General features: G+C 45.2%; 2 protein-coding genes and 1 non-coding gene across 3 annotated transcripts; 2 read left to right on the top strand and 1 right to left on the bottom strand.

Moving 5' to 3' along the window:
• The first annotated feature begins 24,244 nt into the window (after positions 1-24,244).
• Positions 24,245-45,503, top strand: nxn (nucleoredoxin). Its single transcript, XM_007900683.2, has 7 exons — positions 24,245-24,362; positions 24,459-24,592; positions 25,171-25,271; positions 27,985-28,091; positions 38,370-38,549; positions 39,293-39,414; positions 44,759-45,503. The coding sequence occupies exons 2-7, from the start codon at positions 24,500-24,502 to the stop codon at positions 44,939-44,941; spliced, it is 786 nt and encodes a 261-aa protein (XP_007898874.2). The 5' UTR covers positions 24,245-24,362; positions 24,459-24,499; the 3' UTR covers positions 44,942-45,503.
• A 3,462-nt stretch (positions 45,504-48,965) lies between these two features.
• trnaa-cgc lies at positions 48,966-49,038 on the bottom strand. The gene has a single exon. It is a non-coding gene; the product is annotated as a tRNA-Ala (tRNA).
• Positions 49,039-54,649: 5,611 nt separating this feature from the next.
• Positions 54,650-60,506, top strand: glod4 (glyoxalase domain containing 4). Its single transcript, XM_042338820.1, has 8 exons — positions 54,650-54,717; positions 54,979-55,099; positions 55,284-55,428; positions 56,547-56,683; positions 57,081-57,167; positions 58,168-58,281; positions 59,015-59,101; positions 59,429-60,506. Exons 2-8 carry the CDS (start codon positions 55,007-55,009, stop codon positions 59,492-59,494), a joined length of 729 nt encoding a protein of 242 aa, XP_042194754.1. The 5' UTR covers positions 54,650-54,717; positions 54,979-55,006; the 3' UTR covers positions 59,495-60,506.
• Positions 60,507-61,045: the final 539 nt, after the last annotated feature.

A 61,045-nucleotide genomic window follows, 5' to 3' on the forward strand; every position in this document is an offset into this window, starting at 1 on the left:
CGAAATGTGCTGGGTTAGAAACTATGGCTAAATGCTATCGGAGTCCTGTAGCTCAGTGGTTAGAGCACTCGCTTTGGAAGCGAGAGACCCGAGTTCAATTCCAGGCAGGTCAGGGCGAAACCTTGGGCAAGTTTCCTTACTCAACACAGAGCCTAATAATAATCCCTCCAAAACAAAACCATAATAAATTGGTCATTTTCAATCTACGACTGTTTGTAGGACACTGCTGTGCGCAATTGGCTGCCGCGTTCGCCCACAAATATACAGTCAATTCACTTTACAGTGTATTCTGTGAAGTGCTTTGAGACGTCTAGAAGACGTGAAAAGCGCTATATCAAATGCAAGGATTATTATTATTCTTATCCCCCATCCCCTCCAAGGGAAACGTGACTGGACATGTTAGGATCAGTTTTAACATGGAGATGCTCTTTCTCGAGACAGTGAGTGCTTATAGGTGGTCTACACACCCTGCACTCTACAACCATTACTTTCATCTTCTCCTCAATGATGGTCGATCGATTTCAGTTATTGAACCAGGACTTTATTGCCCAAGAAATGAGAGATTCATTGGGCCCTAAACAAGACTGCAATGAGCATTAGCTCGTAAATTGGCATAACTGTGTCTGTAATTATCTTGTATGATCATTTCCCAGCAATTGAGATATTTTGTCGAATTTCTAGACTGACGTGTCTAGTTTGCCTCATGACTCAGTGTCCAGAGGCACTCACTGTCTGCTGTGAAATTGCTCTGAGGCATATTAAGTTGGACGATCCCAGTTTCAGTGGGTGCTCTGTGGTGAGTGAGCTGACCACACTGGGCCAGTGTGGATAACACTACAGTTAACTTCAGTATTGCTGGGCTAGGGGAGTGCGCAAATCAGCCACGGCTTCTGCTCTTTATTGCAGTCCAGCAAACAGCTATAATAGGTTAATGTATTTTCTGTATGTCATCTGTCCCCCTATGTATATCTATTCTATTATATTGTATTTCTTATAATTTTCTATATATTAGATATATTCTATGTGTAGAATGTATGTATGAATATGTGTAAAAAGTCATCAACCTTCCTGCAATGATTTTGCTACCTATTAATTTCCAATCTCGAATACTAAACCTGCTTGGATCAGTACAGTCCTTTTCCTACCCTCCTGCCACCCCCTCCCTGCATGTACTCTCCCTGTTTAACCACGAGTCACTGAAAGGCCACAATTTTTCACACTGCCTGATGCTGCCTGTGATTAAATGACTCCATTCCTTGTATTGATAATCGCAGTGCATTTATTCTTGTGCGGGCTTGCATTTTTGCCCTCCCACCATCGCCCAATAACTTGACAAAGGAGCCTTGGCTTGTGTTTGCCGAGGTTTGCAGCCCTAGAGATTTCTGAAGAGGGATTTCGTTTTGTCTGGCTGTCGTGCCACAAGTTTACATAAACCTGCGTCTTAACTCATAAACCGAATGGCCTGGGACCCCGATAATTCTAGGCAAACCGTGGCAATGAAGGTTTCAATGTTTGCAAGCCTTCCTTCACGTTTAAGTTTAAGACGTCTCTACAAAGTGATAAGATGCTATGTCAAATGCAAGGATTATTATTATATTATTACACCGTGTAGCTTGGCTAAAAGTCCTGGCACTGGCCACATTTATTACGAGGAAAGAGTGACTCATCTGCCCAGCGTAGTGTTTCCCAAGTGCAAATTGGAGACTTTTAGAAGGTTGTCAACGATCAATGTTGGGTTTTCTTCGTTTAACCTTACTTTAGCAGGGGCTTTTAATGCCACAATCGAAGTGACTGCTCCTTGATCTCCCCACCTGATTATACATTTTTATCCAGGCACGAGCCAGTGTCTTCACAAAGTTTTTTTTTACTAAAACTTTACTGAAGTAACTAAACTCAGAAGGATCTTATAGTAACAAACCACCCATCAATCCCTGCTGTAAAGTGCTTGTGGAGTTTGGGTGAGATTAGACTTGGCTTTCACTAAGCTCCCCACCTCCCTTCCCTGGGCAAAAAAACACTCTGTGTCTGGGTTCAGAGTGGCTGCTCAAGGACAGTATTGGTGATGTTTCGTGAAGAACTGTACCCAAAAAACCTGCGCCTAAACCTGCCCGGGTTTAGGTGAGAGGGTTCACTTCACCCTGGGCACACAGGAATTTCCGTGCAAATTTCAATGGATGTTAGTGGATCTGTTAGGATTATCATGGCCCTGGGGTGGGTTTCTCTGCATTTCCATTGAACAAAACTCTTGGCAAGGAGAGGGAAGCCTGATGTCTGCATAGGGCACTCTGTACCCTTGTAGCCTTGTGTACAGTTGTGCTTATGGCATTAATAATACTCTTGGCATTTGATATTGTGCCTTTTGTGTTGGGAGGACATCTCAAAGCGACAGAATTTCGTTTTAAAGTAGTGTATTTAGCATTAGTAGTTGAAACTTTCCTGTGGATTGGTATGCACAGAACTGTTGGCTTTGCTGAGGTAGTCTGGTTAACGTCTTGTAACAAATGCAGTTGTGCTTGTATCTTTCCCTAGACGATCTCTATTCCGACTAAGAGTTCCATTTTTTTTAGAAAAGAAAACTAATTTATTTTGCCCTGCAATGAGCTGCGGCTCGCTGTAATTTATGAGAGCAAATACCACAAAGAGTCACATTTGGTGCTTTATGATTCAGACCTTTTCAGGCAGAAAAAAATAGAAGCATCTTTCAGCTTTCAGAGCTTGATGGGGATTTATTGAGGGAATTGATTTAGACTCTGGGCAAGATTGTCATGTAGGACAGAAATGTTCTTGCACAGAAAAGCTCATTGAGTGTATGTCTGTGCCACTGCTATCTATTTTCCTAAATTGCTTTTTCTTTTTAAAACTTTCTGTCCCACTTTCTGTCGCTTTACCTTTCCTCTAACTTCCATCTTTTAATATTTTTACAGCTCAGTTTTTTGTTTCAAAGATCTTTTTTGTTTAAAGCATGGCCACTGATTCTCTTCGGAGGTCCCAGCCTAAATGAGCCAGTGGAAACTCAGTGTGTGGGGTGGGGGCGCGGGGTGGTCAGTAGGGAGCTGTTAACCTACAATTGTTATCCATTGCACAACATGTATGTTTTCATATCCCTCACACTGTTCGTTTCAGTAAGTTTCCTAATGATAAGTTTGCCCCCAAAATACATAGGCAATCCGCTTCACCTGTAAAGCGCTTTGAGACGCCTGAATGAGGTGATGAGGTGCTACTCAAATACAAGGATTATTATTATTAAGTAAGTTCCTGCATTTAATAAAGTACTTTAGTATAATCTTGTTCAAAAGTTGGCAACATTGCAGCGCTCGCTCAGTACTAGGCTGCTGTCTAAAACCAGATTAGGATCTGAAGAATGCAATCAACCTTTTTGCACCTCATATCATTGGTTCCTCTGGCTACTAAAACAGCAGCCTTTGCGTGTGTACAGATATTTTGGAATGTTCTCTGGAATCTATATTAATTCAAACTAATTCTGAAAGCTCCGTTCACAGAGCAAGTTCTGGACTGAAATGTCTCCCACACACCACAGTGGAGCCAACGCTTGATCCAACCGATCAACAAAAGCAAGCCCTGTGTGTGCGGCATTCACTCCGCCCAACTGTGGCTATTTAGTGATAAACAGCTGATGTGATAAGGTCCTTTGCTCTGTTTTATTGATGTGTCACTTAGATTACAAGAGGCTTCTTCTGAAACCCTCCACTGGAGAGAGCTGCTTTTGGTTGAAGGTGGGGTGTGGGGGAGGGTGGAGATACTGTATTTCCTCCAGAAGCCAATACATTCCTGATGCATAAGAGCTTGTTTTTTAAAAAAACTTTCAAAATGCTTTGAACTTTATCTCTGTGTGATGTGTATGTATGTATGTGCGTATGTTTGTGCATGCACACCCGAATGTGCCTGTCTTTTCTCTTTATTAGGCAAACCAATCTTAGGACTTGTGCCAACCTTCTTTCTTGCTCCCTGCACCTCGTCCCCCATCACCCCACCAACCCATATACTGAACAAACACTTCAGAATGCATTATTCCTTTGAGAGCATTGAGTTGATGATGCACAGTGTTTCTTAATGCCTCTTTCTCCTCTCTCTTCTCCCCCCCCCCCCCCCCCCCCCACCACCACATGCACACACACACTTCTCTTAGCAATGTAAAGAATGTAGCTGCAGAGTCAGAATAATTACCAAGTTTGCAGACAGTGATGTAAGAGCCTTGCTTCAGAGAATGTCTTACTTTTCAGGCATGGCTTCGAAAACACTGTGTCAGAAGGCAAGCTCCCTCCTGCTGCTGTTTATCTCTCTGGTTATGTATGACAGGTAGAGGGAGGTAGCTGGAACTTGCAATGGTCCATTTAAGTGAGTTGATGTTGGGAACTAATTGAGTTTCAAGTGTTGCGTTGGGGGAATGGCCATAATTGAGACTGATAGGAAATATTCAATGGTAAGCTGCGTGGTGTGCTTTGGCCACTATTGTAAGGCTGGCTATTACGGTGCCAAATCCTTTCTTCCCAAAGAAACGTTAAACTACTTACAACTAAACTACCTATTTAATGTCTCTGCCTAATGATTTTAATAACTTTAATATTGGGTTAGTCAGGTTTCCTCCATGCTGATGATATCCTAGAGGATTTCACTAATGCTAATACTTCCATTTGCTACAGTGGAAATGGAAGGATGTCTCGAAGCCTTGGAGAATGTCTGTAAGGCGTAGTGACTGAGTATTTAGACAAATTTTATAGAGTAAAACATAGTCAACAAGGTGTTAGCCTGGCTAAGTTAGTAGCACTCCCGCCTCTGAATCAGAAGGCGGTGGGTTCAAGCCCCATGTCGGGACTTTGAATTCATTTTGTCTAGGCTGGCACTTCAGTGCAGAGTTTGGGGGTTGCTATTAATAATAACCGAGAGCTCAAATCCAGCTTTAAATACTTCTTGTTCCTATGTCCAGTAGTTCCGAAGATGTAGCTTAGCCATCCACACGTGTGCCTTGTTTTGCCTGTGGCTACGGTTAGGGTATAGAGGGTAAAAAATAAAAGTGGAACTCCCCTCCCATACCAAAAAAAAAGGAAATTCCATTGGATTTGTCTTGTGCATTGTCTTTAGATCCAAACTAGCTAATGCCAGACCATGTTTTATTCGCGCCCCCCCCCCGAGCAGATGGCTGGGGAGAGAGTTCTCTTAGCCGCATCGTGTCTAAGTCTCGGGGCTGCTAATTTCTGGGCTCCAATAAAAGTGAGGTGCACTTGAGGGTCCTGTCAACGGTCCCTTACTTGCTTACTGAGGGCATCGTAATTGGACATTCGACAGTTTTCCTCCTGTGAGTGTGTGAGAGTGTTTGTGTTCCCCTTGTGTGACTGGAAGCTTTTAAGACGGCAGCGATTTTTTTCATATGTTTGAGGTTTTCCAGTCCAGCACTGTCGGGTTTCAGACGGAATTCACCTGCATTGAAACCTCTGGACCAGCTGTGCTATGGTTTCATGTTTCCTTTCATCTTCCCTCCCCACTGCAACTTAATCCTGTATCCTTTTTACCCCGGCATCTGCCTAGACTGGTCTACCACTTCCCTTTAGCTGGAGGCTACAAAACAGGACATTACAGTCCAACTTTCCTCCCATGGACTGATAATACAGCTCCCTCCTTTCTTCTGATTGTCTCTGATCCCTCACAAGTGCTCACCCCACCTTCAGCTCCGCTAACTTGGGCTTACTGCTCACACCCTGCCCTTTCCTTGCCACTGTCGATGGCCAAACCTACTATGCCCTTGACCTCTGGAACTCCCTCCCTCTCTCCCTCTTTGTCTGCAAGCTCCACCATAAAACCCAACCACGGTCTTGCCTCTTGCCCCACCCTCCACTCACTACCCCTCTATTCCCTTCTCCCTCATGTGTGCATCGTTTCCTCTTAATTAGATTGATGAACCAAGACAGGGTCGTGCTAGGGCTGTCTGTAACCCATCACATGCAGAAAGAACTTAATGAATGACTGTGCATCTGTCCAGGTCAATGAATAGCCATCAGGAAAAGGAAGCCTCTCACCCCCTCCCTATCCCAGGGACACTGGGATCAATTGTAGTTCAATGCAGATCAACTAACTCAGTGCTAACTGTGCTGAATTAGCTGATTTCTCGCATTTCTTTTCCTGTTGGGAAAGGGATAATTCGCCCCAATATACCTGAGGAGAATGTTGTAAATGGTAGCTCTTCCCTTAAGCATGCACGAAGGTGGAGTGTTGGCATTTGTCATCCTGACCTCATTTCCCTCTCACCCCCACCCTCCCGTCACAGACACAAAGCGCTGCATTCCTGTGTGGCTGGACATTCAGTGTCTTTAGTGCTGTACTGACAGCACAAAGATGCTGGTTCTCGTATCTTAGCAACGTCCCCTTTCTCGGCTGACCTGGAGATACTTTTATACACAGTCAGTGACTGAGACGAAACCTCTTGCGTCCATCAGATAGCAATGCTACTTGTCACAATGGCACATTTCCAGGCGCAGATCAGTCTGCTCTGTAGATCTGCATCTACTGCGTTATACAACTTCACCATTTGCTTTTTCTTTTATTAAGAGCGTAGTGTATCTAGCACATGAGGATTTCTTTTTAAGAAACCGAGAAGGACGTCCTGCTGGGCTGCTGTTTCCTCTTTGGGATCATTGATGGGGGGCGGGTGGGGGGACGGTTCATGGGGATTTCAGCGCCTTGGGACATCCTCCCGACGTGAAAGGCGCTCTATAAATGGAATCTTGTTGTTGTGTGTGTGTTTCCCCAATTAACATTGAGATGTATATAATACAACTTTCATGTTGGGAGGATGGCTTGAAGCACAGCAGTCTGGATGCCCAAGTGCTTGTAATTTTGCAGTCGCCGTTAAGAATATTGGTATGCTCCATACGATATTGAGCAATAAGTACACATCTGAACTAGCTAGTGATTAAAGTGTAAAGAAATACTTCCTGGTGTCTGTCCCAAAATCGGCCTTCACATGTAAACTTATCCTGTGTCCTCCCCAATGATATTTTACCTTGTTGTGCCTATTGCAAGATAATTAACCTTGCCCGTGCCTTTTCTAGCTCTGCAGTGAGGACAGTGGAAAGGGTTGTGTTCAAGTGAAGGCACATTCCATTGGTCTCTGCCAGTGTAGCTCCATTGGCTGGTGGCTGCAGGGGAAGGGGTGGTGAAGTGCAACCTGAGGACGAAACCCCTTGACGATTCCCCCACCTCTTTCCTTTACACAGGACAACTCCTCCCCAACGGGTCTGAGAATGTAGCTTGGAATTGGAGGCTTGAAGCCGAATCATCTGTGGGATGAGTTTGCTGGCTCGTTATTCAACATCGCTCAGCACATTTTTTTCTTTGTTCCATTTCACTGAGCACTCTTTGCTTTGTCGCATTACTGCAGTTAACCTGTTGTTGGGAAAATGGGACGTTGCTGATTAGCTGGAGATCAGGCAGAAGTTTACAATCGAGCACAGCCTAAAATCAAATTGAGATTAAAAGACTTAGAGGGGATTAGGAAAGGCAGAGGCTTGTGTGGAGCATAAACATTGACACGGACCAGTTGGACCGAATGGCCTGTTTCCATGCTTGTAATGTTCTGTGTAATTCTATCATTTGCCCAGTTTCAATGCTGGCCTGGAATGATCACTTGTGTTGTAATTCATATAAAATGTCTGCAGGGATTAGGCAATAAACGGATTCCTAGAATGTCATTCGCTCAAGAATTTAATGTTCTCCACTGGCCCAGATTTATTTTGGGATGTGTGTCTTTGTGCGTGAAAGTTGGGTGTTTACTGGTCCCAAGAAATTACTATATCCTTGACTTGAGATCTGATTTAATGTCATCTTATTGGGCCGTAAAGTGAATCGCAACCTATTGTGCCCAGGATGATAATAATAATAACGGCTACATTATTATTTGATATAAAGCCTCTTACGTTGGAAGTAAGTCTCCATAGGATTTACTATAAAGTGCAACGACTGTATTTTAAAGGCGAACACAGCAGCCAATTTGTCTACAACAGGCCCACAAACAGTCATGGGATGCCAGGCCAATTTTAGTGGGCGGGGGAGGGGGGATTGTTGACCAGAATCCAGAACCCCAAGAGAAACTGCCTTGCTACGAGTCTTTCAGCATCGAAAGAGCAGCAATTATATTAGCCTAGTGTTGTGTTCTAGACATGACACAGTCATTATTTGAGCTGTGTTTTCACAGCTTGCCATTCAACGAGCGAATACATCTTTACTGCAGTAAATGTATCTATGGAAACCGTTGAGAGGTGACAATGGCCAGCAACTCTCTGAATGGTATAATTGCATTTGAAATTACACGTAAGGTTTGAAATGTCTCGAGGCATTTTACGCAGTTATGATGAAGTGTGGTGACAGGGATGAGGACCACACGTGGTGCAATCAATGTGATACGACTCAGCAATGTGATGCATTAACCAATTTAATCAGTTTCTTATGAACATTGGACAAGGGAGGAATCCGGACACCAGGAAAACGTCTTTTTCCTCTGGTCGTCAGTGCTTTGCTAATATCCACCAGAATCACGGCTCAAAATTTCAAGATTTACCGTAAAGTGTAATGACCGTATCTTGCAGACTAACGTGACGGCCAAATTGTAACCAGCAATGTCCCGCAAACAGCCATTGAGTGAATTTTTACCCACAAAATAAACAGTCAATTCACTTGACAGTATGTTCTGTGAAGCGCTTTGAGACGTCTCGAAGATGTGATAAAGTGCTATATCAAATGCAACGATTATTATTATTTGAACGTTTGTCAACCAGGACACCAGAAGAAACACCCCACTTTACCTCTTCAAACAGTGCCACGGGATCTTTAACATCAGACTGAACAGGTAGACAGGACCATAGTTTAAAGTCTCAAATGAAGGATGGCACCTCCAATAATGCAGCAACTCCCCTCCCCCCTTACTCCCCCCGCACACCGAACACACACACACTGCACTGGAGACTGTGAGCTCAGTGTTTTGAGCCCCCAGTCTTCTGACTCTGAGGAAACTGAGCAAAGCCGACACACAGTCTGGCTCAATTAACCGTTTCCACAGTGTGGCAGTGCATCAGTACTGCATTGAACAGTCATAGTCACGGAGAACCATAGAAATGTACAGCACAGAAGAAGGCCATTCAGCCCATTGTGTCTTTGATGGCTCTTTTAAAAACAATCCTTTCAGTCCTATTTACCTGCCTTTTTCTAGTCGCCCTTCAATTTACTCCTTCAGGAGTGGGATAGGAGGGAAGATCACAGAGATGGAGACATGCTAGGACGTGAAGGCATTTGTTGGTGATGGTTAAAGTTGTACTCTGGCTTCCACAGCAGCTCTTAACAGTAAACAGACGCCAGAAAGACCCAGAGTACGACTGTGCATGGAAACCAGTCGAATATGAACCGAGACATTTTGTGCCAGGCTGGGGGAATTTTTCGTTCCGCTTCCATCGTTTTCCACGTGTGCAAACCTGGGGAACTGAACCAAGTGATTGGGTTTTTCCTTTCATCTTTCCTGCCAAGAATTTCAGGAATTTCCATTGGGCTTCAACATGAGTTGCCTGTTGCAGAGGGAGGCAGGGAGGGGGGGGGGAAGAGGGGAGGCTTCACTAATCCTGTCTCCCCAACTTGCCAGAGAGCATTTCTCGTCAAGAGAAGCCCTGGTCAGCCATGCCTTCTTCTCTGTTTTGCATTGTGACAGGAAAATGAAAGTGTGGTCCACACGCTGTGCGCACAGATCCTGCTGAGTAGGGGCAGGCCTGCTGGACTCAGCCCTTGAAATGAAGGCTTCCCTCCCTTTTCTGCCAACCAGCAGGAAAGGTCACAGACTAAGCTCTGAACCGTGGACTAATCCGTCTTGGCACTGAAATGCAAATCGTATGATGTGGTGATGTGATGTTTCTCCCCATGCAACGAGCGGTCTCTGCTAGACTGGCGCCTCCTGAGCCCTCCATACAGCGTCCTGCATTGAACAAAGCAGCGATGGATAATATAATCCATACAATCCCTATATTTGATACAGCGCTTTTCGTGTCATGAGCACCTCTTCACAGGATTCACTGTGAAGTGTAGCGACTGTATATTGTGGGAGCGAACACAGCAGCCAATTTGCGCACAGCAATATCTCACAAAAAGCCACGATGTGAATGACCAGTTTTATCTGGGAAATTGTTGGCCAGGACACTCCCGGGATAAACTCCCATCTCTTTTTCAAATAGTGCTAGAGGATATTTAACGTCCACCTGAACAGGTAGAGAACAACTTGGGTTAACATCTTATCCGCAGGACAGCACCTCCGTTAATGCAGTGCCTCCCCCTAGCGTTGCGTTGGAGTGTCGGTCTGGACTGTAGGCTTGAAGCCCCACCGGGGGGGGGGAGAGGGCGGTGGAGGGCTTGAGCCCGAAACATTTTGACTTGAGAGCCAAGCGAACTGCCGACTGTGACAGGCTGACAGCGAGCTAATGGTAGCAGCATCTAAAGAGTTTCGATGGGTTAAAAGGTGTGATTTGTGTTTGCTCTGATCAGTGTAGCCGCCACTAACACGCGATTGAGATTTCCCTTCTTTGCCTCTGGCTCTCGACGCCTCCGCTGGGTTGTAAAGCTAAACACCACCTTTTATATTACTAACGGCAGTATCAGAGCTAATTAGTACAACACTTGTTTTTTTTTCCTTTTTAAAAAAAATCGTTACTTGCTGGTGAGCAGAGAAAGTTCCAGACCTGTTTTATTGTATATAATTTAACCCTTCGGTTGACTTGTGATTCACTATCTCAGTCAGTCATGTGGGCGAATGCGGCAGCCAATTTGAGTACAGCAATGTCCCGCAGTATACTCTTGAAGGGAGAAGTCGATGACCAATTTTTATCTGAGGGGTTGTTGGTCAGACACACACACCGCACTCGCACTCGCACTCACTCACTCGTGCACGCTCGCGCGCACACACACACAGCTTTGATGGCAATTTAATATCTCCAGCCCAGTTATTCTAACCAGTCCACTAACTAGAGATTGATCGGAGGGAAACAACTTGCTTTTTACAGCAGCCATCATACAGGGCGACGTCTGAGAATGCTTCGCAGTGATTGTGATCGGACACCAAGCAAGGGAGGAGGGAGGAAAGGAGAAGGTGACCGAAGGCGGGGGCGCAGAACTTGGTAATGTAGCTGCCAAACAGACATCTAAAGTAGACGACTTTACACTCGCACAAACTTGGAAGACAAAAAACAAAGTTTTAATAGCGAAACGACGTAACGTGCACTGCGGATTTTGCGGGCTGTCCACAGGGGGAGCGAGAAACAGAGAGCTCCTCTGTGAAATGTGTCAGTAATCAGTGCTAACCGTGTCAAATCAGTCGAGGAAATCTACAACACGGTTCCCCTGTCAAAAGCATTTAAAGTGTTTTTTCTTAAAAAAAATCTCACCCACCCACCCACACTCCCTTAAGACGTGGGTGTTTTTTTTAAAAAAAAACAAAATCTGAGTGCTGACTGCAGCGTTCTTGAAAAATGGCAGGTAATTTGTGCTGTGTCCTGTACATTTCCTGTGGCAATAAACCTAATAAAAAGGCAGCCTGTGGAAGTCGTAAAATGTCAAGCGATACAGCTGTGGAAAGGGTAACTACCCTTGGGAGAGTAATGCAAGCAGAAAATATTTTTGTCAAAACACTGACCGATATCAGAAGAGCCAAGCGGAGCTGTGTGAAAAGCCTGGGCACTGAAGGGATCAGAGAAAGGGGATCCTCATCCACCCCGATTATGGTACAACTCGCATTTACACGGACGCTTCTCGTAGAATAACATCTGAGCGCTTTACAGCAGTGGGGGATGGATGATGAACACATTTTGGGGGGAGGCCACCAACGGCGTGGGGGAAGAGGTAAGTTTTAAGGCAGGACTTGAAGATGGAGAGAAAGGCGGTGAGAGAGAGGTCCATAGTACATGTGTGTTGGGGCGGAAGAGAGGATTGAAGGGTGGGTGGGGGGAGAGTGAAATGTATTAAATAATCTTTGTACTAGCCGGTCTCTCTCTCTCTCTCACTCACACACACACTCTTTCTGCCTCATCGCCCTGAACTAAAGTTTCTGCCCCAAACTAACTTGCCGTTTATACTTTCGTGTAAATGTCACAAGTGAGTGTGATTCTCTGTAAAAGATGATAGTTCAAAAGCACTGCTGTCCTGAAAGCACCTCTGAGCGCTCCTGGCCCCCTGGAGCGGTGTGGCGGCTGACACTGCAAGGCAGCACGATGGTGATGAGTGTAACGGGGTCAGGCGCACACACGCCGTGCTGGGTTTGTTGTGTTAGCCGGTGCTCTTATTTATCCTGTCGTGGGGTTAACTGGTTTATGGACTCTCCTCTTTCGCCACGGCTCCGGTTTTGATCTCGACCTCTGCCATCTGTGGCTGAGCCCGGGCTGGGTTTGGTGTAAAGGCCTGTGACGGAGCATTGGGAGAATGCTGTTGCATGCCACCCTCGCCAGCCACGTCATCCCGTTGACCCTGTGAAATTACTGCATGTGTTGGGGCTTTGTAATGTGTCCGTCTCAGGGTGGGTGTTTCTGTTTTACGCCATGTTGTCCGCACAGCATACACCGGCAGTAAAAGCCTGTGTCTTCTCAATAACTTTAGTCACTGAACAAGAACAGAAGCCTGCCCATCGGGGGAAGGTTTCCTTCCTGCTCATTTATGGGTTCACCGGATAGTTACAAGGCTCCAGCCTGTGTGATTCAGGCTTAAGTGCGGCCCGAGGTTCGCCTGTTAAAATCTGGATGTGCGTATCCTTGCTGCAGTTCTTTGTGATGGATTCACTGTCTGAATCAGTACAGAGCACATCTCAAATAGGGCCTCTACTCACTGTGAGGTCAGTTCCAGTGGTCCAGTCACTGTCAGCGACTCGAGTGCAAGGATTTAGTTACAAAGCATTGGCGTGACGGCCTTCACCCTCTTTCACTTTACGGTTGTCCAGAACTTTGGGGGAGGGGAAGAGAGCAATTCAGGAGATCACTTTGCAGAGCTTGTTGATTCTCAGCCCTGTGAGGTGCTACTCTGCGTGAAGGGCGCTAGTTGTTGTTGCGCATATGGGGTAGGATATAATTAGCCGTGCATTTGCTACAGTGCCTTTCATATTGGCAGGACAGCTCAAACCACTTCACAGGGTTTACTGTACAACATGTTATGACCGTATTTTGTGCTATTGTTTGCGCACAGCATTATTGTCCCACAAACAGCTGTGAAATAATGAACTTTTTTTTATTTGGGATATTGTTTCATTAGCCAAGAGTACAACTTGTGCTTTTTTTTAAAAAAAAAGCAGCGATTTAAGACCTTTTTTCAAAAGAAAACTTTATTTTAACTTGTTTGAAATGTTGCAGAAATCGAATGTGGACTTTTTCTTCATACGGTATTTCCCTCACAGCTTTGTCTCATTTGTTCTGTCCGCCGGTTGAACGGTCTATGGGCATTTGAGGCTGCGCTGGTGAGTGTGGTGCACTGCTGGCAGATTGCGCTGCCCTTTGCCTCTGCTCTCGCTCTCTCAGGATATGATATACAGTAAATAACTCTGGATACCTTGGGCAAGTCTCCTTACTCCACACAGAGCTTAATAATAATCCCTCCAAAACCGAAAACAATAATAAATTGGTCATTTTCAATCTACGGCTGTTTGTGGGACATTGCTGTGCGCAATTGGCTGCCGCGTTCGCCCACAAATATACAGTCAATTCACTTTACAGTGTGTTCTGTGAAGCGCTTTGGGACGTCCTCAATGCAAAGATTATTATTAATATAGTTTGGGACACGACATGTCAAGCAACTGCCAGGATGGTGGAAGGCAAACTAGATGGACCTAGGACTTCTTTTGCCGAGCAAATTCATTGTTCTTATATTCTCTTCTGCAAGTGAAATAAATTTGGGGCAGATTCAGCCTCGTCAGTTAATCCTTGCATTTGATACAGTGCCTTATCACGTTGCTTTGAGATGCTTTCCCGACGTGAGAAAGGTGCTGTACAAATCGTTGGCTGTCATCATAACATCTCGAAACACCTCAGGATTTTTCCTGTGTAGTGGAGCGATTGTTCGTTTGCCTACAAATACATCGTCGCAACATTTTACAGTAAAATCCTGTGAAGCGCTTTGAGGTGATGAGTCACTGTATCAAATGCAAGAATTATTTTTATTAATTGTCTCCACCACACAACTTTTCACTGAAGCAGCACTAATCTGGTGCTTGGTGTGGGAAATGGCAGTGTCCCTGGCACGTGGCTTTCTGGAGCTGGCGTTAATGTGCATTGTTGTAGCCGTGCAGATGAAGCCATCCATCAACTGCTTTCTAACCTGACCTGAGATTGGCCTGAATGTGGGAAAATTCCCTGAGCTGCCCTCTCTCATCTGGATTGCACAATAAAGCCAAACCACATATACGCACACACAAAAAGAAATCAATGTTTGTTTCAATTGGCTCTGACCTTGTTTATCTCTCAAGACGCTGGCTTTTTGTAACAGAATTTCAATGCATTTCCTGTTCAGTCACATGAAATATTGAAAAGCGTGAAGCAGCAATCCTGCGAATGTTGCAGAAGGAATGTGCTCCTGTGTGGCTCTACTGTAGCGATGGTGTGAGCAAGAATTAGACGAGCTAGGGCTCTTCAGTCTTGAGGGGAGACATCTTAGAGATGTATAAAATTTTAAATGGGATTGAAAGGTAATCCCAGGACAGTACTTAAAAGATGCACCAATACGATGGAACAAGAGAGGTTTCAAGTTGAAAATGGCAATTTCAGGACAGGTACCTATTTGCATTACCCAGTGGGTAATTAACGACTGGAACAAGTTGCCACAAAGGGCAGCCCTGATGATTACATTTCACACAGTGCCTTTCACCTTGGGAAGACCTCTGAGAGCGATTTACAAGATTCAGTGTCCAGTGCAGCGACTGTGCATCTTGTAGGCAAATGAAATCGCGGCGGTCTCTGTTGGAGAGGTTCACGTAACAGTGTTCCTCTGTGGTTTGATGCTGTGCTTGTGTGAGTGGAGGGATCAGTATCTTTTACCCAGTGATATGGCATGAAAATGGACCATAATTCGCATCAGCATTCATGCACAATGGCCCGAATGGCCTCTTTCTGTACTATAATATTATAATAATAATAATCCTTGCATTTGATATAGCGCTTTTCACGTCAGGAGGACGTCCCAAAGCGCTTCACAAAACACACTGTAAAGTGAATTGACTGTATATTTGTGGGCGAACGCGGCAGCCAATTGCGCACAGCAATGTCCCACAAACAGTCGTAGATTGAAAATGACCAATTTATTATTGCTTTGTTTTGGAGGGATTATTATTAGGTGTGTGGAGTAAGGAAACTTGCCCAAGGTTTCGCCCTCTGCCTGGAATTGAACTCAGGTCTCTCGCTTGCAAAGCGAGTGCTCTAACCACTGAGCTACAGGACTCCACATATTCTATGCTTCTGCCCTTCATGCACTTCTATTCCCTTCTCCCCCCATCGCGTACGCATCAAGACTTTTAAACTTAACGAGATGCCTGTTTATCTAAAAAAAATTTAAAAAAGAGCTGCTCCAGGATTCCTCCTTTGATCTATCCCCATTCCTCAAACCAGACACATGGCCTAAAAAAGAAGCTTTAAAAATTCAGCTTGATTTATATTGCATGGTGAATGGCGAGAGCTGCTTTTGATTACCTGAAGGCAACAGCAGACTGTCCCTTGCAGTGTGCTCGTTGCCCTCTCACAACGCAGTAGCCCAGCAATTGGTTTGAAGGTAAAGCATTGGGTTCCCATTCTGAACTCTGTCATCATTGACCCATTTGTACCGAGGCCAACCAAGTAACTCTTATGTTTAATGTTGCAACGGGGAACAAAATTGCTTGGATCCATCATTGAGGCCCGAGCATTCAGCTCTTCTGCCTCTGATCTCATTCGGTTATTGAATAGTTCATGATTAAACGATTATAAATTATTGTACTGTAAAACATGATTTACGTTACCGTAAATCTTGTGAAGTGTTTCAAGACATTTCAACTATGGGATAAGGTGCTGTGTCCAACACAGTGTTCATTATTAATAATAATTTTATCAGATCGTACCTCTCACACGGCCTGGACTTCATCTCCACAAACGGCTTCTCCTCCAGCTCCCACACCGTCTCATTCGGCGTTCCTCAGGGCTCTGTCCTTGGTCCCCTCCTCTTCAATATCTATATGCTCCCTCTTGGTGACATCATCCACAGACATGGGGTTAACTCCCACATGTATGCGGATGACAACCAACTGTACCTCTCTGCTTCCACCCTTGACTCCAGAATTTCTGTCAGACATCAAGTCCTGGATGGGAACTAACTTTCTTCAGCTGAACGTCAATAAGACCGAGGCTCTCCTGATTGGCTCCCGTCAGCGCCTCCACACCTCAGGCGCTGACAGCATCACCGTCCATGGTTGCACACTCCACCTTACTAAGCCAGTCCGGAGCCTTGGGGTCTTGTTTGACCCTCAACTATCCTTTCTACCTCACATCTGCGCAATGACCCACTCTGCCTTCCCCCACCTTCGTAACATTGCCTGGCTCCGCCATTGTCTCACACCACAAGCCACTGAAATCCTCATACATGCTTTCATTACATCCAGGCTCGACTATGCAAACTCATGGCTTGTCGGCCCCCCCAACTCCTCCCTCCACAGGCTGCAGATCATCCAGAACTCTACAGCCCGTGTCCTCTCCCGCACTAGGCATCCTCGCCCAACTCCACTGGCTTCCCATCACACAGAGGATACAGTTCAAGATCCTGGTACTCACCTTCAAAGCCCTCCTCGGTCTTGCTCCTCTCTACCTCTGCGACCTCCTAACCCCCTACCAACCTGCTCGCTCCCTCCCTCCGCTCAGCGGGCTCCTGCCTGCTTCACGTCCTCTGCCTTGCTCGCCCCACTATTGGCGGACGGACCTTCCGCCACTCTGCCCCCACCCTCTGGAACTCCATCCCATAGTCCTTCTGCCTCGCCCCCTGCCTCGCCACCTTCAAGACCCACCTCAAGAGCGTGCTTTCGATCTCCCTGTTGCCTCCACCCTTCCCCAACCCGACCCCTAACTCTGTTTGTCCAGCGTACTCCCCATGTGAAAAGCGCTTTACAAATGTAATTTTGTTGTGTTATTCTAATAAATAAATCCATTATTCATTGATTATTAATAATAAAAAAAACTATTCAGGGGGAATCTGAGAATATCTTGTGCAGATATTTCCCTGCAGTGTTTGCAGGATGTCGCGGAAGAGCTCCCTGTTCATGTTTTCATTGCAAGGGAGTTTCTCAATGCTTATTTCCATCTGTCGTGACACTGATCCCGGGATCCGAAATTGTAAAGCGCTCTGAGACTCAGTCCGGCGTGGAGGGCGCTATATAAATCCAAGTTGTTGTTGTTGATCAGCTGCTTTGTGGCATATCGCACAACAAGGAGAAGACTTGAGATGTATCAGCGACTCTTATTGCAATTATTATTGCTCAAGTTATTGCAATTATACAGACAGGAATTTTAAGGCGTATGGAAAGCATCATTCACTTGAAGCAATGGTTGTGAGATTTCCTATTGGTGCAAGGAGTCCTGTAGCTCAGTGCTAGAGCCCTCGCCTCACAAGCGAGAGACCTGGGTTTGATTCCCATCAGGGCGAAATGTTGGGCAAGTTTTCTTACTCCACACACCTCTGTTTATATAGCAGTAAGTAGGTACCCGGTTGTTAGTTGATTGGCGAATCACTTTTCCTGGGGTGGTAATTCCTTCAAAAAAAATAATTTGATCACTCAATCCAGACTGTTTGTCGGACGCTGCTGTGCGCAATTAGCTGCCGTGTTTTGCCCACAAAATATACGGTCAATTCACTTTACAGTATATTCTGTGAAGCGCTTTGAGACGTCTCAAAGCCGTTCTATCAAATGCAAAGATTATAAGGAGATTCAGGACAGTTAAAGGTGGATCTTAGTTAATGCAGGAAATGATTCTGTTTGAATTTTGTGCAATGGGTAAACGTGAGTTTCAGCGTTCTGAGACATTACGCCCATGTGAAGGGTGCAATGTAAATGCAAGTTGTTGTTTGTAAAGTGTTTGAAAATGCATACCGATTTATCCTATACCGAGATCAAGTGCTGCGGGTGCTACCCTGTGTGAAGGGCACTCACTACATAAATGCAACTTGTTGTTGTTGTATCCGTTGATTTTTTCTTCTGCAAAGACCATCATTTTTTTTTAAAAAAAAGGCCAGGACAGTTGACCCTTTACGTCTGCTAATAATTAGTTCCGAGCATTAAAATAAATCATTTTGATGATGAAATCAGCCTCGGTCGTTCATTTATGTTCTTATTTACACGCTGGAGTTTGGAGGATCATTCCTCATACTGGGGCATGAGAGGCAGAGCTGCACTCGGCTAGTGTTGCTGAGAGAATGTGTCCTTTGGAATAAATTTACTCCAGGATATTGTTTGCATCTGCCATTAAATCCATATTTCCAGTACATTCTCCTTCTTTGTCGAGGGTTTCTCCCCTGAAGGCATTGACCCCGTCAGACACTGATGTGCTTTAAAAATAGGAATTTTTTACTCACTTATAATGGGTTTTCCCCCCGTTGCCAACATTGGATGAAAAGATCACTGTTTGAAGTGATTAGTGATAGATTCCAGGCATGACGATAATCTTTGCATTTGGTACAACGCCTTTCACGCCCGGAGGACGTATCAAAGTGGTTCATAGGATTCACCAGAATATTCCGTGGAATAAAATTCCTCTGAGTAAAGCCCTTACTCGCTTGTACAACAGTGGAGCCTAACCAGCACTAGAGCAAAAATCACAAAGAACAACTGAGGCACAATTAAGTTAAGCGCACAGTGAAATCTTTCTTTACAACAGTTATAGTTATGCAATACTTTCAAAAAGGAGGTCATACAAGCGAGGATGCAAACAAACCTGGAATAACCATGACATTGAATGTAAGAAAAAATCCGGGGTAATTGTATCTAATATTCTGAGAATGTGCTGCTCTGGAGCACAGGAATCAATGCACAGTGATGGAGCGATCTCAATGTAATATGTAAATTATATCTCAGCTGTGGGATTTAATAACCTGCCAGCTGCAGTCTGAGGGCTAAAATTAATAAACTGGCTGCCAGGGACTTGGCATCTCCTATTGAAGGACAAAAGGCTCTGATTTTGATCAGTGCAGCGCTAGTTACTAGAAAAATGTAATCGGAGATGGGGCAAAGGTAAAGGTTAGACAGGAAAGGACAGATATCCGACAGTTTTATAATGCGCATTCATTTCAGGGTTCTCTGCCTCAGTCTCTCATTAGCAGCTTCTTTACCAATCGGGGCTCAGAACTTGAGGCTTAATTTACATTAATTAGCTGATGGGTCATTAGTCCGCACTTAAAACACAATTAACCCCAAAACTCCAGGATATTAAAACCAGGTCCTGTCTGCTTGTTCGGATGGATGTTGAAGATCCCGTGGCACAATTTGAAAAGAGAAGGGAATTTCTCCCTAATTCCTGGCTGATAATTTCCCCCTTCCCCCCCAAGAAAATAGGTCATTTACTTTATGGAAGTTGGTGGGACAATGCTGTATGCAAATTGGCTGCCACGTTTGCCTACAAATGTACTGTCACTAGACTTGAGAGAAAACAGTGAAGCATTTTGAAATGATTCGATTTATAAATTCTACATCAAATGCAGGGATTGTTCTCATTTATTAAAGAATGTTTCCAGTGAATTGATACTCGAGTCCTATTTAGCTCCGAGTACTGAGGGCATGAGCGATATTATATATTTGTTGGTCTGTTGAATTATAGATTTTGATCATAGGTTCGGACCTCTCCTCTGTGAGATTGACACAAGCTCCTATTTCAGTGGACTAATCAATAGGCAATTATCCATCCCACAATCTCGCTGGAGCCAGAAAGCAATGTCATGCAGTAACGCTTCACTCCACAAGCCAGCTCCAGCAGACCTTGGGTAATATTTAATTGAAATCCAGTGGGATGCTGAGAATGAAGAAAGGCCTTGAAGTGTTTCCGCACAGCGCTGACGGGAGCAGACCTTCCCACTCACCTAAAGTGGCCCCCAAGCTGCAGACCGTTTGACTGCTTTGAATCTTCGCTCTGATCAAATGTTCAGATTGGGGAGGTCACTGGTAGCAGCTCCATTTACCTTGTTCACCTTGTGTAATCGGCCTGCAGAGCACCACAAAAATAGTACCAGATCCGAACCTTATTTAAAAAAAATTGAAGGAGTTACCGACAGTGGATAAATCGTCCTTACGGTACAGCGGTTAAGAGCAAAGGGGCATTGTCTTAACCTCAGAGCTACATTGGCTGGAAGTAGGCGGTGGAACGCCACCCACATCGCTCAAACTCCCACTCAGTCTTTGACACATTCTCTCAATGTGAAAGGTGCTATAGATGTGTAAATTGTGGTTGTTTTGTTCTCCCTTGCTGGAATACCAGCGTGTGTGAAGGTTGGGACTGGATGTAATTGGGCTCAGCTCTGGTCGAACCAGCAGTTGCACAGCCAACACAGTCTAAGTTCACATGTGAATGGTGGTTTCCTTGGGAAACCCTCATCTCGACTCTTATACCCTGAGGAAAGGGGTTTGTAAACTTGTAGTCGGGTCAGTCACCCTGCTCAGGGTCTTGAGCTGCCCTGTAGCCCGAGCGTTGCTCTTGGCCCGAAGGCCATTAGTGGTGTAACGGTCACTCCTTTTCTAAGTCGGTCTTGCAGTGTGTTATACCGAGCAGGAACCTGAGCGTTGCTATAATTGCAACAAAAGTACAGCTAAAGTTCAGCCACCTACTCGCTTCCTGTACAGGATTCACGCTGTGCCAGAGCTCCCGCCTAACAATCTGCCCCGAGGCTTTCCACCAGCAGCTCTCTCTGTTGCAATCCGTGCAATTAAACGTTTCCTGTTGAAAGTGTAACTTGTTTCATTTGCAGCGAAATTTGTTGGGACCTGGTGAGGTCAGCGGCAGCAGTAACTGCAGCACAACAAGAGCTCGAGCGTGTGTGCATTTTGCAGTCGAGCACAGCAGCCAATTTGAGCGTCCCACAAACAGCCACGTGTTTGACCACTTTTATCCAGGGGTTTGTTGGCCAGGACACCGGGAGAAACTCCCTCCTTTTATTGAACGTTGCCGTGGAGATCTGGAGTGAACTCAGAAAGTCCCTCCGTGGGGTTTGAATCCACAGCCTTTTGACCAGAAAGCATGGTTGTAACCAACTGAGCCAAGGCTGACTCCTAACTCAGCCGGGCTGACAACTAGCTTTCGGTTTTCCTTATAATCCTTTCGCCCACAAATATATGGTCAATTCGCTTTACAGCATAGTCTGTGAAGCGCTTTGAGACGTCCAGAAGACGTCAAAAGCGCTGTATCAGAGGCAAGGATTATTATTATCATTATTATTATAATCACCACCACTTTTTTGTCTTTGCCCTTTGCAACCATGGTGGTTCTTTGACATTACGAGCCTTGGTTTCTCATCCATTTAAACCAACGTCCAAATGTTGCTGATCTCTCACTACCCTCTGGTTTCAGTTCCCCTGTATTGCATTGTGCTGTGCGGTGCTCCCTTGCTTTGCTCATGAATGGCTTAGGCAAAAGCTGACAGAACCTGATCGCTTTCATTATTCACATCATCTTTCGCTGGTTGTTAAATCCCGTCACTGCTGGTTGCAGGCCTGGTTTTTCTTTGGATTGAACCATAATAATAATTAAAAATGATGATAATAATACTTGCATTTAATATACCACCTTACCAGGTCATTGAGACGTCTCAAAGCATTTATACTGCAAAGTGGATTGACTGTGAATTTTGTGGGTGAAATGCGGTAGCTTGGTGAGCGCAGGAATGTCCCACAAACAGTCGTGAAGTGAGTGACCAATTTTATTGGGGGGAATGTTGGCCTGGTTACCGGGGGAGAGAGAGACAGAGAGAGAGAACGCACTAAGAACTGCAAAATGGTCCGTTTGAGACTCATAGCGAGTCTCTTCTGGAGTGTGGAAAAGGAAATCTTTCAGATTCAGAACAATCATACTTCCCATTGCAACTCGAGGTGCATCCTGCCTCCGAAGTAATGCGTATCCTGTGGTCCTGTGGCTGGGGACTGACTATATGGTGCTCTTTCGCTTCCGGGACCTTGTGCTCGATCGAACACAGGTCATGGCCTGCGACTGGGGGGGAATCAAGACTTCACCCTCGGAAGATTCAGTGCTTGTAAAGGAGTTGATGCATCTCCCAGTTAGGTTCTGTTTGTGGAGCACATCTGCTTTCCATCCTTCCTCTGCGTGTTCTCTGAGGTTTAATGTCAGCGAGCTGAAATAGTTTCCAATTATCTGCACATTTCTAAAGTGCCAACAGCTTTCGCCAGCCGTTGGGTTTCTTCAAGCGCTTGTTTACCAGGCACTCAATACTTGTGGCAGGACTGTGTCAAACCTCCGGATAATACACCTAGAAACTACAAAAATGCATGCTGAGTCTAGACAGGCTGCTTGTGATTTAATAGAGACTATGGGAAACTTTGCAAGGGCTTAAGTCTTCCAGTGTAGTTTCCTGAGGTATAGTGTTTCTGGGCAGGATTGATTATTTTGTCACTTTTTTTTCTTCTCGCAGCTCCAGCTTCAGAGACATTAAAAGCTTCCTTCATTGGAGAAAGTGAATCGTGATACAATGTGTGTGTATGTGGGGTGGGGGGGGGAGAGCGGGGGGCACAAGCGCTCTCGCACGTTACCCAGTGTGAGGGGCGCTATATAAGTGCAACTTGTTGTACTGCACTGGCACAGTTTGAAGCCCAGGCTTAATTGACATTTATAATAATAATAATTTGGTCACTCAATCCACCACTGTTTATGGGACACTGCTGTGTGCAATTGGCTGCCACGTTTCACCCATAACATCTACAGTCACTACACTTTACAGTATATTCTCTGAAGTGCTTTGAGACGTCTCGAAGACACGAGAAGGCTCTACATCAAATGCAACGATTATGATTTATTTTTATTATTTAACTTTGTAAACCGTATTTGACTGTTTGACAGAAGTATATGTGGCAACAAAGTTCCCCGTCTCGGGGTGGGTGGGGAGGTGTTGATGGGCACAGCCTGCTCTGGAGTCTCTCAGATCCTATGGGACTTGGTTAGGTCTGTCTGGAGCTTGGTTAGAGCACTATGTTCTGTCGATTGTAGAGCTGAGCTGAGTGTAGCTGGAGTTGGATGCACAGGACCTAAGCCTCAAGTGGTGTAGAGTGTAAATGTCAACCCCACAGAGCAGAGTTCTAAAGCCAGCTCCAATCAATCATCAGCCATTAGGGATCTCAGTGCGGTTATTGCTGCACTAAATGTAATTGGAATCTCCATGGAAGAAAAATGCCTCTTCCTGGACCCTCCTGCATCGAAGGCCTCACTATCCCCGAGATCTGAGAGCTCTCATTAGCTGACAAGCCCTGAGAATTAGGAACCATCACTCGAATAAAAAGATACAAAGTCCAGCTGGGCCTTGCGCTAAATCAGGAACAGAGATTATTGGCAGATGTGGGAATTCATAGGACCCCAGGGTCCGCTTGCGGTCCTTAAATGGGAAAGACCCCTAAACTCTCTCATACGCAACATGTGTGGAGGCCATGGGGGGCGGTTGGGTGTTTTTAGGAGAGCTTTAAACTCGTCTTTGAAACCCTGCCAACCTTGACTGATAGAGAGGCAATGTGTTAGATTGGGAAGGTTATAACAGGCTGTGCCCACATGCGGGTTTCCGCGATCGCTGCTCTATAGATGATCTGACGAGGCATGTGTTTGGGATGAATGGCTTGCCCAATTTGCTGCCCACCTGACTTTGGGTGGTGTGGGAGCCGGGTGGATCAGCCATGTGCCCGAGCCCAGCATAAATTAACTAAGGGATATTTGGCTTCAAACTGATAGACAGGGGCAGCCCAGTTGGTGTATTGGATAGAACTACAGCTTGAAGACTACAATAGCTGGTTCGAAAGCCCAATCAGCGCATGAGTTTGCTGGTCTCGGCCGGGGCTGAATGGGAAGGTTATCTTCTTACCCACAAAGCAGCCCTGTCTGGCCCAGCACCAGGAGATTACACTGGGCAAGTCCTGGACACAGGTCCTCCCTCAGGCATGGACAGAGACGTTAAGGATTAGCTAATACTGTATAATCCTAACAACCTGAGTGATCTAATGTTATTTCTCTCTCTATTTCAGGTGAAGCTCTGGAGCAAGTACAAAGTGACCAATATCCCCTCATTGATATTCATAGAAGGCAGCACAGGGAAGATCATCAGCCGAAATGGGCAGCTAATCATCAGGGATGATCCTGATGGTAAGACCTCCTTTCGCTTCAAGCCGCTGTGTATTCACAACAAATTGTAGTGACGAGAGAGAGCGGTTTCTCACATAACGCGTTTTATTTGAACAGGGTCTGAGTTTCCGTGGGGGCCCAAGTCCTTCGGGGAGGTCATGGCAGGTTCCCTGAGCAAGAACAACGGTCAGACGGTGGACAGCAGTGCTCTGGAGGGGTCTTATGTAGGAGTCTACTTCTCTGCACATTGGGTAAGGAACAGGTCTCGGCTGACCGCTCTCTCTTTAGTGTTATGGAATTGGTGAGCAAGTCGACCATGAGATTGTTGGGCCAGCTGCAAGGACAGTATCGCAAGGGAAGAGTGTTATGTGAATGCAAGTTGGTGCGTGCGTGTTTGTGTGTACGTGTGAGCAAACAATCCAGACTGACAATCCATAGCTATAGTACGCTTCCTGCCTCTGTTGGTGCCAGCCTGGGTGACCTTTGCCGTCTGTGGGGGGGAAAATGGTAATTTAGCCGATCAAGCTTCAGTCTGAACAAAACTGACTTTGAACATTTTGTTACTACATTAACCCGCGGCAAATTTCAGCGGTTTTCCTTTTCCTATTGGGGTAATTCTCTTAACTCAAAGATTGCAGGGGGCGCAGACATGACATCTTTATTTCCACATGCAGAGGCTTGTATTCGGATATCAAACAAGTGGTATCTGTCAGTCCTTTGGGAGTTTTTTTTTCAAAGATAATCATATTGCACAAAACCATTTCTGACACTTGCAAGTACAGGGGTGACAGAGAACAGCTGTTGGCTGCATTAATTTTTTCTGTTCCAGTGCCCTCCTTGCCGAAGCCTCACCCGCGTTTTAGTGGAGACGTATCGAAAAATCAAAGAGTCTGGGCAGAAGTTTGAGATTGTTTTCGTCAGCGCTGACAGGTATCTCAAAAAGATCCTTCCTATTGAGGCATTGTTTTAAAGGAATGTACTTTATCCCTCCCTTTTAAGTGTTGACTGATGTGGAGAGGCAGGGATCTATGGTGCAACTGTATGCCAGTTGATATTCACATCCAGGCTCTTGCTTCTAGGTTGCAAAGAGAAGAAAAAAAGCCTTTTTTTAAAAAAAAATCAGCTTCAAAGATTTTCCAACTAAGGACCCGAGACAGCGCATCAGAGGCCTTGTGGCTGGTGTCTGCTCTTGAAATGATGTCCTACATCTGTCGACCTTGCATGCCTCCCACGTTGGGTTTAACCCATAATTCCGTCAGGTTTACTGTTTGCTGCTTGCACGCACTGGTCAGTGATGGCAGAAATTAGCTCCAGCTCGTCACTGGGGGGGAGGTAAGCAGAGTCTCCTTGGAGCTGAACTGACTCCAAGGTGACATTCCTGGCAACAGAATGTCGGAATCCAGCCAGCCCTCCGTGGCGGTCTCTCGTCCGGTTCCTGAGCCAGGTACGTCCGCAATATTCCGGGGCACTGCTGATGACAGCACAGCCAGCCTGGCTTATCAGCAGGACCCTGAAAGGCTGACGAGTCACTCGGGGCAAGGAGTCATCCCACTCAGCTCCTGTTAACCCTGCAAAGCCCTAAAGTGTAAGGTAATCCTAGCTGGAGAAGCAGCGGGAAAGCTTGTCAGATAACAATATCAATGGCAAGCTATGCAGTTTTAGCTGGTTGGACTCCAGCAGTACCCCAAAACACATTCTTGCCAACCTGCGCCTAATACTTTCCGAAATTAGGTAAGCAGGATATGCCCCTCCAGGGAGAGAGGGCATTCCATTCCAACAATCTATCTCTGGGATTTCCATGTGTAGGTGGGATGTATGGAAATTTCAGCTTGGTTTGGATACTCTTTAGCACGGTGATGGGTCTCCGCACGCATTGGACACCCGGCTGACCAAAAAATTATCACTGGAATACTTGGGAGAGAGCTCTGTGTACCAGGATTGTGTGCGAGACTTTGTTGCTGATTTGTTGGCATAAATAGATGTCTGATTTGGGGGAAGGCGCTAGCAGAGCATAAAGTGGGTGCTTCAGCTAATGGAATGTTTTGCTGTCATGTCCTATATCAGTATTCTGCTGCACACACTGGAAGCTTGATTAATAACATACCATCTATGTGGGAGTCAGCTGCCATTAATAGATTAGCAGGGGATCGATGAGGCCTCTTAGAGTTTGGTTTATCCTCAAGCCAGGATGATGATAAAAAATAATAATAATCCTTGCATTTGCTATATTGTGCCTTGTCACAACGTATCAAAGTGTTAGTGAGATATTGCTGTGTGCAAATTGGCAGCTATGTTTGCCTACTATTGCAAAGCCACGACACTTCACAGTGAAAATCCTGTGAAAAGCTTTCAGTGTAACAAGGCGCTACATCAAATCCAAGGATTACTAACCTGGGCCTATTACCTCCTGGAATTCAGTAAACAGGGTGCCCAATCCACTAATATATTCAGTGAAGCGCTTTGAGATGTCTCAACAACGTGATAAGACGCTATATCAAATGCAAGGATTATTATTAATATTTATGTGAGAAGAGGATTTTGAGACCTCTGGGGGAGATGGCCTGTTTGCAGTGAAGTCCATTATTCACATTTTGAAACTCTCTCCCACTCCCCCAAACTGGCTAAAACGTATGTTGGATGGATGGCTGTTTTCTTTCTTTTAAGTTTCTAAGAAAACTGAAGCTGTGGTGGGGGTGAGGGGAATGAGGCCAGAGTTTGATGGGTCATCTGTAACTGGCATCTTACTGAGTAAAACCAAATCCAACTCAATGTTGGGATGGCTTTGGGCCAGAGTTGATGTTTTGGTTCTTCTGGAAGTATTTATAACGATTGACTTAATTAAAAACACAAGCCTTTTCCTGTCTTGGACAGCACTGGGATGGTTTGGCAGCTGGATTGTGACTGATGAATACATTAAATGTCCCATTTCAGCCTGACCTCAATTTTCCTCCAGTGAGTGAAGTGGAGAGCTAAGATAATAATTCTTCATGTTTTTTTTTGCAAGACTCTCTCACCAGGAGAACTGAATGTGGGTTTAGTGGCTTGTGAAGGGGTGAGGGAGGACACGCAATGAACATTGACTGTCACTTAATCTACTGTTGGTGGAGCTACGTTGTCATTGATGGGTTTATATGGTGCAGTCGCACACTGTTTCCCATATTCTTTGACCACCGTGTGTTGCGTTTGTGGAGGAACAGCGCTTTTTCTGGCAGCTGAGTTATGAATGATGGTGTTGGGCATGGTGGGGGGAGAGGTGGGGTATTGATGAGGTGTGAGGGTGGGGGGAAAGAGGGTATGAAACGGGAGCTCATCGCTATGCACCAATGCTTTGGGCTTGGTAATCTCAATCGCTCTGCATGCTACTTGCAGGGCCAAAGTCTATCACTTTGTGATCAGTGGGTGTTGCCAGTGAATTGCTAAACTCGTTAAGTCCAGGGGGAGCAGTGTTAATTTCAAACCCTGGCAACATTCAGTGGTTGAGGTCCCTGAGGGAGCCACACGTCTCCATCTTGCACCAATCTTCTTCTCAAACGCATTGCTTGTGATTTTATTTCAAAAAGAGGGACTGCGGGCCAGTACATTTCTTTCGTCAGCAGCAATGTTCTCCCTTTTTAAAGTCTGGATACTTCGCTCTTGTTTTCAGGTCAGAAGATTCCTTTAAGCAGTATTTCAGTGAGATGCCCTGGGTAGCTGTACCATACACTGATGAAGCCAGAAGGTCACGGGTCAACCGGCTTTATGGCATACAAGGTATTTATTAACAGCCGACCTGTTGTGTGTGTGTGTATTTTTAAATGTCACTCTTGCTCAGTTGTTAGCACTCTCCCCTTGTGAGTCAAAATGTTGTGGGTTCAAGCCTCGCTTCAGGAATTTGAACTCCGTCTACGTTGACACTCCAATGCTGCTTATACTTTGGAGGAGATGTTAACCTGAGGCTCTCAATCTACCTGTTCAAGTGGACATTAAAGATCCCATGCCACTATTTGAAAAGAGAAGGTAGTTTCTCCCGGTGTCCTGAACAACAATCCCCCAGATAGAAATGAGTAATTCACTTCATGACTGTTTGATGGACATTGCTGTGTTGAAATTGGCTGCTGCGATCACCTACCAAATACACAATCACTACGATTACAGTAAATCCCGTAAAGCAGTTTGAGACGTCTTGATGAGGAGATAAGGTGCTTGTATCAAATGCAAAAATCATTATAAAGGTCAGTGTATTTTTGCTTAACTCAACAATTTTGTTTCTCTCTGACAAAAGATAATTTCATAGGACGTATTCTTTGCCGACTTAGTTTGAAAGCCGTGTTGGAAACTCTGAAGTTCAGATACTAATATCCTTTGTGTAAACCAAAGAAAGGATTAGGGGGTTTGCACTGGGGCCAAGAATACAGTGGTTTGCTTCTGTCTGCCGTCATTTTTAATTAGTCACTGGCTGCTGAGTGAGGAGTGCTGTAGGGTCTGCATTGTTTTTCCATTGTGTATCAGTAGAGCCACAACAACAACAACTTGATTATCTACAGCGCCCTTCAGTACAACTTGTGTTTATATAGCATCCTCACATAGGATAGCATCTCGTTGGGTAATGTCTTAGATAATAATAATAATAATAATAAAATAATCCTTGCCTTTGATACAGATTGCTTTACAGAGACTGAGTGGGACGCTGGGCAAGGGAGGAGGGAGAGGTGACTGTACGTGTGGTTGAAGAGGTCGTTTTTTATGGGATTTAAAGACTGATCGAGAGGTGGGGTGAGACTGGGGGGGGCAAGATGGAGGGGCAGAGGAAAGGAGTTCCACAGGTTAGGAGTCAAGTTGGTTTGGACAGGTGAGGATGCCCAGCAGTTCACCGATAGGAGGGAATGAGTAGAAGATTGGGATAGGACAGAGATGAGGAGCATAGAGATCGGTATGATACTTATCCAGTGAGCGGATCTGAACACTACAAAGCAGTCTTGTTACTTCTTCACTTCAAATAAATAATAAAGGGGGATGTGGGGGAGTGAGCAGGAGCCTGGGGTCGTGTAAAGAGCGTTCGTGTAGAGAAAATCAACAGCGTAGACGTTGGTGTGCCAAATGGTCTGTGAGATTGTACGAAATGTCACAGGACGTCGCCCGAGTACTTTCTGCCCATTTCATAAGAATAACAGCTTGCATTTATACAGTGCTCCTCACATCCCTGAGCCCTTAATAGCATTGTGTCGCAACTCCGAGCTGGAAAGAGACAAACAATTAGTCCAATGCTCTCTGTAGTATAGAAGAATTGTACATTGTTCCTAGTTTGAAGCCTGAGGGGTGATGTAAAATCATTGCCTTTTAAAAATCTGAAGCAGCAGGATTAAAGATTGAAAACCAAGCCAGAAGTATTCCCTCTTTGTAATCCCCCTCGCTGCGTGAGTGAGATCAACTGAGTAGAAATCTGATTTTTAGGCCACGTGCCCACGTTAAATGCAATTAAAAATGTGTCGGCTAGCGTGTTATTAATTGACCGGTTGGAATTCGCTCATTCATGGCACCTGAGCCATGGGGAATAAACTGTTGGCAATATAACGCCATCTGTGTCAAGACTGTCATTTGAGGTCTGCTTTATTGGACTATTAAACCCTAAATGACTTGGTGCCACCGGCTGGGCATTGCCTTCTGTCAGTCACCGTACAATGATCTCATCCAATCCATTGGAGGAAATGTTAAGCAACAACAATAACAACAACAAATTACATTTGTATAGCTCCTTTCACCTTCCAAAGCGCTGGACATCCGCACCTGAGCTGGTGGTTGGGATCAGGAGGGATGGAGGGCGGGGAGGGGTAGGAGGGTGGGTAGGGGTAGGAGGGTGCCCGATGGCACAGTCGAAGTCTGGGGTCTTGACACGGAGAGGAGGAATTCCCTCTCTCACCCACCCATCCCCCCTCCACAGGAAAGCGGCTGGTGTGTCAGCCTGGATGCCCTGGAACACCTTTCCAACGTGAAGGGCGCTAATACAAGTGTAATTTGTTGCTGTTGCTGTTGTCCCTGTCGAGAGGACCTCGGAGCGCAGTGTGAGGCTTCCTTAGTTGCGTGAAAACCAAACTCAGTGATGGAAATTCCTTGCAGCTGAGAAACATAATTGAAACATGGGCTTGTAATGCAGTGCAGCCCCTGTGAGAACGCGCTTCATTACAGTTTGTAATGGGGCGAGGACACTGCGTATGCAGGCGTCTTGGTTCCGTACGAAACAATGGCTGGCTTCCATGTCATCGGGTTGCTGGCAACATCAATTCCTGTGGGATACGCATGTCTGGAGCGATGTGGAATCAAAAAGTTGGCCATTGAGCTCAAGAAATGGCCCCAGCTGTGGGCGTAAGTGCAGTGCATCCATCTATTGTGGCCTTGTTATGAAGTGGGTGGGGATATAGTGGGTCCAAACCACTGCGTTATGATGAGGCAGTGGTTGATAAATCAGTAACTATTCGAAAAGTGAAGGGAATTTCACCTAGTTTCCTGGCCACCAAAGATAATTGGTTGTGCGCTTCACTTCACGGCTGTTTTTCAGGACATTGGTGTCACATTCACCAAGGAAATACAGTGGCTACACTTTATGGTTCATCCTGTGAAGCGCTTTGAGGTGCCCTATTGACATGAGAGGTGCTGTCTGAAATGCACGGATTATCATAAAGTACTCTTAATCCCCCATTTCAGAGATGCCGGTCTCAACTGTGCAAACTGCTCCGAGCAGCAGCAGTGCTGTTCATTGTGGAGCCAGGGGGAAACTGCTCCTTCCGCTCAGCTTTCCAGCACCGGAGACCGGGAGTGGGTCAACCACCGTCCCGGCTACGGGAGGCGCTCAGACCAGGAGCACCGGAACAGGAGCGGAGGAATTGGGATTTCGGAAATAAACTGACTGTCCGAACAAGAAGGGGGGATGGTTTTAGCAGTTCAGTTCCCACTTCCTGTTCCAGTGTAAACCAAAAGACTTGGCAGTGGTCACATCCCAAGTTAAACAGTACCTCCCTAACGGAGCAGTACTCATTGACTGGAAAAGACCCTCGAAATATATTGCTTCTAGAAAATCAAAATGCAAGTTGTTAGTCCACTGGACTATTGATAATTACTTCTCTGACCGTGCTTGTAGTCATCTTTCCCCGCTCAGCCTTCCTGCAGTGGTTTGAGATGTCCTCTCGACGTGGAAGGCGCTGTATAATTAATGATTAATAATCCTTACATTTGGTATAGAGCCTTTCACTTCAGGAGGACGTCTCGAAGCACTTCAAAGGATACACTGTAAAGTGTAGTGACTGTGTAATCTGTAGGCGAAACAAATTGTTTATTCCAGTCAGTCTACTGGACGATTGTGTACTGGATTGAGCTAAATGACGATTCTTACCATTCTACGTCTGTTTTTTTCTTATCTCTTCAGTCCTATTGTCTTGGTGGGTGGTTGGGTGGGGTGGGGAGAGATCGAGCCAGCAACCCTTGCTTCAGTAACAGACTCCAGCATGCTACTATCTCTCACTAGACTGCGGCTGATGGCTTGCTGAAACATTAGCAGCTATTGGCACGTCCATTTGTAAATATTTATCTTACCAAATGGTTGGAAGCTGGGGAGGGTTGTAGTTCGATCTCATTCCAAGTTTACTGTGGTTAGTACTCCATCATGTGCGAGTTTTTTTATATATACGTTAGGATCAGGATGTGTGGTGAGAGGAGCTCAGTCCTACAGAACATTGCAGGTTGTGGCTGCCCAATAATTGGCTTAGGCGTGAAATTAGTGGCTGGTTGTTCATCAAAACAACATGGGGGAGGGGAGAGTTTTTGTTCATTTGGAGGGGAGGGTGAGACAACAGCAACAACTTGATTTATATAGTTCCCCTCCCTCAGGGTAGTGTCCCAGGGGGGTGGAGTTCATTCAATGTGCTTTACATCCCCTCGGTCCATCCCGGGTTATGGTTGGTTGTCTCAGCCTTCTAAATCCACTGCCTCCTCTGCTTTGTTATCTCTCCCCACACACAACGCTCCAGTCATGGGTGACAGCCGTGTGAGAAACACGCATACATACACGACTGGGGAGGACCACTGCGGTCTTTCCTGGCCAGTCACGAGCGAAGTAAGAATTAAAACAAACAACTGACGCCCGCAGAGTGTCTCTCCGTCTCCCTAAATCGATGCCTTTGCCAAGATGCTGTATAATTCCCTCTTTAATTTGCTGTCACAATCTGCCTCCATCGCCTCCCTCCCAACGCCAAGCTGTTGCTAATGTAATATGTTGACAGGGATGTGAACACAAGTGCTCCAGCTGGGTTTGCACCAGTCAGTGTGCGAGTTCCTGTGATTTATAATCTGTTCCTCTAGCTTACAGGGGTAAGAGCACTAAAGGGTTTGGCAGAGAATGGGATTCGGGAAGACATGTAATCAACGCTCTGAAGCGCTCTGAGACGATCTCCTTTATGAAGAGCTTTGTATAAATGCTAGCCATTGAAACGTCTGATAATAAATAATAATAATAATCCTTGCATTCGATATAGCGCTTTTCATGTCGGGAGGACGTCCCAAAGCGCTTCACAGAACACACTGTAAAGTGAATTGACTGTATATTTGTGGGCGAACGCGGCAGACAATTGCGCACAGCAATGTCCCACAAACAGTCGTAGATTGAAAATGACCAATTTATTATTGTTTTTGGTTTTGGAGGGATTATGATTAGGCTCTGTGTGGAGTAAGGAAACTTGCCCAAGGTTTCGCCCTCTGCCTGGAATTGAACTCAGGTCTCTCACTTGCAAAGCGAATGCTCTAACCACTGAGCTACAGGACTCCACAAAAGTGCCTTGAGTCTCTTGAAGATGTAATAAGGTGCTATAAACAAATGCAAGGATTATTATTACGATCTAATACACTGGCTCAACCCGCCTAACATGCCTCCTCCTCTTGTTCCTATTACCTATAATAATAAATAATAATAATAATCCTTGCATTTAATATAGCACTTTTCACGTCTTCTAGACATCGCAAAGCACTTATTATCCTATATATCCCGAGGTGCTGTTCACTTTCTTCTCTACCGCTATCTACTCTGGTCCTGTCCTCACCAGATATCCACACTCGTTCTCTTAACAGCAGAGGTCTCTAGGTAATGTCCAAAAGGGGACAATGTGTATATATTTTTTTCCCCATTGGTTTCTCCCTCCAAGCCAAGAACTGGCCCCAAGGCAAAGCCAGAGGCAGTGACCTTAGTTAACCCGGCGCAGATGACCGCTGCAATCTGGAAACCTTATGATCTCTATGAATTTACCACATCGGCCTTTGTGTTCGCCAGCTGAGCCATCATGGGAGCTGCAGCATATAATTATTCCAGCTGTTCCCCCCACCCCCACCCCACATGCACACACACACATACACACACACAAAATGCAGAATACAATAATCATTGAACTGCCATTTACAGAAAGGAAGTGGGAAATCTTATTTATCCCCCAAATAAATCCGGATGGCCTGAGGTTCACTGGCTGCTGTTTTCAGTGGGTTGGAGTGGACCTTTACTAACAGCTCTTGCATTTGTAGCAGGCGTAGTAATACGTTTATTCCGAAGGCTCTTTGTTAGTGTTAAATCGTACAAATTGTACCGTCATAAATATCATTCTTTGCCCCAGGATGGAGACTGGTATAAACAGGGCTCTCTCTCTCTTTCCCTTTCCTCCTGTCTCTAGTCAAGCTACTCACTTTGAGATGACAGTCAGTGTGTGTTTAAATGCTACAGACTAAACAAATCACATTAGCCACCCTGTGAGTATCAGCAATGCAGAGATAGCGAACACAACTGGTTACAGCTGGACAATGCTGAGCCCGGTCTTCTTCACAGTATTTTATTATTGGGGGAGATGGGGAGGGCCCTGGGCTTCCTAGTCAAAGCACATTGTATTCTGCACTCAGTCCCCAATTTATTTTAATTACACACTAGTTCAGTTGTGGAAGGCTTTGAATAAAAAACATTGTTTTAAAGATGTCATTAAGTGACATTAAGGTGACGTTCCGCCCACAAAATATACAGTCAATTCACTTTACAACGTATTCTGTGAAGCGATTTGAGACGTCTCGAAGACGTTATAAGGCGCTGTATCAAATGCAAGGATTATTATTATTGTTATTGGTTTAAAGTGACTTGCGATTTGAGAAACGGTGGGGTGCAGATTTGTTTTCCTCTCTTGTCTTGATTTATATTCAATGTGTAAGCAATCTCTTAGTTTAGCCCCCAGTTACCGAGGGAATGTCATCATCCCATCGCACCATCTCAGATCAGTCGTTCGGGCAGACATTAAAGATCCCAACGGCACTATTCGAAAAGAGAAGAGAGTTTCTCCAGGTGTCCTGGCCAACAGTTTATCTTCTCTTTCTCTTCCCCCCCCACCCCAAAAAAATATATAAATGTGGTGATTCACTTAATGGCTATTTGTGGGACATAACTGTGTGTAAATTTGCTCAAAATCAATTTGCGCACATCAGTGTCCCACAGAGAGCCTTCAAGTGAATGACCAATTTTGATCTGGGGAATTGTCGGCCCGGGCATTGGGAGACGCTTCCTTCTCTTTTCGAGCGGTGCCATGGGATGGATCTTTAAGGTCTATCTGAACAAAGACAGGACCTCAGTTTAACGTCTTATCTGAAGGATGGCACCACCGACAATCCTGCACCTGGTCTGTGAGCACCAAGTCCCCCCAATGTCCAAGCCTAGCTTGGTGCTGTTCTTTAGCTGTTGGCTCGAGTGGGTTTCCTGGGCAGTAAGGGCCTGGGCAGGTGGAGATGAACTCTTTAGAAGCCTTTAAAACCAGAGCTGTGAATCTAAAAATTACCAGTGTTTGCCGACACTTGGGAAGTGGAATCCACTGAATCAATACGCCCTTCAATCCTGTTTCTGTCCAATTGTTTAGTTAGCAGCATCACTTAGCCAAGAATAATAAATTCTGATTGGATCAGTCACAAGCCATCTTTGTTAGTGTGAAGGTTTGGTAATTCATAGAGAGAGAAAAAAACATGTCCATCTTTCTTTTACACTGAGAAGCCGCGGGTCGCTGGGCATGTTTAGACTGACTCCCTGGAAGGATTAAGCTACATGGGATACATTGCTTCACTAGGGAGCTAGAGGCTAACTACAGAGCACAATGAAATCTTTCTACAGTTTAATGTTCATTCACTCGCTAATGCTCCGGCTTTTATTTTTCTTGTAAGTTAATTTCTTATTTTCTTGACCTTATTTTTGAAGTCAACTTTCCTCGCTTTTAAAATAATACAACGTTATATATTGTAACTGAAGAACAGGCTTAGGATCTCCTCCCTGCTGTTTACACACTCAAAGCCCATATTCAGATAGCAACAGGCTTTTTTTTTTTTGCCTTGCCACACACGTTGCCTGTACTGTCAGGAGCAGTGCAATTAAAGGAGTCCATTCGCTTGATAAAGACATAAGTAACTCCGCTGTTCAATCTCAAACGAGGAATTGCCTTGATTAGTATAGAATGATATCAGCCCAGTCACAGGCCTTTCAGCCCAACGAGTCGGTGCCACTGTTTATACCCCACACTAGCCTCTGCCCCTCTGCTTTCCCCTCTCCCTTTTCCTGTCTGCCGGTTAAACAGCCTGCAGCACTATTCGAAAAAGGGAAGGCAGTTTCTCCTGGTGTCCCAGCCAACAATCCCCCCCCCAAATAAAATTAGGCATTCCCTGCACGGAGGTTTGTGGGACATCGCTGTGCACAAATCGGCTGCTGCAATTGCCGACAAAATACAGTCACTGCACTTCACGGTAAATCCTGTGAAGAGCTTTGAGTCGTCCTCCTGATGTGAAGGGTGCTGCATCGCATGTAAGAATTCACATTTTTATTAATATTGTTGTTGACCACTGGGAAACTCCGGTTAAGAGAAATCCCCAGCCACATAGATATGAAGCTATTTTTATATTTCTCCCCTTTCCCCTATTTTGGCTCTGCAAAGGCAAGGATCCATCCTGAGACTCGAGTCGCTGGGTTACACTGGTCCCTGGAGAGTTGTGGGTGACTGTATGAAAACTATGTGATACTCACTCGATTTTCGTTCTTTGGCTGTTTGTGGGACGCTGCTGTGCGTAATTGGCTGCCGGGTTTCGCCCACAAACCATACAGTCAATTCACTTTACAGTGCATCCCCTGTGGCACTTTAGTGTGCTTTCTCCAATTCCCTTTTACCTCCCTCGCCCCAACCCCACCACCCGCCCCATTCTCCTCCCCGGGCACCTGTTTGACAGGTCATTCTCTTGCAGAATCACATTTGGACGACTATAATGAGGTGCCTGTATATACCCAGCAGAAACTCATTGATAAGATCAGCAAACGTGGCTACACTAGTGGGAGGTTTCTCTCACTGTACAGTCTAATGTTGAGATGCCAGAATCAGCCAAAAACAGCTGATCGTATTCGCAAGTGGATTGACTAACGGGGCTGACCGTCCAGATGACTTTCCAATGTACGTGCTTGCTTTCACGTGCATATCTGTTCCTCTTGATAGCAATGATGTTATAATAATAATCCCTGCATTTGATACAGCGCCTCATCACGTCTTTGAGACGTCTCAAAGCGCTTCACGGAATATACTGTAAAGTGAATTGACTATATTTTGCTGGTGAAACGCGGCAGCTAATTGCACACGGCAGCGACCCACAAACAGTCGTGGATTGAGTGACCAAATTATTATTGTTTTTGAAGGAATTATTACTCCCAGAAAAGCAATCCGCCAATCAACTAACAACCGGGTACCTACTTACTGCTAGGTAGACAGAGGCGTGTAGAGTAAGGAAATAAGTGTTTATGACCCCTGGAAAAGCGATCTGCTAATCGACTAACAACAGGGTTTCTATTTAAAGCTATGTAAACAGAGGTGCGTGGAGTAAGGCAACTTGCCTAAAGTTTTGCCCTGCCCGGGGCCAACCCTATATCCATCACACTGAGAATTCCATAGATGTTTGTTGGAATTCCACTCATTCCTGTATCCGGTGCCGGCACTGCAAGGTAACCACTCCCTCTGGCCCACGCAAACATAATATAATCCTTGTATTCTTGTGCATTTAATATAGTGGCTCATCACATCGTTGAGAATTTTCAAAATGCTTGACAGGGTGTTAGTGTGAAGTGCAGTGAGGAATATAGTCATCACCCACAAATAACCAAGACGCTATCCTGTGCGAAGGTCGCTACATGAAAGCAACGTGTTAATGCTGGTGCTGTTGCCGTCATCATCGTTGTTGTTGTTCTTGTGCACAATGAGCCTATGGCAATGGCACTGCATCACACTATGGAGGTATCAGGCAGCTTCTCGTGTTTTTACTCTTTATGTCTCTCTCTCTCTCTCTAATGTTCTTGCCTCCACAGCCCAAAGTTTCAGTCATCTGCAATTTCCAATTGCTGTATTCAGGGAGCAATTGACAGACGTCTTGAGTCCGAAATCCCCTTTATTCTCAGCCTCCTAGACCATTTTGGCTTAAAGTTTAAAATCGAGCAAAATTGGAGAACACACTTAAATTGAACTCGGAATCTAATTTTCTGCAGGTCTCTTGCTTTACTTATCTAATTCCGGAGAGAATTCCAGTGGTTTGCGGTTCCCCCAGTGGGTGCGCTCACGGACTGGTGGGGGAGGGGGAATAACTGCTGGAGAATAACCAGCTTAAACTGTACAGTTTGCCTGTTGTTGGAAACATGGCACAGAATGGAAGTGAATCAGTGAGCTCTGGTGCAAGTTGTGAAAGTCTTGTTCCGTGCACTTGCTTTGTGCAATCATCCAGCTGATGGAAGTGTAACATACACTTAGAGGAGAGACAAATTCCCTGACACTAAATACAGTAAAACCTGCAATAGTCTGATCTTTATAAATTGTATAATCGCCCGAGTCATACATCTGTCCAAGGTCCCGTTTATGAGTCTATATTCTATGCAAGTTTGACATTACTCGAACTTTGCAGAAGTCATATTAAGTGTAAGGTCCCAACTGATACGACTCATGTGATGTTTACTGTATCCCTTTCTTTTTCTTGTAGGCATTCCAACGCTTATTATCCTAGATCAGGAGGGGAAGATAATTACTCGCCAGGGAAGACCAGCGGTGCTGAATGACATTGATTGTATAGAATTTCCGTGGCATCCCAAGCCTGTGTTAGAACTTATAGAATCCAACGCCATGCAGCTCAATGAAGGGCCCTGTCTCGTTCTCTTTGTGGGTATGTGCTGCTGTTTTTCACCCATCTCCTCATTCTCAAACGTAGGAGTAGCAACCACAGCTCTTGTATTTATAATGTTCTCATCGTTAGCTGTTGCATCCCATCCCACGGGGTACCAATCCACAGCAGACAGGACCCAGAAGTAGCACTGCTGAACTGCCTCAATGGGAAACAAAGCGCTCTACCAGTTTATAATCATCCCTCTATCGCAGTTACAGTTATACAGCACAGATCCCTGGCCCTGTTAATTTATTTGTTTTACCAGGCATAGAACTGTGCTGCCTGAGGGAGGAATTGGTCCCAGCTCAGAAGCAACAGTTCCCATTATTTCTGTTTTCACAAAAAGCTTCACTTGGTTCCTTTGAGTAGCAATGCCCCCAGGCTACCCGTAGTACAACCAGCACAAGCAAGGGGCCAAGCAAGGAATGGGAGGGGAGGGGGGCTCGAAGTAGGTTTTTAGTTGGGATTTAAAGACTGATTTGATATTGAGTGTGATTTAGAGACCAAGAAGGAGTGAGACAGACTGGTAGAGGGGGGTATTTCCAGAGATTGGAGGTGTGGTTATTACAGTGGAGGCAGATGCAGGTTATGCTCCGTGGGGGAAGGATGGGCCCTGATGTTGCATTGCTTGCTTACGACCCCGCTCGCCGGAGCCACTGACCTGACGGTGTGGAACCTCAGTTGCCTCTTATACTTCCTTTTTTTTAATATATATATATAAAAAAATGTTTTTCCCCCACAAGATTCTGAAGAGGAAGAACTAGAACCAGCCAAACAATTGATACAGCCAATAGCGGAGAAGATTCTATCAGAACACAAAGCGAAAGATGAGGACCCACCATTACTGTTCTTCGTGGCCGGCGAGGTGAGTCCTCAGCTTCTGACCCCGAGCTCCGCCCACAACACTGACCTCCCTCCCTCCCCCTCTCTCTCCTCCCACACTCCCTTCCTCACTACTCTCTCTCTCTCCCTCACTCCTTTCTCCTTCTCTCTTCCCATTTCTACCATTGTTACTCATCCGATGGCCGGTAAAGAAAACCAGAGACGAGGGTTTGTTCAGCCTCTGGTCTGGCTGAATGTGTACACCGAGTGCTGGAGCCAGTCAAAAGCCGTGTTAGAAACCTCTTGCAGCACGTTAGCTAACGTGAACCCATCTGTCACTTGAATACTTGGCACTGCACATCCCAACAACTCTCAGCGCCCCTGGGCATTACTTTAACTAATACCTTCCATACTGGCAGCGTTCCGCTGGAGTCTCTCTTATATTGGCCTTCCTCCTGCACTGCAGGCACTCCAGGGCTTTTTGCTTTAAATGTTTGCCAAATATAAAGACTGAGAGGAAAGATCTAATCCTCTCCAGACTCTTCTGCCCTCCCCCACCCATCCTCCCTTTCTGCTCTCTGCTCAAACCGTTAGGGTACAGTTCCTAAACTTCCTAAAGCACCCGCTCTCTGGAGCTCCACCCTGGAGTCCCTCTGACTCACATCTACCCAACACACTTTTACAGCCCGCCTCGAGACTTGCCTCTTCGACCGTGCTTTTGTTCAGTATTTCTCTGTTCTTTCCCCCGCCCGCCCCTCTTCATTCAGTGACCTTGCTATCTTAAAACCTGTGCTGCTGGGTCGATAGAGCGTGTGTGGGCAGCAGGCGATGACAGGATCCAGCTCCACAGAATGATTCCGGTGCTCAGGGTTAGAACAGCCTGCCAACTCTCACCATTTTAGTCCAGACATAATGGACGGCCATTCCCCCCACACACTCATACACACTCATTCACACACACACACACACTCACTCACACACACTCTCCTCTACGTTTTAAAGGCTGGAACGTTTATCCACCATTCTTTATATTAATCTGAACATTTGATGTGTAACTCAGGATTAGGTCAGCGATGACTGCAGCTTCTTTGGGGGCGGGATGGGGGGGTGGTGAGAAAATCCAATCCATGTTCTTAGTAGCTGTGATATCTCTCTCCCCCCATCTCCCCCTCCTAGGAGCCTTTCACCAGAATTGGGGACAAAGTAACTGGTGCATGTCAGGGAAGGGGGAGGGGTTTGGGGGTGAACACAAACCATGCACAGTGATATTTTATTTAAATTCTCTGCGTTCCCAGGTTTACAGATGATGGCGGAGTGGGGAGGGAGGGAGGGAGGGAACTAACCACGTCTACACCATCTTCCTGGGATCTGCACTCAACACCACTGCCCTGGCCTGAATTCCAGTAGTTCCTGTGCTAATTGGGGTTATTATTTCCACCCTGTGATTTTAACACTGAAGGCAAAACAACACGGCCACTTTAAAGAGCCGGCCAGCATCCTGAACACGGCAGTCCCTGCAGTCTGCCAATTGACTATCATTAAAGTTAATTCACTGTTTTTAAAACCTATTTAGCCCAAGTGTTTAAACGTGAAGCAGCTCAGTTAGTCTAGAGTATTAGCAAAGTTTGATTGAAGCCTGTGAATTTTCCCCAGACGTCACAGCCTGAGATCAGGTTGGATCAGTCGCTCTTTACCACGCCATCATTACTGACTTTTGAACAGTACGTGATAATAATAATCATTGGTTTGATACAGCGTCTTTCACGTCAGGATGACGGCTCAGAGCAAACGTTCACAGGATCTTACTGTAAACTGAAGCTATCGTGCACTTTGTAGGCAGGAGTCTGAGAGGTAAATGTTCCAGGAGTTTGCTTCCCGACTTCCTTTCCCACTATCCAGCAATGCTCTAAGCATGCTGATTGTGACAGTGTGCGTAGAGACGTACGTTGGTGAATCCAAAACCAGGGAGGCATAAATATAAACTAGCTGGCGGCAGATTTCATAGGGAGTTTAAGAGGAACTTCTTCACGCAGAGGGACGTGAACTGGTGGAACTCTGCAGGAAGCTGAGGTTGAAGCATAATGCATCATTATATTTAATGCAACAAGAGGCAGGAGGGAATAGAGGAGTATAAGAGGGTTGGAGGTTTATGTGGAGTATAAACAACAGCACAGATTAAGTTGGCCTATTCCATGCTGTATCATTCCTCATTAACTTTAAAAATAAGACGCCACCATCGACCCGGATCATTGCAAATCTAATCTAAAGCATCAGATTCCTGAGGACTAAAACCATTTGTAATTGTGCCGCATTCCTGACCCGAACATAACCTAGAAATACAAGACTTTGAAGCAAACGTATGCTGTTCCTCAGCTTTGACCGGCTTTCCAGACTCTACACTGAATGCAGTCAGCCCGCTGCCAAACGCCCGGGGGCAGCAGGTGACAAAGCGATCGCTCCATTGACTCCCTGTCACAGAACAGATCGACTTTAGGATCCTCACACTTGTCTGCAAATCCCTTCACATCGAGGCACCACCTTACCTCTCCGAGCTGCTTAAACCCCCCCCCCACCCCCCATTTAGCCCCGCTCGGGTGGCTCTGGCCTCCTGCTTGATCCTGGTCCCATTCTCTCCACCATCATTCAGCCACTACGCCCCGAAACTTTGGAATTTTCTCCCTCAATCCCTCCCTCTTACCCCTCCGCTCTTTCCCCATTTTCAGACCGTGTTTACTGTCCACGGTTCGGTGTCAAGCTCCGCCGCTGTTAAGCACTCCGAGATGCTAACCCTCATGAAGGGCGTTATATGAATGCAAGTTGTTGTTCTCTGAGGCCCTTTCTACCTTTGTGGTTCTGTTTCCATTCAAAAGTCAGCCACTGAGTGTTGGTCGGTGTGGTGTGTGTGGGTGCGGGGTAGGGTGGGTGGTTGGGCTGTAACTCTGCCTTGGGTTTATTAAAGGTCTGGTCCAGACATGACCTTGCTGAGCCAATCATTGTGTGTGTTAGCAGCGTGCAGTAGAGGTGTCTCTTCATAACGTGTCTTCACTTAACGTATTTTATTCAAATCCATAGATTTCTGCTCTCTCTCTTTCTCTCGCACTGCATCAAATACAATGATTTAGCAATTATTGAAGCTCGAGAGAAAGCAAACCAGTGCAGAGAAGAGCGAGAGAAGTTGTTCAGTGGAGGAGTACAGGGATAGATGAAGGTTGAACTGAGATCTGACGTGTAGCTAATGTGGTTGTGCTGCTCATGTGATGTGACTGCAATCTTAAAGGGAAGGAAATCCTGAGGCCAAGAGCAGTCCAGCATCTCGGCCACATCTCACAATCCCATTACAGCCAGAGGACATTCACAGCGTGTACAGGATTTGACGACCAGCACTCGCTGAGCTCCAGGGGAGGGAGGGAAGGAGGGAGGAAGCGAAAGGAGTGAGAGGGAGGGAGGGAGAGAGGGAAGCTGAAACGGTTTCTGAATTTCCTTTAAATCCCAAGATTGTTGAAGTACTGCCATTGGCTTTTCTCTTAAAAAAAAATTTCAAAAGAAAATTTTTGTCCAGCTGTTCGTAATTTTCATCTTGTTGAGTTTGTAAGTGCTCAGTAATCTGGTTCAATGCTGGGTCTTTAATTCACATGATTGGCAGGACTAGGTGGGCGGGGGAGGGGGCTGTGGGCAGTCAGCACTCACAGTCGTTGCCAATTGAGCAGGTGGTTTTCGGAGCAATACACTGGGCAGGGTAAACTGGGGGTGAGGGTGTGTGTAACAAACACTGCGCGGATCCCATTGCAGAACACTAATAATATAGGAGTTCATACATTTGCACCTTATCACTTTGTCAAAACACCTTAAGAGCATTCACTGTGGTCCTGTGTATGTTGTCGGCAGCCAATTTGCACGTAGCATTACCCCGTAAACAGCCGGGAAATGAAGGAGAGTATTTTTTTTACCTGTGGGATTGTTGGCCGGGACACCGGAAGAGAGAAACTCTGTTCTCTTTTCGAATAGTACTGCGGGATCTTTAACAGCCCCCTGACTAGGCAGACAGGACCTCAAAACACTTCACAGGGTTTGCTGGAAAATTCAGTGACCATGCACATACATAAACACAGTATCTCACAACCACCATAACTAATTGTTTCTGGGAAATTCTTGTCCAGTCGAGTGGCTGTTACGGTAGAGTTGACTGGAGGTTTATAAGTAGATAGGCAAGTCCTGAGGAAGTGTATTACAGGCTTATGGGGTAAAAGCAAGAGATTGGGGTTAGAAACAATGGCTTTGTGAAACACTGACCTTAATACAATGGGTCAAACAGATGTCTGTTTTGAGTTCAATTCAGTTTCGAGAAACTACTTTGCATCCTAGTCCCAGCTAAACTGGTGTCGTCTCTGCAGGGAATCCAAAATGGCTTTCACCCGGAATTAGGCTTCCTCTTACTCATGCACATTCACTGTATTAGGCTGACGTTAGCCAGCTTCACAGGCACAGAACCCTGGGGCTCTCGGATTGAGGTAAACACATGGAAGGGATGGAGGAAATGAGCAACAAGTATGATGGATATAGCTAGAGACAGGTACTCCGGGCCCTGCTGTACTAAACACCTCTTGAACCACTGCTAATTGGTGATTAGCAACAACCTTTCGCTCCAGTTGAAAAGGCAAGGTCTGTTTTTTATGTGGCGTTCCGGCTTTATTCTTCACTTTACAAGTGGCTGTGCTTCCTGGCGGTGTGGATTTCTGAGGAGGAGGTGAATGGATATGTTTAAGACCACTGTAAATCTCTTCGGGAATAAAACCGGGTTTCCCCTTGAGTGAACCTCGGGGTGCTGAGGTGATGGATGACTGTGTTAGTGGAACATTTTGCTGGCTTTCACCTGATGGAGTGGTCAGGTCTAAGGAGAATGCAGAGGGTCTTTTCTTGGGTCTTCACGTTTTCCTGGCAAGTAACCTTAACCTGAGTTGCCCTTAATGTGCCTCTTGCTTTTCCTTCCATTACTGATTTCCATTGTCCCACTCCCTTCATTGCACAGAACTGCTGCAAACTCTTACGCCTCCCAGTGGCCAGTTTCGGAACAGCGTTTGGTGAGGACCTGGGAGCGGGGTGTGTGGCTTTGGCTCAGTGCTGGTGACCAAGGAAACCCCATGAGAGGAAAGGAGAAAGTAACTTCAATTGAACCATTTTAAAACTCTGTAAATAAATGCACAAGAAAGCCTCTTTGGAAGTCTTATCGGTTGAGAGCTCTATATGAACTATCACCCACAAAATGTACAGTCAATTCACGTTACAGTAATAATCCCTGAAGCGCTTTGAGATCTAGACAACTTTAACCATGACTTTAATCTCTTGCATCTCGGGTCACTGACGTCCTGTCCTGTCCCTTGCTCTTTCAGGACGACATGACAGAATCGTTACGGGATTTCACGAACCTGCCCGAGTCTGCGCCGTTACTTACCATTCTGGACATATCGAGGCGAGCCAAGTACGTGAAAGACGTAGAGGAGATCACACCGGCCATCGTGGAAGAGTTCGTAAAAGCTTTCCTGAAGGAAAAGCTAAAGCCGGAGCCTATCTGAAGACAGAAATATTTATAACCGCGTCCTGATGCTCAATCCAGACTTCTATTTAAAAAAAATACACAAAAAAAAGTCTTTCCTCTAAGTGTTGAATTTCTATGTGTTCTAACATTACCTGGTCTTAACCACGTGCGGGTAGGAGGCTGCCGGGAATTGTTTGGTCCCGGCCGGTCAGGACGTGGGATTGTCCTGCGACAACAGAATCCAGTCGGTGACTAGACGTTGGTTCTGAATCCGAGCGTCAGCCTGTTCCGTGTCTCCAAAGAAACCATTGGCATTTTGCTCCTGCCTTGTCCCTACCTTCTTCTACACAAGGGTCCTCACCACAGCCCAACCCTCTGCTGTTTTTGGTAACACTCATAGTACCAAGGCTTAATTCCAACACGCTTATCAAAGAATTGTTTGGAGTTCCTCTATTGGCTTTCCCTTCAGTTGGTTCCTATAGGTGATTTTAAGCTAACACTTTTTTTCTATTGCCCTTTTTGGGGAACTGGATCCTGTCTATAGTGCTTTAAGTTATTGCAAGTTAAGACTAATAAACATGGCAGTAGTAGCACAGAAACAGTGATTTCTTTTCTGTTTTTTTCTCTCTCTGCCGTGTAGCCCTGCTCGTTCCACTGGCTTCTGCTGTGAGTGGCCACATCTGGTTTCACATTGTTTGGTGTTGTTTAGTTTTTTTATTATTAATAATAATGATAATTCTTGCATTGAATTCATCATCTTTCACGTTGGGAGTAAGTCTCTGAGCGCTTCATACGATATACTGTATAAAGTGTAGTGACTGTGTATTTTGTGAGCATCAATTTGCCACAGCAACGTCCCACAAACAACTGTGAAGTGAATGGATTTTATCTGGGGGGATCGTTGGTGGAAGGTACAATTATTTTTGAATAGATGTAGCTGCCTAAGCAGTGCACGTCAGATTATATTTTTGGGTCAACCAGGTGCCCGATACACACAGAAACCCATCACCGCGTTTTCAGATTGTGTGAAGCTCATTGAGCCAGTTTCCCAACGTGAAAGCTGCTATATAAATGTAAATTAATGTTAAAGAGAATGCTAACCAAACCAAGTTCAACATGTGCATGCCACCTATCCTGGAAATTTCCCTGTGACCTTAATTACAGGAGTAATTCTCTGTGGTTAAGACATTGCATCAAATGCAAGTGGCACGATTTCTGGGCGGTGTTCAGGTAGCTGATGACAACTGGGGCAGGATTGATGTTCATCTCAGTGTCTCTGAGCAAGGGACTGAGTCAGGATTTCAACTGCTGATCACTGTCCGATAACTCTATTAGAAATGTGCAGATGTATGGACGAGAAATGGATCAAGCTTGGCTCTGACAAACTCTTGTCACCTCTCGCTGACCAGAGTCACACACGAAGAATGGCCTTTGGGTGATATACCAGATGGTGTGAGACTGTACTCGAGCAAACCAGCTCGTTCGTGCCTTTGAAAGAGGAAGAGTGAACGAAGGCAGATTACGGTTTTGAAATTTGACCAACGTTGCGATTACAAAATGACTGTGTTTGGTCGAGTGAAGAAGTGACGGACGGTGAGGTGTATGTTTAAAAGACCAAGTATTGAGTTAACATTGAGGCTGGGAGATGAGTGATGAAGCCACAAGACTTGACATCAATGAGTGACCCCCCCCCCGCAGGCTGAAATGGAATGGTTTTACTGAGACTTTTACTGTGATAAGCAGATGGTGGTGTTGCTTCTGGAAGTGGGGGAATTGATGACGAGAGTGAAGAGCTCTGATTCAGCCTCCCGCTCGCTTTGAGATCGGGACGTGAAAAAAACGACAAGCGATATTATCGGTGCCGTCCTTCACCAATGTGAACAATAGCCAGTGAGCGAGCCAGAGCACTTTGCCAACCACTGATGCCTTCATTGGAGCAAAGGCACTTGATTGTGGTTTTGGGAAGCCACCTGCTGAGCCAGTTACCGAGTCAGCCGTGGATTCTCACCTGCGCTGGGTGTCCGCTGGTTGGTGTAATGTTTCAGTTACTAATTGAGAAGGAGTTTCTGCCAGTGACTTAATTGGTGGGTTAACGCACTGAGCCGTACAGGTTCCGATAGTCTAAGCCGTTTGATATCTGCTATCCTGAGTTGGTGAATGGTTTAGTGTATTGCTGGTGAGTGAGCCAGGGACAGGATAAATCAGCCTCATCTCCTGATTCTGAGGGCTCTCCAGGGAAAGGAGCTGGACACTGCCTCACACATGCTGGCTGAGAACAGAACTGGTTTGGAGGTTATCCTTCCTCTTTCTCCCCCTGCCTCTCCCCATGCGTCCCCCACACCCTGATGAAACAGCCTGTCACAGCTGCCTAAACTCACATGTGAAGTGTGGTCAAAAGGTGCAATAACAATGCTGATCACTTGAGAGGAGGATAAGAAAACTGGAGGGAAATGTCAGCAACAGAAAAGATCCAGTGTGTTCAGATTGCCTGCCAATATAGTAAACATAATGGTGCAGTGGATTACCATCACAAACCTAGCCTGTAAATGCCTCTACCCTCAGCCCCTCAATATATAATAATCCTTGTATCTGATGATGTAACTACCATTTTAGCAAGGCATCCCAAGGGATTTTGCTGTGAAGTGTAGTAACTGTGTGTTTGTAGGCAAACGTGGCAGCCAATTTGTGCACACAAACAGCTATGAGAAGTAAATGACCAATTTTAACGTGCGGTGGGGGGCAGGGTGTAGGTTGGTCAGCGGGCAGGAACTTCCTTCTCTTTTCAAGTAGAAAAGCTGCGGGATCTCTTAACGTCCACTCACAGTGGTAACACAAGCCTGCAATGTCCTCACGAGCCCAGCATGACTGACTAAGAGTGAGTGTAAGAGGAGATTAGTTTGCTTGGGGACGATGCTGGGTGATTTAGTGAACGCTTTCATTTGAGGGTTGCGACCAGAGTTGTGTACAATCCGTCTGACCTTTTGTTCTCTCCAGGATATGAATCTATTGCTTCAGAATCCTACACCACACTGGCATTCCTTTGAAGGGATGGCTTTTGATAAACCCGCAGCCCACTGCCCACAGCTATTTGTTGGATATCTAATGTAAGTGATGCCTCTCCTTATCCACTAGAACAAGGAGTGTTCCCCACACCAGCCTAGCTTTGCCAACCAGAGAATGTTAACATAATGCTTCTTCAAATGTCCTTCAGGAATTTAGGGCTTAATCTGCTAGATAGAGTACCACAGGACCCAAACTGACAGGAAATTAGATTTTCCTAAATTGTAAACTAGAATATAAGTGAATTAAGTGGAGAGAGTGCACAAACTCTTTTGTCAGTCACTATGATGGTACCACTGTTTCACTGTGTTGTAAAGGCAATGGTATCACAGTGACTGATGGGGCCAGACTAGGGAGCGTGACTCACTGAAGAGCGGTGTGCGTGACTTCGGGAGGGTATGGTCTGGTGGATTGGGCAGAGAGGTGGCAGGTGAAAACGAATGCAGGAAAGTGTGCAGCGATACACTGTATGAAGATGACTAAGGAGGGAGAGAAACTACATATTTAATTTTAAAAGGAGTGGAAGAGCAGAGACCTGCATTTAGTATACACGTCATTAAAGGTGGAAGTTAGTAAAGCTGTAACAAAAAGCAAATTGGCAATACTAAACCTGCATAAAACGATAGTTAGCTCACGGTGTCCAGTTTAGGGGCATCCCATTATAGGAAGGATATCAAGATAATAATAATAATAATCCTTGCATTGGGTATAGCAAATGTTCTGGATGATCTGCATTTGATATATCGCCTTATAATATTTATCTAATTATCACAATTCGAGACGTCTCAAAGCGTTTCACAGAATATACTGCAAAGTGAATTGATTGTATATTTTGTGGGCAACACACGGCAGCCAATTGCGCACAGCAGTATCCCACGAACAGTGTGGATTGAGTGACCAAATTTTTTTTTTTGAAGGAATTATTACCCCCAGAAAAACAATCCATCAATTGACTAACAACCGGGTTCCTACTTACTGCTAGGTGAACGGAGGAGTACGTTTCGCCCTGCCGGGAATCGAACCCAGGTCCTCTCGCTTGCGAGGCGAGTGCTCTAACCACTGAGCTACAGGTCTCCACTGATGGAAGACAGAATTAGATGAATATCTGAAAAGGAAAATCTAAAAGGATGTGAGGGAAAAGCTGGGAGAATGGGACTAATGGATAGTATGGACATGAGCCAAATGGCCTATCCCTGTGCTGGAAATGTCTGAGGCCCCACAGTGTGGATGTGGCAGACAAAGCAAGTGCAGGACATGAGACCTATCACCCGCTAACCCGAGGTCTTGTTGACCCCCATCAAACCTGCCAGCAAAAGCCTGAACACGTAGGGTGGTTCTCGCTGGATAAGTATCGCTTAAAACTAGTATTGTTAACTCCATGGTTACCATTGCACTTGGCAGAGAACTGGAGAGAGAAGCTGTGAAATGTGGCTCAACGTGACAAAATGAACAACCCCACTGCGTTGCCTGCAGAGAGGCTGTAGACTCACACACACAGCAACATTAAGCTGCCCAGTTGCTCGGGGCAGGTTGACCGGGAGTGTATTTCACTGTTGTCGTTGCTTGTTACTGCACCAAAGCCTGAGTGTTCCAGCACAGCGCCACACACGGGGAGTGGGGAAACGTCAACTCGGCAGAAACAAATTGGAAGATCGAGCTACTCGGTACTTATAATAATCCTCGTGTTGATATAGCGCCTTATCACGTCGTCGAGATGTCTCACAGCGCTTCGCGGGATATGCGTGTGATAAACTGGTGTGATTTCGGTTTTGCGGAGTGGGGTGGCTGAACGATGCAGGCAAACACTGCAGCCAATCTGCGCAGAGGGGTGTCCCACAAACAGCCGTGAAGTGAGTGACCAATTTTATTTGGGAGAGTTGTTTCCCAGGAAAGACGCTCCTCTCTCGAAAGACGCAACAGCAACTTGCATTTACACAGCAGGCCTGCGTGCCGGGCGAAGTCTCGGGAGTGGCAGGAAAGATGCCGGAAGAGAATTTTTATTTGTTTCGTCCACAAAACACAACAGTCCACCCTGCTTTACAGTGAAGGCTTTGAGATGTCTCAACGACGTGATAAGGCGCTTGTATTAAATACAAGGAATATTATATTATTTTATAAAACTGGGTGTTCGAGAAAAACTCCTAATTCGTGACATCCTAGCTCAAGGGTCAAGAGACTATGGTTATTCTAATTCCGAGAGTTGTTATTTTCATTGAGATCCGTTGTTCTTTACCACATCTCAACCAGGACGGTCATTAAATGCCCTGTATCAGAGCCTCCCATCGCGACCCTGAGGTCAGTTGAACGTTGCTTCATAATCCAGACGTATTACTCTGGGTGAGGTGGGTTAGTGTGAAATAAAATAGCTTGTTATTGTATAATCCTTTAAACCATACTGAAATATTACTGTGTTATTTCTGACTCTGCTTAAATGCGTAGGGAGTAGAATTGGTCCCTATTTTGTTTGCGTGCTGGCACCCCTTAGTCACATTGAATAACTTAATAATAATATTAATAATAATAATATTCATTCCACTTGATACAGAACTTTAATGTCGGGAGGATGTCTGAACGAGTTTTTACTGGGTTTTACTGTAAAATGCAGTGACTGTGTATTTTATAGGCGAACGTTGCAGTCAATCGGAGCACAGCAGCATCCCAAACAGCCATGAAGCGAGTGAGCCTGAGTGGCACAAGTCAAAATTCAAAGGTGACTTGGTGGAGGACCTTCCGAGAGATCTGGTTGAATTAACTTGGGAACATGGTAACAGTCCACTGAAGGGTTTAACTGTCCCCGGGCCACTGAAGTGATTACCATGTGGAGTCCTGTAGCTCAGTGGTTAGAGCATTCGCCTCACAAGCGAGAGACTTGGGATCGATTCCCAGCAGCGCGAGACCTTGGGCAAGTTTCCTTACTCCGCATGTCTAATAATAATAATTCCTCAAGACAAAAACAATAATAGATTGGTCATTTCAGTCCACGACTGTTTGTGGGACACTGCTGTGCGCAATTGGCTGCCGCGTTTCACCCACAAATATACAGTCAATTCTCTTTACCGTATATTCTGTGAAACGCTTTGAGACGTCTCGAAGACATGAAAAGCGCTATATCAAATGCAAGGATTATTATTATTACCATACCGAGTTACTTAAGGAGTTAATGGCACCAAAGCACTGAAGGGTTAACGGTACCAGAAAACAGCTGTCAGTTTCTTATTTTAGAATCATAGAATTATACAGCACAGAAGGAGGCCATTCGGCACATCGTACCATCAGCTTATATCGCCTCTCTTCATTCTTTCTGCCAAAATGCATCACTTTGCATTTCTCCACCTTAAATTTCATCTGCCACGTGTCTGCCCATTTCATCAGTCTGTCTATGTCTTCCTGCAGTCTACTATCCTCCTCACCATTTACTACATTTGCTAGCTTTATATCATCTGCAAACTTGGAAATTGTGCTCCCTATACCCAGGTCCAGGTCATTTATATAGATTAAAAACAGCAGTGGTCCTAATACTGACCCCTGAGGAACACCACTGCAAACTTCCCTCCACTCTGAAAAACAACCGTTCACCACCACTCTCTGCTCTCTGTCTCCCAGCGAGTTCTGTATCCGCTGCCACTGTCCCTTTAATGCCGTGGGCTTCTATTTTGCTCACAAGTCTCTTATGTGGCACTTTATCAAACTAATTTTGAAAATCCATATAAACTACATTAACTGCACTCTACCTTCATCCACCCTCTCCCTTACTTCATCAGAAAACTCCTTATCAGGTTTGTCAGACATGATTTGCCTTTAATAAATCTGTGTTTCCTGTCCTTTATTAACCTAGAATTTTCTAAGTGAACATTAATTTTGTCCCGGATTATCATTTCTGGAAGTTTCCCCACTACTGTCGTGAGGCTGACCGGCCTTCTCCCCCTTTTTGTACAGGGGAGTAACATTTGCAACCCTCCAGTCCTCTGACACCACTCCAGTATCCAAGGAGGATTGAAAGATTGTGGCCAGAGCCTCCGTTATTTCCACCCTCACTTCCCTCAGTTTACTTGAAAAGTTCTCTCTTGCTCAATAAGGAATTCCAACTCTTTTGCTAAAAGGCACAGTTCTCTCTTGCTCTCTAATTCTCTCTGGCTCAAGAATTCCCTCTCTCACCAAATTCCTTAACAGAAGTCCCACTCAGCTCCCCCCCTCCTTCTGCCGGGGCTCTTTGCTCGAGAAAAAATATGGAACCCTTCACGAATTTGTGTATTTTCCGTGCCATCACAAAGTAAAAGACAAAAAATGGTCTTTGCAGGTCAAGCCTGGGTGGAATTTGTTGCCTTTTCATCTCAGTTCAGAGAGCTGCGCTGATTTGTGAGCAGTTGGCATTGACCACCTCAGTGCCTACAGTCACACTTGCGACCCCTCGCGGTGTGGGCAAGCCACTACACCTTAGTTTACATTGGGAGCACTGTACCCGCTTTTGATGGTGGACGGTTTTCTGCAAACCATGAACCAGAAAAGCGGTTTGATTACTGAAAAGGTAATAACATGAGGCGTGTTTGGATGTGAGGTTCAGTGTGGAGAGGGAAAAAAAAACAATAATGTGGTAGATATTCAACACTTTCGTCTCATCGCTCACTCGTGCTGTGCGCGAACCAAAACTGCAGGGTGCTGAATCGAAGCAAAGAACAAATCTAATTGTGGGAAGATGATTGAAAGCAGCGAACGCCTGGGATAAGAGTGAGCGTACAAGAGCATAGCTGTATGTATGGGCATTGCGTTCACACAGATATGTTGCTGCTGACAGGAGCAAGAACATGCCCTGTCCATCTCCCAGGGAATTGATTCCAGCTCAGTTCATCTCGCAAGACCATTGTCCTCCACTGATTGTGGTCCTGTGGTTTATTATCCAGATATTTGTTCAATTCAGGCTTTTTTTTAATAAAAAGAACAGAATTCATCCAGCAATAACTACCTTCAATATGATTTGTTCTCCCATGTCTATTATTCTGTGGGGAAAGTGCATTTCTTCCAAATCTTCTGCCTTGCTTGGCATTTCTGCTCTTGTGCCCTCTATTCCTGCAGTCAATTTTAAGCAGACACACTTTGGTTGAACCACCGTTTGATGCTAAGAACAAAAAAAATTGGGGGATTGTTGGACAGTGTTCAAGGAGCAGGATCAAATTTAATGCAAAAATGCAGAAAAATTGTAACTTTCAAATAGGAAAGATGCTCTTCAGGAGCTGAAATTTCTCCCCCTTGAGACTCATTAGTCTGACTCGCCAGAGCTCCACGTGATTAAAGTAAATAATGAAAGTAAAGTTGCCAGATTCTCCAGTCACTTGTGCAATAATTTTGAAATTGTGAAAGCCCCCCCCCACCACACACAGAGTATGAAAGGACTCCTGTTCCTCGAGTCCCTGCAGGCAGTAGCTTTGTAATAAGATTGATTTATCAAAATGGGCAACTTTAATAATAATAATCCTTGCGTTTGATATAGTGCCTTATTACGTCGTTGAGACGTCTCAAAGCGTTTCACAGAATATATTGTAAAGGGAATTGACTATATTTTGCGGCTGAAACACAGCAGCCATTTGTTTCATTCAGCTTGGTCAAAGCTCCTTAATTCATGATTGATTTCCGTGTTGTTGCTGGGGGTAGAGGGTGGGAAGGGGAGCAAAGCGTAAAGACACGCACATGATCTCTGCGCACAGCTGCACCGTAAGATCAGTCCTTTAGTAGGTCTTCAGTGAAGATCATGGTGTGTGTGTGTGTGTGTCTGGGTGTGAAAGCTGTTTTGCAATATGTGCTTTTGAAATTCAGCCTAGTGATACAAATGTTATATTTTGTCCATTTCAAACTTGTGCCTGGACAGAGCCACAAAGCACTAGGATAAATGGGAGTAACTTATTGGTAATGAATTAGTGACATCTGTGTGGGTTTTTTTTCACCCCTGGAACTCACTCATGTATATTCATTCAGTGGTGATTGATTGATTGAAACGAACAGAAGAAAAGTAAAGAACGTCTCATATCTTTTGAATGGAATCTCACAGTGCCACTCTCTCTTTGCAGTTAACCGTGACAATTAATGACAACAGCACCAGCAGATTTCATTTGTATAGCGGCCTGCACACAGGATAGTGTGTCAGGACACTGCTTCAACTAACAATTAAGTGTAAGAATGGGCCTGGGAAATGGCACAAAGTTCTAACTTCCAAATCTTTTACCTAGCAGGCATACAGTGGAGTCCTGTAGCTCAGTGGTTAGAGCACTCGCTTTGCAAGTGAGAGACCTGAGTTCAATTCCCGTCAGGACGAAACCTTGGGCAAGTTTCCTACCCCACACTGTAATAATAATCCCTCCAAAACCAAAAACAATAATAAATTGGTCATTTTTAATCTACGACTGTTTGTAGGACATTGCTGTGCGCAATTGGCTGCCGCATTCGCCCACAAATATACAGTTAATTCACTTTACAGTATATTCTGTGAAGTGCTTTGAGACGTCTAGAAGACGTGAAAAGCGCTATATCAAATGCAAGGATTATTATTATTATTACAGTTGGATAGTTGGCTGTTGCTGCTGCCCCATTGGGAGGTTGTACGAGAGCAGTTTCTTATTTTCATTTTCAATATCGGCAGAGTATCATTTGAAGGAAGGAGGTTTTACACCGCTAATTGATCCTGTGTCTAATGAAGACCTTTTTGTTTGTACAGGTCCTGAGACATGAAGAGTTTGAAGAAGGCTGTAAGGCAAGTTGCAATGGGTGTGTAACACTTCTTATTTGATGTTTGTGCTGGTGCAGACAGATTGGCAAAAGTAAAAAGTCCATATGGTTGTGCGTTTGTGTTAAGCGCTCTGAGTCGCTACCCTGCGTGAGGGGCACTATATAAATGTTCGTCGTTGTTGTTGTGATGTGTGTGTGTGCATATTTTGGAGTTTGTGGGTCCAATCCATGTTCTCCTATACAATAACAGTGTGTAGGTTTGTGGCCGCTCTCGTTTAATTGCTGTAAATTGTATTGCAGGCCTTACGATGGAAAGTGGAGCAAAACCATGATTGGCTTTGGTTCAGAAGACAATCACTTTGTGTTAGAACTAACATATAATTACGGAGTCGGCAGCTACCATCTGGGGAATGACTTCTTGGTGAGTGAATATTTCTAAAGAGCGAGCGGACGGGAGGATGTTTCATAAATCGGCCTCTTATAGGTTTTTTTGGTGCTCGTTTTACAGTGGAAGAGAAGGGTTGCACTCCTTCCTGCAGGTCAGTCCAAGATCAGTCGATGGTGTGGTTCTCTAGCTGTGTACTGCAGTGTTTTTTGCTTCTCAGGGAATGACTCTTCAGTCAAGTAAGGCAGTGCGCAAGGCCAAGCAGGAGGGCTGGGCGCTGAGTGAAGCTGGTGACGGCATTTTTGTCACTGAAGCCCCTGGAGGATATAAAATCTTGTTGGTGGATAAAGAGGAGCCACAAACAGGTCTGTGCAGATTTCTTTTTCACACGTACACAAGGTTAACTCGACCCTCCTCTTCGACCGTGCCTTTGGTCATCCTCCTACCCCTCCCCACCCTCCACCCCTCCTCATCCCAACCACCAACTCGGGTGTGGATCCCTGACTGTCCAGCACCTTGGGACGTCCTCCTGATGTGAAAGGCGCTGTGCAAATGTGATTTGTTGCTACACTGCCGGGAGTGGGCGGGGGGAGGCGGGAGAGAGGCCAGGTGGCAGATACTTTTCCATCAACTTGTGAGAAGCTTCGTTGATTCTCCGGGAAAATAAAAATTCATTTCCATTAGTTATTTTTAGAATTTTGATGGTGCTTTGTTTTGTTAATTACCCTAATCCCAGCACAAAATCACTTTCAACTAAAGACTTGAAACGTGTATAATGAGCAGTAAGTCAGTCATTTGCATGTCATCTTTAAAGATTTACTGAGCATAGGAAAGGGAAACAAACTGGCTGGTGGCTGGTTTAACGTCAAACTGGTGATGGCTGCTATATTAATCACTCGGCTGCTTGGTAGACCTTTTTTCTACGAAAGTCGCCACACTCTCTGGGACTGCATCCCAGAGTTCCACCGACTCGCTCACTTCCTCCCACCCTCACCTTTTTCAAAATCATTCTCAAGGCTTTCCACTTTGTCCACGAAATTTGAACCCAATCCTCAGCTCGAGTACCAAGCCTGGACTGTCGAGCGCCTTGGGACATCCTCCCGATATGAATACAAATGTACATTTGAATTGTACACTTGACGACAGGTACCGTTTGAATCGTCCTTGTGACAAGAAAGGTGCTGTATTAGTGGCAAGGATTATTATTGCAACTAAGAGTCATTACATTTGATTTGAAGCGTTTTTAAGAGGTTTTTGGCATAGTATGTATTTTTTAATCAAACGGCAGGATAATAATGTTGATGATGATAAACATTATCATTAATAATAATAGGCAAATAACAATGTTAAAACTTCCTATTGTGCTGTTTTCTCTCGACCGCATTGAACCAGGCTGGGGATCTTTGGCTCGCTAGCCCGAGGCCCTTTGTTGCTTTCTTGGTTCAATGGAAACAATGCTGAAAACTATTCTACTTGTTACCAGATCCCGTGCAGAAGGTAACCCTTGCGGTGTCTGACCTCCAGCGCTCCATCAATTACTGGTCTAACCTGCTTGGGATGAAGGTCTACAAAAAGGATGAGGCCAACAAGAAGGCTGTGTTAGGTTACGCAGATGATCAGGTGAGGTCGAGCAAACCCACATCTGGCAGCTGGTGGGAGGCAGGGTCATGTGGTGCCGAGACATCATGCGACTGGCTAGCCAATAAATATCCTGTCTCATTGATCACAAATGTTCTGTGTTCTCTTGCCAAATCTCCCTCCTCCTCCTCTCCTGTGGATGCTTGACCTCACTTGCGTTTCACAGATGCTGGTCACCTTCTGGTACATCAAAGGAGGTTGTTATTCACGTGTGAGCCTCAGCAATGAGTGTTGCTGGGTGTTTACCAACCAGTAGGGGGATCAAGTCGAACCCCATCCTGCTCTCACCTGACAGGGTCTGTTGGCTAGAGGTGAGGGGTGAGCAGTGGGGATTGAGAGTAGAGCAGTGTTGTTAATTGTCTTTCACTCCATATTTTAGTGCAAACTTGAGCTACAGAACATTAGCGAGCCTGTTGATCATGGGACATCTTACGGAAGAATCGCTTTCTCCTGCCCAAGGGAGCAGGTAATAAGAGTGGAGAGAATTTTATCCATATGTGTGTGGGTTTCTTTGGTGGCATCTTTCTTGATTTTTTTTTCTTCCTCGTGGAAATCGCACATCTCCAAAGGAGGAATAGCAGGGTTACAGAGTCGCTCAGTTTTGTGCCAGTTTTGTAACGAACTTTGAAGCTTTTATCCTCGTTGAAGCCTCTGCCCAAAGCACTGTATAGTCTGTGGGTGGCATTTACTGCAGTGTTTTATTATTGAAGCTCAGCCTGAATCTGGTCCAAGTTGTTCTTGGATGAAGAGGAGGAAAGCAAGGTTAATGTGCAAATATCCATTCATACAGCATTGTGGTTTAAAACTTCACAAAGTGAATGGGGCTCCTAAATTGAGGGAACAGGGTGGTAATGAATAACTAACTGTAAATGGATGAAGCTGACGAGCAAGAAATCAAACACATACAGTTTGGCTCATTATTGTTCCTGCAAATATAAATTGGCTCCAGTCTCCCGCACGTCCCCTCCGCTGCACCATCGGCGCCTGCTTTCAGCCACTAGACCCTGAGAGTCTGGAACTCTCTGCCTCAGTCCTTCTGCTTGCACTCTTTGCCCATCTTCTGTTTGCACTCTTTGCCCAAGAGCTTCCTTTTCCACCGTGCCTACGGTCATCTCTCCTGTCCCTGGCTCGGGGTCACTATTAAGCGCTCCCAGACTCTACCCCGTGTCAAGGATGCAATTTAAATGTGAGTTGTTGTTGTAAAGGTCAATTTTTCATTATAGAAATAGAACAGAAAATGACTACAGTCTCTTAACCTCTACAGCCGACAAGAACGTAACAAAAATAAATTATTATTGCATTTGATAAAGCACCTTTCTTATTGGGAGGATTTCTCTAATGCTTCACAGGACTCACTGTAAAATGGAGTGACTGTTTTGCGGGTTAAATGTAACGAATGTAACTGAGCTGTCGTAGGTTTGAGATTTCTCTCTTAAAATTTTTTTTTTTAACAAAACAAAATCAAGCTGCCGGAAATCGAGGCGGAGATGAAGAAGGAGAACCAGAAAATCCTGACTCCGTTGGTTAGTTTGGACACTCCTGGAAAGGCGACGGTAGAAGTTATCATTCTGGCCGATCCTGTGAGTTATTACAACAACAACAAATTACATTTACGTCAGGAAAGGCGCTGGACAGTCAAGGATTTGGGCCGAGCTGGGGGTTGGGAATCAGGATATTAATATCGGGATATTAAGAATAGGATCAGAAGGTGTGGAGGGTGAGGAGGGCAGGCATAGGATAGTTATTACAGTTAATATTGTCATTATTAATAATTAATTATTAGTGGTAATAATAATAATCCTTACATTTAATATAGCACTTCACCACGTCTTTGAGATGTCTCAGAGCGCTTCACAGAATATACTGTAAAGTGAATTGACTATGTTCTGTGGGTGAAACGCAGCAGCCAATTGCGCACAGCAGCGTCCCACAAACAGTCGTGGATTGAGTGACCAAATTATTTTAATTTATTTTGAAGAGACTATTATCCTCAGAAAGCAATCCGCCAGTCGACTAACAAATGGGCTGCTACTTATTGCTAAGTGAACAGAGGCAAGCGGAGTAAAGAACGTTGACCAACATTTCGCCCTGCCCGGGAATCAAACTCAGGTCCTCTCGCTTGCTTGGCGAATGCTCTAACAACTGTGCTACAGGACTCCACATAATAATAATTATTAGTTATCGTGGTAATGTTGTGAGGAAGAGCTGCTGTAACTGCTTGCGTATTGGTATTGGCTCATGGTATGTGTGGTTCCGAGGACATTAGTAAAGGGTGAAGGACCCAGAGGTCATCACTGGTCTCTGCTTCCACAGGATGGTCACGAAATCTGCTTTGTGGGTGACGCTGCTTTCCGTCAGCTTTCCAGAGTGGATCCTGATGCCAACAAACTACTGGATGATGTGAGTAAATCTCAATATACAAACACACAGATATAAATATATACATGTGTGTGTGAATAGACACACGTACACGCTTATGTGCAAAGACACCTGCACACAGATCTACACACACAAACAAACAGGCAGATATACAAAAACATAAACGCACACATACAAAACACACATAGCCTAGAAACTGGTCACACCACTGGTTTGGTGTCTGATGGCAGATTTACCAGTATAATACAATATTATTTACATTTTTTGAGTTGCTTTCACGTCAGGAGGACATCCCAAAGCGTATATAAGTGTCAGTGAGGGTTTAACCTTGTGCTCCTTTCTCATTAGGCTATGGCGGCAGATAAGAGTGAAGAATGGTTTTCAAAACACAAACTGGAAAAGCCCTCGGCCTGATCGTTAGGGGACGTGGGATAAAACCACAAACGCATCTGCCTGGTGCAATCCTCAACCCCTCGTGCTTGATTCTGAGCCTGAAAACTGTGTGACTGGACCTTTACCTTCCTGCATGGAGAGCAGTCTGCCTGGAAGTGGCCAATACCGTTTGTCACCAAATCGTCTGGCCCATGGCTCGTACTTCACCCTGTGGAAGGAAGCTAATGGTGTACGCAATCTCTCTTTATTTCACAGACTTTTTTTCTTTGTCTCAAACTCCCAACATGGTCATTATTGCACTGTCTATCCATCAATCAGAGCGAGCATTTAGCATTGAGCTCTTAGGGGAGTAGGGGCAGGGGGATAGTGGGACCCAATCTATCAACCTCCACCCCACCAGCTGAAAGAGGTGGGGAGATTAGAAGCCGATGGAAATGCCCCAAATCAAAATTATTAGGAGGATAGTTAAACCTCTTCACTCCTCAAACCTCCGCTGCTTATAGACATATTCAAAATATTGCTGTGAAATCATGGGTTAAGTGTTGGTGCTGATATGTTTGCTTTGCCAAGACCTGGCTCTGCGGAAACTGCTCTGCGTAAAAAGGCTCTTTCCCTGCATAAGCTCGTGTTTATTTTTCCATCAACATGAAATAACTTCCAAACTGGTTGTAAATGTTAATGTTGGCTGGTGATTGGTGCGTCTTACCTTGGGAACATGTGGAAAGTCTCTCATTTACCAAGGTTGGAGCTTGCTTGTTAAATGAGAGACTTTCCATATGTTTTCCCCACTCCTCCCCCCATCTCCCTCTTCCCCCAACCTGCAATTGTCATTACTACTTGACTTCAATATTGAGATCGATTGTTGAGCTGGTTTTGTTTAACATTAAGAAATGGAAATGAATTGCTCTCCCTCCGATATATACTGTTGGAAAGCTGACAGTACATATTGGAGTGTTAACCTTGTGACGAGGTTCTCTGTTCAGTCTTGAATTAAAAACTTTGAATTAAAAACATCAAACCTTCCTCCAACTAATTAATAATATTCATCCGCGCATTTGATATAACAACTCAACCATGTCACCAATGTCTCAAAGCGCACCACAAGGCTTTGCTATGATGCTGGTATTTTGTAGGCACTGAAATGGAGTGTCAACCAATGCTGTGAGCTCAAAATTCCTGACGTGGGGCTTCAACTCACAACTTGCTAATTGAAAGTGCTAACAATTGAGCCAGGCTGACAAGTGAAGTTTCTTCTAGTAGGTGATTTCTAATGTATGTTATACAAACTGGGTTGAGGTGCCAGGTTATGACATTGTTTGAGCCTCGGAAGAAGAAAAGCTTTACAGTGCCACCTCCCAATCCTCTACCTTAATCTCCGCCTGTCACACACACCAAAAATGTAACAACAACAAATCGCACTTATACAGCACCTTTCACATTGGGAGGACGTCCCAAGATGCTGGACAGTCAAGGATTTGCACCCAAGCTGCAGACTGGAGTCGAGGGGTGGGGAGAGGGATTTTTTTTTTTGGGTGGGGTGGGGGGTGTCTGACACATGCGGAAACCCATCAC

Source organism: Callorhinchus milii, unplaced genomic scaffold (assembly GCF_018977255.1).
Source record: "Callorhinchus milii isolate IMCB2004 unplaced genomic scaffold, IMCB_Cmil_1.0 Scaffold10, whole genome shotgun sequence".
NCBI lineage: Eukaryota > Metazoa > Chordata > Chondrichthyes > Chimaeriformes > Callorhinchidae > Callorhinchus > Callorhinchus milii.

Excerpts from the sequence above, each read along its gene's own strand:
- glod4 (XM_042338820.1), top strand. The coding sequence starts at position 55,007 with ATGATTGGCTTTGGTTCAGAAGACAATCACTTTGTGTTAGAACTAACA. Across the intron at positions 55,429-56,546 it reads TAAAGAGGAGCCACAAACAG|ATCCCGTGCAGAAGGTAACC; the intron begins GTCTGTGCAGAT and ends ACTTGTTACCAG. Across the intron at positions 56,684-57,080 it reads TAGGTTACGCAGATGATCAG|TGCAAACTTGAGCTACAGAA; the intron begins GTGAGGTCGAGC and ends TCCATATTTTAG.
- nxn (XM_007900683.2), top strand. The coding sequence starts at position 24,500 with ATGGCAGGTTCCCTGAGCAAGAACAACGGTCAGACGGTGGACAGCAGT. Across the intron at positions 24,593-25,170 it reads TCTACTTCTCTGCACATTGG|TGCCCTCCTTGCCGAAGCCT; the intron begins GTAAGGAACAGG and ends TTTCTGTTCCAG. Across the intron at positions 28,092-38,369 it reads CCGGCTTTATGGCATACAAG|GCATTCCAACGCTTATTATC; the intron begins GTATTTATTAAC and ends TTTTTCTTGTAG.